Source organism: Lolium rigidum, chromosome 6 (assembly GCF_022539505.1).
Source record: "Lolium rigidum isolate FL_2022 chromosome 6, APGP_CSIRO_Lrig_0.1, whole genome shotgun sequence".
Taxonomy (NCBI): domain Eukaryota; kingdom Viridiplantae; phylum Streptophyta; class Magnoliopsida; order Poales; family Poaceae; genus Lolium; species Lolium rigidum.
Genome location: NC_061513.1, coordinates 136,284,266 through 136,352,868, shown reverse-complemented (window position 1 = coordinate 136,352,868; position 68,603 = coordinate 136,284,266). Strand labels below are relative to the sequence as shown.

At 44.4% G+C, this 68,603-nt stretch overlaps 8 protein-coding genes across 9 annotated transcripts in view; 5 read left to right on the top strand and 3 right to left on the bottom strand.

Annotated features, from left to right (window-relative positions):
* The first annotated feature begins 2,531 nt into the window (after positions 1 to 2,531).
* Positions 2,532 to 4,028, top strand: LOC124665608 (reticulon-like protein B9). Of its 2 annotated transcripts, none has more exons than XM_047203002.1 (5): positions 2,532 to 2,655; positions 2,764 to 2,944; positions 3,057 to 3,198; positions 3,432 to 3,501; positions 3,753 to 4,028. In XM_047203002.1, exons 1-5 carry the CDS (start codon positions 2,556 to 2,558, stop codon positions 3,917 to 3,919), a joined length of 660 nt encoding a protein of 219 aa, XP_047058958.1. In that variant the 5' UTR covers positions 2,532 to 2,555; the 3' UTR covers positions 3,920 to 4,028. The 2 variants fall into 2 exon arrangements, with proteins under 2 accessions (XP_047058958.1, XP_047058959.1); XM_047203003.1 differs by having other exon boundaries at positions 2,764 to 2,979; positions 3,053 to 3,198.
* A 438-nt stretch (positions 4,029 to 4,466) lies between these two features.
* Positions 4,467 to 8,468, bottom strand: LOC124665607. The gene is made up of 12 exons (XM_047203001.1): positions 8,349 to 8,468; positions 8,159 to 8,257; positions 7,968 to 8,052; positions 7,778 to 7,847; positions 7,230 to 7,290; positions 7,038 to 7,091; positions 6,717 to 6,870; positions 6,534 to 6,630; positions 6,015 to 6,124; positions 5,485 to 5,591; positions 4,694 to 4,804; positions 4,467 to 4,614 (listed from the first exon to the last, which is right to left on the bottom strand). The coding sequence occupies exons 1-12, from the start codon at positions 8,433 to 8,435 to the stop codon at positions 4,498 to 4,500; spliced, it is 1,152 nt and encodes a 383-aa protein (XP_047058957.1). The 5' UTR covers positions 8,436 to 8,468; the 3' UTR covers positions 4,467 to 4,497.
* A 587-nt stretch (positions 8,469 to 9,055) lies between these two features.
* Positions 9,056 to 14,007, bottom strand: LOC124661872. The gene is made up of 8 exons (XM_047199762.1): positions 13,904 to 14,007; positions 12,662 to 12,824; positions 11,384 to 12,489; positions 10,520 to 10,690; positions 10,300 to 10,416; positions 9,993 to 10,172; positions 9,813 to 9,859; positions 9,056 to 9,566 (listed from the first exon to the last, which is right to left on the bottom strand). The coding sequence occupies exons 1-8, from the start codon at positions 13,949 to 13,951 to the stop codon at positions 9,287 to 9,289; spliced, it is 2,112 nt and encodes a 703-aa protein (XP_047055718.1). The 5' UTR covers positions 13,952 to 14,007; the 3' UTR covers positions 9,056 to 9,286.
* A 16,895-nt stretch (positions 14,008 to 30,902) lies between these two features.
* LOC124660627 (general transcription and DNA repair factor IIH helicase subunit XPB1-like) lies at positions 30,903 to 37,889 on the top strand. The gene is made up of 19 exons (XM_047198459.1): positions 30,903 to 30,951; positions 31,031 to 31,147; positions 31,257 to 31,425; positions 31,748 to 31,970; positions 32,053 to 32,109; positions 32,543 to 32,686; positions 32,770 to 32,850; positions 33,916 to 34,003; positions 34,803 to 35,140; positions 35,237 to 35,312; positions 35,400 to 35,593; positions 35,982 to 36,145; positions 36,216 to 36,288; positions 36,381 to 36,494; positions 36,927 to 37,007; positions 37,129 to 37,188; positions 37,273 to 37,356; positions 37,452 to 37,594; positions 37,698 to 37,889. The coding sequence occupies exons 1-19, from the start codon at positions 30,936 to 30,938 to the stop codon at positions 37,771 to 37,773; spliced, it is 2,298 nt and encodes a 765-aa protein (XP_047054415.1). The 5' UTR covers positions 30,903 to 30,935; the 3' UTR covers positions 37,774 to 37,889.
* A 2,007-nt stretch (positions 37,890 to 39,896) lies between these two features.
* Positions 39,897 to 44,925, top strand: LOC124665302 (phytochrome-associated serine/threonine-protein phosphatase 3). The gene is made up of 10 exons (XM_047202719.1): positions 39,897 to 40,004; positions 40,227 to 40,373; positions 40,495 to 40,562; positions 41,936 to 41,993; positions 42,520 to 42,630; positions 42,716 to 42,766; positions 43,393 to 43,536; positions 43,613 to 43,708; positions 43,836 to 43,907; positions 44,595 to 44,925. The coding sequence occupies exons 1-10, from the start codon at positions 39,924 to 39,926 to the stop codon at positions 44,676 to 44,678; spliced, it is 912 nt and encodes a 303-aa protein (XP_047058675.1). The 5' UTR covers positions 39,897 to 39,923; the 3' UTR covers positions 44,679 to 44,925.
* A 13,337-nt stretch (positions 44,926 to 58,262) lies between these two features.
* On the top strand, positions 58,263 to 60,849 carry LOC124663327. Its single transcript, XM_047201049.1, has 5 exons — positions 58,263 to 58,365; positions 58,666 to 58,783; positions 59,382 to 59,454; positions 59,576 to 59,673; positions 60,408 to 60,849. The coding sequence occupies exons 1-5, from the start codon at positions 58,263 to 58,265 to the stop codon at positions 60,532 to 60,534; spliced, it is 519 nt and encodes a 172-aa protein (XP_047057005.1). The 3' UTR covers positions 60,535 to 60,849.
* A 4,495-nt stretch (positions 60,850 to 65,344) lies between these two features.
* Positions 65,345 to 66,338, bottom strand: LOC124668074 (probable glutathione S-transferase GSTU6). Its single transcript, XM_047205276.1, has 2 exons — positions 66,006 to 66,338; positions 65,345 to 65,923 (listed from the first exon to the last, which is right to left on the bottom strand). Exons 1-2 carry the CDS (start codon positions 66,336 to 66,338, stop codon positions 65,546 to 65,548), a joined length of 711 nt encoding a protein of 236 aa, XP_047061232.1. The 3' UTR covers positions 65,345 to 65,545.
* Positions 66,339 to 67,849: 1,511 nt separating this feature from the next.
* LOC124666418 (fatty acyl-CoA reductase 1-like) overlaps positions 67,850 to 68,603 on the top strand; it is a 2,551-nt gene continuing 1,797 nt past the window's right edge. The window contains exons 1-3 of the mRNA XM_047203754.1: positions 67,850 to 67,958; positions 68,056 to 68,159; positions 68,479 to 68,603. The exon at positions 68,479 to 68,603 is cut by the window's right edge and continues 75 nt beyond it. Of these exons, the coding sequence (XP_047059710.1) occupies positions 67,865 to 67,958; positions 68,056 to 68,159; positions 68,479 to 68,603 (323 nt within the window). The 5' untranslated portion in view covers positions 67,850 to 67,864. The remainder of the gene's footprint in view (positions 67,959 to 68,055; positions 68,160 to 68,478) is intronic.

Genomic DNA, 68,603 nt, shown 5'->3' with positions numbered 1-68,603 from the left:
AATCACATAGAAGATTAAGGTGGAAGGTAAGAACACCCGCCGCGGTTCTCTAGGAATTTTACTATATACTTTAATTCGGGTTCTAAATTTTGATTAGTAGTTGTTGTTCTTATTTTTAGAAGCGAGGTTAACTGATTATGGGGCCTGAATCCGGTGCTAAGAAAATAATGATACAACAATAACATAAATTAATAAAATCACTGAGGGTCTATGTTTAATTTTTGAAGAACAACATGGGCACTTCGAGCAATCCAGATGAGTTGACCCTAGTTGTTATGGGGAACAGAATAATGTTGATGTAGAAGATGATGTCGGTACATAGGACGCTTGTTAATTTATATAAATATTGCAGTTGGGTATACTTAAAGTATTTATTTTTCATCATCATACGGGAAAATAATAATAATAATAATAATAATAATAATAATAATAATAATAAGAGGGGCCCAAACTTTTAGTTCCGGCCCGGGCCTTCGAAATCTCAGGACCGGCCCTGCCTCCACCGCCTTCGCGGTAGCCGACCCGACGTGGCAACGAGGCAAACCAGACCCGAACTAGCTTGGCCGGACCCAAATTGGCCCATAAAGCCCCGCTGCTATGCTGCAGCTGGCCGGCCGAAGTGCCGCCGCAACCCACCCACCGTTGATGTGCCTTCTCCGCCTCCAGGGAGCACCGCCGGCGTGCCAAACGCAAGTCAACCACCTAGCCCCTCTGTGACCCAACTGGGCCCAGATCTAGGCCGAGCAAGCCCTGGCATGACGCCGCTGCCCCTCCTCCCACCCGACGCGCAGGTTCCACGCCGCCACGTCGGACAGTCGCCCGCCGAAGAGCACCGCCGCCAGCCCGAGGTCCCCGCCCCCAACTTCGCAGCGGGTAGAGGCATCCCCGCCGACGGCGGCGACATGGGAGGGCGGGGGAGGCGGCTTGAGGGGAGCTGGGGAAGAGGCGCGGCCCGGCCACCGCGGGGAGGCGCGGGTCACGAGAGGGAAGGGTCACCTCGCTTCTTCTTCTTCTTGGCCGCTATCGCCGGCTTGCTCCAGATTAGCTTCTTCTTCTTGACACTCTAGGTCGACAACGGCCACGAGCACGAGGAACATGGCAGCGTCTTCCATGCACGTCACGTGGAGCAGTACAACGACAACGTCTTCAACGTGTCAGTGTCATCTATCCATGACGATGAAGAACTCCCGCAGCTCACGGGCTGTAATTGGGCAACCGTCGCCTTCCTAAGGCCAAGAGGGAGTCCTAGGTATGTGCGCGGTAGTGTGTCCACCGAGGAGCGAAGGATGTTGCGGGCTTCTCCACCTCCTTCGATAGGCAACGGATGGGATAGAGCGAGCATTTAGCTAGGTTGGTGCGCAACCCTGAAGTCACCCAAAACCATCCATGATGGTGGCACAAGTCTCAAGGTCCAATTTGGTCAAACCATCCACGACGGTAGCACAAGTATCGAGGTCCAACTTGGTTAGTCTCGGAAAGGTATCATGGTGAACCCTATAATATGTTTTGTGTTATTATGGTAGCCCTCAAAAGGTATACATAGAGGTACACGGAGGAGGGAGACTTGTAGTATAAGATGGTCGAGAGTCCTATATCTATTCTAACTCGTCCTATCCTAACATTCCCACTCAGTCCTAGCGGGAGTGAAGCAGACCATTGCGACTGTATTTAAAGTCTTGCGCTTCCGTCGGTTTCTCCACCTTGCCATCATCAAGTTCCCTCCGGAACATTTTTGACATTTTAAAATATGCTTTCACACAATGGATTCATATGCACCCAAATTGAATTTCCCTAGGCTAGTCCTAGCGGGAGTGAAGCAGACCATTGCGACTGTATTTAAAGTCTTGCGCTTCCGTCGGTTTCTCCACCTTGCCATCATCAAGTTCCCTCCGGAACATTTTTGACATTTTAAAATATGCTTTCACACAATGGATTCATATGCACCCAAATTGAATTTCCCTAGGCTACATACCTTTTTTTCTTCTTGTTTTTCAGCTGGTAGGCTACATACGTTCAAACCTGCTGTGGTGACATAAGCCCTTTATGCCATGGTGTACAATAAACGCTAGCTCCTCCAAATAACAAATAAACAATAAACGGGAGGGAGCTTGTCGTTGCTGCCTTCCGTGGTGAGAAGGCACAACTTGATGCGGTCAATTTTGGGAAAGAACTCAGTGATGAAGTATTTGGAGGCTATAGCAAATAGGTTTGGGTTTTGAACATTACAGAGTGTAGGACTTTGATGCCTTGCCAGTTCATGGCAACAATTTCACTGAGATTGTATCGCGGCAAGCTTCTGCCATAAACTAACTGTTAACAACTAAACTTGCTTCTAGACAAACGAAGAAAACATCTGGCTGAAGCAACTCTTGCCCTTCATACGTTTATTCCCCTCAATGGCTCAACCTCCTACAGGCCAAGCTATCCTTTCCTTGTCAACATAGGCTCCCTTGGATATTATACTAGCATTTTGGGTGCCTATAAAGGTGTAATCTCTGTAACTTCCCAAATCAGACACAAAATCAATCTGGTCAACATCCCAAACGCGTGAAGCCATGCCTCCTCATTTCCCCAGCAATCCTGACCACGGACCACATGTGGCAAGGCCATACCACAGGCACAAGTCGATCCATCGGCTTCTGGGTGGAGGCAAAGGTACGATGTTCTTGCTTTGTTTCTAGGCAATTACCCTACAATATTTGCAGTGCCACAGCCTCCCTCTAAGCCGATGTAGTTATGGATTCCATTGTTGGGGCTTTGCAGCTGCGGACGTTCTGCTGTGGAAGGACAGGAACTTATCTGCTGGAGTTCTTGCTGGGGCCACGCTGATATGGTTCCTCTTCGACGTGGTTGAGTACAATATAGTTCCGCTCCTTTGCCAGATTGCCATCTTCACTATGCTTGTGATCTTCATCGCTTCAAATGCTGCACCACTCTTCGACATGTATGGTTCCCTTTTTCTCTACAGAGGAGATATTGGGATATTTTTAGCTTAAAATGATTCCAAATTATGACTTCAAGGGAGTGGAACTCAATTGACCAATTTCAACTTGCAGAGACCCACCAAGGATTCCACAAGTTGTCATCTCTGAACATACCTTCAGAGAGATGGCCTTGAGCATTCGTTACAAATTGACAAATGTTGTATCTCTTCTTTATGATATCGCATGTGGAAAGGATCTGAAGAAATTCCTACTGGTACAGAATCCGCTTCTATGCTATCTTTGATACGGAAAGACAAATCATGTGACAGTTACAGTTCTAGCACCTATATGGATTAATACAAAACCCCTGACGAGATCTTAAAATCAACCACACTAGACATACTCAACACGATGTTTAGCCAATAATTGACACCATTATTTTGCTATATCTGTTCAACCTAAACCTGTACTGACATTCAAGTTGTTTTTTAACTTATGTTTGTTAAGGTGGTAGGATCCCTGCTGGCATTGTCAGTGATTGGAGGTTCTTGCAGCTTCACAAGCCTACTCTATCTTGGTAAGTAGAATGGAAAATAGTAATTTTCAGCCAAATAAAATACAAAAGGTAGAACTAACTAATAACTACTCCCTCCATTCCATAATTCTTGTCGTGGTTTTAGCTTAAAACTGAACGAAAACCATGACAAAAATTATGGAACGGAGTACATAAAGGATGCTAGGAAAACACATTAATCAATCCAGTCTCATAAAAAATACAAAAGTAAGTTTCCAAATATTGTAACAAGCATGTCTTTCTTACTTCCACAGGATTCTTGTGCGCCCTCACTTTGCCAGTGTTGTACCAACGATACGAGCCAGAAGTAGACCATCTCGTTGCAAGAGGTGGCGAAGACATCAAGAAGTTCTATGAAAAGATCGATGCCAATTTGCTCAACAAAATACCAAGAGGACCTGTCAAGACAAAATTCAGATAAACTATTGCACGAAGCTGTCAGCGTATATTAACAATCCCTCCCCAGTTACTGCCTTACTGGAGTAGATTTCAAGAAATATGAACCGGCTCGAGTAACAGAAATGATTGCATGAACCATTGAACCCAGTACTAGACATGCGAAGGAGATGAAACTCCAGCTAAGAGTTCAGACCTGACTGCTTGCACACAGAGTATGTATGGTACATATGAGAAGAGCTCTTATGCAATAATCTCAAACAAAGTATTCGCTATCAAGAATTTAATGCGTTCTTTTTCAACTGTGACACTGATGAATCTGTATGTGTATGACAGTAGGACCCATGAAAGTGTCCAATAACAGCATGCCCAAAAGGCAGACGCAAAGAATTACATGATTTTCGAAGAAAAAAACAGGCATTCATTGCATTCTGATCTGTAATACTACTGGTATGTGTTTTAGGTTTACTAATATACACATTAAAATAACTATCTGCATAAAGAAATTATGGCATCAAACACTGCCATGGCTATTTGCAAAGACTCAGTCCAAGAAACAGACATCGCGTATATGTTGTAGAACATGATCACGTGTATGACAAATCAGAGCCCTTGGCTTTTTCTTAATTCAGTAGATGAAATGTCCATCCGGAACTTCTCCTCTGGTATAGAGATAAACATGTCCTTCAACTCTCTTGGAATGTCTAAATCTTCAAGGACCTTCAAAACAAATAGTGAAGTACATGATGAGACAAAGAATTTCAATGCATGTAAAAGAAACATCATGGTATATTAATACCTTGAAAACTCCTTCGATCTCTCGACCACCAACAAGAAATGTTGTGCCAGTGTTTTTGCATTCAAGAAGAATCTCCAGCATTCTGTTGAAGTCACCTCCATAATACTTTGGCTGACATGAGTAAACTTCATTCAGTTTCGGAAAATAAAATTACTCAATTGTCGAACATTCATTTTATGATAAATTCCAGTAAATGAATTTGTGAATCATAACGACTTAGCCAAATGTATCTTAATTCTTAAATAACAAAGATTTTTACACCTTATAAATAATGGATTATTAGATTCTAAATCAGCTGCACGTGAAATTCACTTGTTACGGTTAAACTAAATGTTGCATTGATGCTAGGTGTCTAGCTTAGGTTAACTTGCATAAGAAAAGCTTTCCTTTTTTAACAGAAAAAGACTTCCTTTTGGAATTGCATATATCATTTTTCTAACATGTTTGGTAGGGTGTCATTTGTTGAGACCAACGCAGAAATGCTCTCTGGACTTATAGCATAGCTCAATACTGTAAATAATGACTTAAGCAGTTGATCCTTTTCACTTAGCCATGCCATTAAAATGGTATGATTTCTTTCATAGATCTTAAGGCAATGTCACAGCTCATATTCAAACGAAAGCATAAGCTGGTAAGAAACTAAAGAAGGTAGGGACAGGTAAATGCTACAAAGCGTTTCATTATCAATTGTTATCTAACGAAAAATAAAACACTTGATATAAAGCAAACACACTCACTCAGAAAGCAAACAAACAGCTTGGTAAACAGTCGTTAAGCTAGAGCAAACCTACATTAACGAGCCTCGCTGCAGTGTCTGCACCTATTATAAAAGCACTGCCTGGGAAAAGTTCCGCCTTCTTGTAAAAGTACGGTTGGTTAGATATGATCACGTTCTTCCCTGCAACAGAAAGAACAGCATAGTCAGAGTTTTCTCCTGCTTACAATTGCTTACTACATTAAGCCAGAGAAAACATTAGTAGTATTGAAGAGAAATTGAACATGACATTTAGTAAATCTAAAGAGGTGCGATGTTCAAGCTGCCAACCATTATTCATATTCAATACAAGTATACAATCAGTCTCCACACATCTGTATCACAGATATTTTTTTATCAAACGAAATATCACCTAAGCTGACTGCATGAGTGAATGCCTGAATGGTGGAATGAAACTCCATAGTTCTCTGCATCCTCACACTAAAGCATATTTAAAAGATTGGCATAGCAAACCAGTAATAGCTCTAGGGACTATCATGATAAAATAAGAAAGAAAAACAAAGTATGACTTTAGTGCGTAGAACTATAGCAGTGGATCGCTCCTACCTGCTTTTCTGAATTGTTCAACACGACGCTTAATTTCTGCAATAGATAGTGGGGGTTTGTCCGCATTGATTGCTGATATCTCAAAGCACGGAAGTCCATCATCACACATGCTGTAATAAGAGGATTTGTGAATAAAAAGGACAATTACTGTTATGGGGGCTTCAACAAAAAACAGGTTTTAATGGAATGTACACATTTGCTACACAAACAGCTATACAAATGATACTGCACTGCCAGTTTCTATTGAATTAAGTATTGTAAAGAAAATCATTTCTAGTACTAACAAAACAAACATTACACCACATTACTTCATAACCATTTTTTAAATATATTCTCACATTATTTTTAGGATGGCAAAACCCAATTGGTAAAAAAAATTATTTGATCATATCTCAACTTTCAGAACAGAGTAGATTTTTACACCGCATTACTCCTTACAAATTTTATATATTATCAACTTGCTAATTTTTAGGATGATAAAATTCAATTATACAAATATTTGATTTGATCACATCTCACCTTGATGCAACTTCTAACAACCTAAGGTGGCCATCATGCAAGGGGTTGAATGAACCAGGTAGAATTAGTTTCCGGTCGAAATTCTTTTCTGCTGGATCTGCAATTGGTAGATAATAATATGATTTAACAAATAAAATGAAAGAATTCTAGCATTAAAAACATAGCGACGGCGCCATAATATACCAGAAAAGTGGTATACTTTCATGCAGACTTGACCATCAATAACTTGCTGGAGCTCTTGGTCTTCATCAAACTGTTCCACACTTTCTTTTGGAATTTCAGGTTCTTGAAGGTCTGACTGAATGGTAGCAGAAACTCTGCATGCGTCTGCAATTGCCTGGATCACAGGAAACTCCTATAAGGGAGAGCCAACTGGGAATATCATTTAACAAAATGTACTTTTAGTACTGACACGATGATCAACCGCTCAGGATTGCTGCTCATATTTGCTAATTATGATGCCCAACTCAAATGATGTATGAGTCAGAACTATATATAACAAACCTTGAGCACAAAATAACTTGAAACCTTGTCCTCTTCCTCTCTATTACGTAAACCCTACGTAAAAAGGCTCTGTAAGTTAATGCAGTGTGCAGTAGAGTGTGCCAGGATGCGAAAATTGCCCAGAGCCACAGCATACCATGACATTGACTGACAGAGAAATGCTTTGTTAAGAATAAAGAGTATTGATAGTACCTTAGACAATGTTACATGTGATGTCCTGAGGCAATTTTGTGTTCGCGTTGACACATAGAACCTATTTGAATGAGTTCCAAATATTATATGAAGCACAGTGAAGACATAGTCTTAACAAACAAATAGGTGCTATTATCGTAAATAAAGAAGGGAAAAGGTCCACTCCCACCCAAAAATGCTGGAAATTTTGTGTAATACATAATGTATTCAAGCTCCTATGCCTTAGAAGCTAGAGCAACAAATATTAAATGCCATAAGCACTAAATCTTATGTAAGCAAGTGGTTCGTTCATCTCAATAAGAGGCTAAGCTTATGCATGATCATATTAAATGCTATGTCGAAATGCTAGTGCTAATCACTGCCCTAATTTGACAAGATTTAATGTTTCAAACTTGTTCTCACTTAATGAAATCTAATAACTGATAAGTTTTTGGTTAGGTACTATAAACACTACCATGAAGTAAGGGATAACTAAAAATCTTTTGATGGCTCCCTTGTCCTCGAACAATTTTTAGTTAGTTATAAGGTGTAAGGGGAGCGAGCGATACCTGTGGTCACCCTGTTTTGGGCGTGAGCTAGCGAGTGACCCAGTAAAGCCAACACCCATTACTTGAAGACCTGTCAGTACTCTCACCCAATTACTTACATTTTCTGATACTACAGATAATATCAGGTCTGCACCCTCGTGTTGCACAATTATCTAGAGTCATGATGAGGTTAGAGAAGGCACCCACAGACCTGGTCCAGAAAGCTTGAGGGCACGGTTGAACGCGGCCAGCGCCATGTCCTCTGCGGCCTGCTTGCTTGTAAATTGCAAGGGCAACTGAACATCATCAAAGTATGGTCAGTCGACGAGCGTCCAGACAAGAACGAATCTGCGAGTGCCCGAGCGGAGGGATTCGGTCGATTCGGGTGCTGGTGTCAATTACCTTGCCGAGTAGCTGCGCCATAGAGGCCCTGGAGTAGGGCACGACGACCTCGAGGACGCTGCCGGACGCGCCGGGCACGGAGAGGAGCCAGCCGAGCGCCTGCGGCGGTCCAGGTGTCGAAATTACTGTGGAGATGTCACGAGCGACGGAGGGAGGGAGCGGAAGAAGGGGGCGAGGTTGCGGCCCGTACCTGGGAGGCCCCGCCGGCGAGGTAGATGACGGCTTGGGCGCGAGACGAGTGGATGGCCTCCACGGCGGCGCGGACCCAAGTCTCCATCACGATTCTGTCTGTTCTCCCGGGGAACACCGACGACGGGGATGCTGGCGCCTGGATGTGCACAGCGCATGGTGAAGCCTAACTGTAACCGGTACTCCTCCGACTCTCTGCGTGTAAAAAAATTGGTCAAAAGTCAACGAATTCTAAGATTGAGTAATTCGTAGGAAAAAATATGAATATCCAAGGTCTTGAATAAATATGCTATAGAAATATCTTCGTTATTGACATTGTTCGTCAGGTCTGTCTTTAGGTATTTTCTTGACTAATCCTTATTCATCAGTCTTCAGTATTTGGAATCATACTTGAGTGAAGCTAAATATTTGGAATACTCAATGACGTTTGTATGGACTTGAACTTTCAGAACTGTAGATTTTCCAAAATTTAAGAGATCCATGTTTGACTTCAATTTATGAGCCATGTATGACAGTGTGAGTTAGCTCCGTGCCAAGTTCCGGCATTAGAAACTGACAAGCTGTTCTATAAAAACTAAAGGTACATGTATACATTGGAATCACATTCTTTGCCAATATGTATGATATAAACACTCGGTTCTGTACAAACCTAGTCACATAATTTAATATTTGTTTACATGATCAGATTACAGCCAAGTTTAGTTACAACAGTAAACACTGATATATGTATATTTGCATATTTGTGTATTTACAAGGCGCAAGAACCAAACACCTGCATAGTTTGGAGGTTCAATATTCCAACGGTAGCAGTTGGGCTCATGAATCTGCCCTGTGTACTAGTGGGGCTGTACATTCTGTTGCTTGGCACATAATTTTGGGTAAGCCAAGACGCTGCCATCTTATTGAGAAAAATGTGATTGAACATTGGATTGAACCACTCTAGGCATTATTTGTTTCCAGCACCTCCCATCCTTCGTCGTCATCTGAAGACGTGGCGTGGTCCTTGGCAAGGCTCCTTGTAATCTGCTCCTGAGGCAGATCATTTATGTTATCGACGTTCCCCATAGGCCAGTCTGTGTCCACAGATGCACTCTTGCAATCATCCTTGTGGTAAGAATGAGCTGAGCAGCTAGTTAACACCAAGGCTGATTTGAGCTTGCTTCCACTAATTCTCTCTTTCATTGCTACAACATTTGCATGGATGCTTGATATTTCTCCTCTACAAAATTGAAACAAAGGCATTCATAGGTGTACACAATTTTAATGCACCATCTAATAAAAGACAAAATACTAAAAGTAACTAGATTTTTTGTTAAGACACAGAACATCCATGTTTTGGATGAAGACCTCACACCAACTGAGATACACTCGAAAACAAAAGGATATAAGCAAAATAGTACTGGTCAAATAAATGTGTGTATGAATGGGTAGCCGGACTGTATATTTCTGGGACAGAGTAACATACTGCATGATATCAATGAGGCGACCCTGGTCCAACAATAGTCCTCTCAACTGCAATGAGAAAAGTGAAGCCATTAATACAAAGGATGCAGAAGAGCAATGATCGTATGTGTGAAAGAAACAGCAGTGTGTGGAAGAAACAGTAAAATTTACAGACTATTTGTCTTGTATCTGCTGCTATTACCAAAATGTTTTCTTCGGCTTCCTTTTGGAGCTTTCTTGACTCCTCCATTATGCTCCGCATTGTACCTTCCTTGTCATTACGCACCAATAGAGCTACTTTCTCCTTTTGCATAATGTCCTCCAGGGCTGTAGCTTCTTCTTCCATCGAAGTTGCTAGACGTGCATCTAGTTCACATTTAATCTGCGCGGTTGGGTATGAAAAAAAAAATAACACTGCTATCAATTTCTATATCGCAAAATAACAGCATCGTTGTTCAATGATATTAAGTTGGACACTTCGCTATCAAATTAAGTTAAGCTATTGTTACCTCCTGAACAGTTGTAAGCGCTTCATCTCTTTGAGCAGACAATTTGGTAAGTCGAGACTGAAGGTCCTGAGTTAGAGTCACCAACAAACATTTTTCTTCACCCACTACTTGAGCTTGCTATTTGGGAATGAATATGTAAGCCTCATTTTCAGTATATATGAAGATACCAGAACATTAAGAACATAACTACAGGTTTCAAAAAAAAAAAGAACATTACTACCTTATCATTGGACTCTTTGGAATTCTCAATGAGCTGATTAAAGTGCTCTACCATGGCAAGATAATTTTGATGTGCCTTGTTAGCATTCTGTTTTGCTAGTCGAGAATTTTCTTCCTGAAGCTCCACCTCCATCTTCATGATAGTTGATTCATACAAAGAAGTCAATAATTCCTGCAATGAGCTTTATGTGTATTGTCTACAAAGGTCATGATCAAATCATTTTGTTTATATATTGCAGAATAATTAAATGTTATCTGAAACCTTGGTCCCAAAATTTGTCGAATGTTGGAATGCCAAATATTGGCTTACCAATTATTATTCTGGAAACAAATTCGGTCTCTGTAAATTTGACAAGTGTTGGCTAGGATTTTTTTTATAACCAAATCAAGCAGGCCCTACATGTTTCTCAATTTGCTTCAATGTATCATCTTAATGGTTTCAAGTGAGAAAAGGAGAGAAATTTCAGGCTGCATACATGTAAATTACTGAAATAAGATTAAACTTAACATTTCAAGTAAACATAACTACTTGCTGATGAACCATTTTAAAAGCCATTAATCAGCATTTCATATCTTGCATGCTTATTAGTCTAAAAATGTAGTAAAAACCTAGTCGATGGAATTACTCTTGAATCAATCCACATTATTAATTACCATATTTTTCATGTTGATCCATGTTCTTAATCATTGAAACAATAACTTTCAGTTATCTAGATGTTTCACTTTACTTCTTTTGGGATTTATGGTACACCTTGTAATTTACACATAAGGTTTTAGGCCCTTAAGCTCTAAAGGCCCACAAGGCCACAACCCTAGGATTAAAAAAACTGTTACTAAGTAGAAATTCTAGTCATACAACAATTACCTTGCTTTTAGTGGTATCAGAAATATTCTTGTTTAAATCAGTGATATGATATGAATGAGTAGAGATATCGAGAATTCCCTCACTTTTATGTGCACCAGGCATCTTCCATTCTTCATTAGGCCGAAATGCATCAAGCTCAACAATTGGGCATACAAAGTGTTTATCATCATTGAAATTCCATGTACTAGTAAAAGCTCCACAATTATTGGAATGTATTAAAGTTTGCTGTTCCTTATGAACTATATCAGAGCCACCTTTCCCAGGAAAATTCGAAGGTACTTCTGTTGTCTTGTCAATTGTGCATAGTTCGGCAAATAAATTGTGGAAACTACCATCGTTTGCCAAATTGTTGAGTTCTGGGTGATTTTCTGCAGTACAGAGCACACCCGACTCTTTTCCAGTAGTATCAATATTTTCAAACAAAACTTGCAAGTCATAATTGTCCTTTGCTTTGGACAGTGTATGGACAGTTGGAGCATCCAGCAAGCTATTTGATGTCTCCCTGTCTTCATTTGAGTGAAAATTCACAAACAAGGTTTCCAAGTAACAGTTATCTTCTGAACTAGCGATATCATGTCCACTTACGGCATTAGTAGGTTTTAGAGGCACTTGCTCTTCGTGTTTCACTGCACAACCTGAAGAGCTCTCCATAAATAATGGCAACATACTCCCAGAAGAGGCAAACAAATCTGAGAGCTTAAAATTATCATTATACTGCTTGAGGTTGCCTATATTTTCAGTCTCTGGAGTTACTTTATCCTTTTCGGAGGCACAATGATCATTGCAAGCAGACTGCTCATACTCTATCATGCGTGGCTCCGTTGCGGATGTCCGTGACGATTCAACCTGAAAATAATGCTCCTGAAGAAGGCTGCCAATTGCTGTTGTAGGAATTCTTGTTTCATTTATAACCACCTTATCCTCAATCTGGGAACAATTTTCTATTTTGTTGTTACTGCAGAATGGTCCATCATACTCCAAAAATGGATTACATTCGCCAACAGTACGGCTGTTCTCAGCTGACATACCAAATAAGACACTAGCATCCTCTTGAGCTCCTAGATCCACCAATGAGATCCTTCCAGACTGTAAGTTAGGCTTCTCGACTAATATTTTAAAACAAATAAGGATCAGACTGAGGACCCATTGAATAAGCAACTAGCAGATGTACCTATTTGACTGTTATAAGTATTTTTTTCACTTATTGGATGAAAACAAACTTAGCAATGCACAAAACTAATGCTTTAGCTGCAAGACACAGCGCACTAAATCACTTACAATCAGTATGATCGTGTTCGGCAAAATCAATATCTTGGAGTGCATAATGTGTTTCAGTAGGTTCGCTTACTGCTGGAAGGACATCGGAATAAACAAATCCGACAGCCGCATCGACATCAGAGGAATATTGACTGGCTACAGCCTTGAGTATTCGAAGATCAACCTGTAACACAAATGCGAAAGCAAAAATAATGCCTTCAGTATTCGACATCAGAGTAAACATGCCATGTCGTTATCTCGATGTGTGGTTCTGCATATGCTTGAGTTGTTTGCATAAAAATACAGTACAAGATATTTGAATTTGCTCATGTACTGAAGGAATTCAGTCTTCAAGGATGGGGTAAAAATTATGTGGCAAGGAAAACACTATTACAGCTGGGCTGATACAAGACGTGAGCATTTCACTTAGTCGTTGGCTCCATCCTTCTAACATATCTTTATTTCGCTGTACTATACGCGCGAAGACCTAAGGGCATGTACAATGGGGTGACATCAGCCTTCCCTTACATCTGCCACGTCGAATTTTTGCTTAGTTGGAGGAGAGAGAATGAAAAAGAGAAGGCTGTCTTCCCTTAGCTAAGAGATGATCCCTTATAAAATAAGAGAAGGCTATTTTTCCCATTGTACCACTTATCTTCCCTTTGCCACACAATTTCCTACCAAAAATAATTACTTCTCATTTATTGCAAGGGATGACAATAAAAGATAATGCATTGTACCTCTTATATTAATCGTCTTCTCTAGATGACGTGGACTACTAAGAGAAGACGTGTCTTTCCTTCCATTGTACATGCCCTAACACCTCGGATGTTTCTTCTGTGTCTAAACTATGTATGTGCATTGTTTGCAGCACCTACTCTGAATAGAATATTCTCTCTTAATGGATACTACTATTTACCTCTCCTTAAGAAATAAACAACTGAAATACTCTTGGGAGCCTATTAGTAGATATGTATATCCTGCAAATTCTATCAAAGCCTTGAACAATTTGGTGGCAACCTATGGTGGTGCCATTGCATCTAGGAGCTAGAGCAACCAGGGAAATTCAAAGTGAAAAGGAGAGCAAAGAAATTTATCTAAAGAAAATCTCCGCATGTACCTACCGAGGAATTGCTCCTTTTTTATGCGACATATTATATAGTAATAGATTTTTTTTCGAATACTACATAGAAGAAATTGGTGAAGGTATTATTACAAACAAAAGCAGGGCACTTCAATCTTGAGGAGTCCGCCAATCCATACCTGTGGGAAGACCTCTCGCAGCGCGTAGAAGACCTGCTTGAAGGCCATCTCCGGTACCTCCAGCACTAAAAGGGGGATGGAATTTCGGTCAAGGAGGGAATGAAATGGAGGTCGGGGGAGTGGAGAAAACCAGTGAGAGAGAGAGAGACAGAGAGAGCTCGTGGGAGAAGGGGAGGAAAAGCTCGGACAGAGACGCGCCAATGACACGCGGATATTTCGGTATATAGTATGGCAATTGGGCCCGCAGGTTTTTTTTTAGAGAAATTGGGCCCGCAGGTTGTGGGGCCGTAGGTCAGTGAGGATATTGGCACACCGATTTGCTGTAACAACGGGAGTGCGCTTGGCTCCAGCCTTCCAGGGATGCGGCTCGGCGTCTCTCTGCAAAGGGGCTCTCGACCTCCTGCACGGTTGGAACCTTGTGCTTCTGCCGACGGAGGCAGTTGGCACGTCAAATTTCAATGTGGTCCACCCACTGGACCGCGACCTACGCACACGTGTGTGATGCGCGCGCTTGTGTGAGTTTTTTTTTCTAGAATACAGCACAGGTTATAGCTGCTCACAACACGGGAGTGGTGTTTTGGAACATGGGTGCATATGCTCCCTATATTTTGAAATGCATCTTACACATGTTTTAAATTTCAAAAAAATTGAAACAAAAAAATCCGCACGTACATCTTTACGTGCCACGCGCTTACAAAATTGTTTCATAAAAAATCGACTTATCATGTGACGTGTGTAAAAAAGACAAAGTTCAGTGCTAAAAATAATGCTTTTCGCAAGATAAACTTTCTCCTTTTTACATAGATCACAAAAAATATTGGTTTTTCGTGAAACTTGACAAACATTCATATATTATGGAGATGTACATGTAGAATTTTTTGTTCAAATTTTTCGACATTTCAAAATATGATTTTTTGGTAGAGGGAGCATACGCACCCGGGAGCCGAATTGAATTTCCGCTCACAACTACCTATATACAGTAATCTTTATGAATGCACGTACCTATATCCTACGTCTTTGAGAGCAACTTCGAGAAACTGGGTCTAGAAAACTAATTCGGCGGGTTCTAAAATTGACATGCGTCTTGTTATTGATGGAACGTCGCCTCCAACTAAAAGAATATTTCATCTTTATGAGATACCAAAGTGTCAAACCTAGGGTTTGAACTCTGATGGGCTAGAGTGCCACCAGTGGCGGACCTAGGACATTAACCTTGTGTAGTCAGTTCAAAGTTGTGTAGTCAAATACATGTATTTATATGATTTTTGTAATTTTCTGCATAATTTCTGCCTATGTAGGTGACAACCGTGTAGTCATATGACTGCATAGCTATAGTGTGGCTTCGCCACTAGGTGCCACCACCCTCTGAACCATCCAATCACGGGTTGGTCCTCGTGTGAGTTGAGCAACCACAAGGCCTATTCGGACTCTGAACAAAGAAGAAAAATAGAACCCTTAGTTTGGTCGCAATTTGAGGAGAATTGACGGTATATAATCACCTAGTCCTAGCCCAAGTTTGGCAGGAACTATGAAAGAGTTATTTTCTAACAAAAAATAAAAGATTTGCTTGGAAATGCTTATATGGAATTCTCCTTATTTCGGTGCCCTGGCTAATAGACACATTATTACTAACGGTTTTTGTCCTCTTTACTCAAGATCATGTGAAGATATCATACGCACGTTATTCCAATGTAAGGGAACAAGCGAAATATGGGAGAAGATGGGTTTATGGAGTCCTAATATATTTGATGGATTATTAGACAGAAGGTGCATGGTGAAAATGTCCAACAACCATGTCTATTTAGGTCCTTGTGGCAAACTTCCCTAGAGCTGTGAATTCAAAATGCACTGATAAAGTCCACAAATGGGAAAAGGTGAAAGAGGGCTTTGTATCTATTAATGTTGATGCAGCGTGCAACCTTGATACACACACGAGAGCAACAAGGGTGGTAATCAAAGATAATAAAGGTGACTTTGTGGTTGCAAGCAACAATACTATGATATTGATGCGGCGTCATCGGAGGCATTGGCGATCAAGAATGGGATGTAGTTGGAAAACCAAATTAGGGCAAACAAGGTGGTTATCCAATCCGATTCACTAGAGACAGTGGAGGTTATGAAGTTGGGAGGTGACGTGGGGTAACCACGGCAATTCCCATACGTGTTTTGGAGAAGAAGCATGAGTGGTTTCGATGGCGTACAAGCACAAGATATAGGGGACAAATCGAGTTTTACCCGAAGGAGAAACTCTATTTGCTGCTTGTTATGGTCGGGGCTCTCATTTTCCCCCTCCGGTTTCTCTCTCCACCTTATCCCTTGAGAGGCGCCAGGTCTCCCCCGTCCTCATCTCCCCTCTCCCCCGGCGACGCTATTGTCCGGCGTGGATATGGGGACTTGGGGCCGGTAGTGGGCTTCATGCCCGGTAGGTGGAGCGGAGCTCTGGATCTTGGCGGCTAGATCCGGGGCGATTTAGGGTTCATCTTTCTTGCTCTTTTGCTTCTATGGTCGGAGCGTGGTGCAATGGAGGTGGACACTGTCTCCTTCAATAAAGCCGCAGTTGGTGGCCACCTCGATGAGTGGAGGTGTTGTGTGGTGGAGCCTCTTCCAGCCGGCCCTGGTGGCGAGGGAAAGAGGCGAAGCAGCAAGATCTCATATGCTTCTTCAAGGTGGCGGGACTGGCTCCTGCTGCAACAACGAGTGAACCAAGCGGCGGCCATTGATGCGTGTAGTTGACACGTCCGTTGGGAACCCCAAGAGGAAGGTGTGATGCGCACAGCGGCAAGTTTCCCTCAGTTAGAAACCAAGGTTTAATCAAACCAGTAGGAGTCAAGAAGCACGTTGAAGGTTGATGGCGGCGGGATGTAGTGCGGCGCAGAGATTCCGGCGCCAACGTGGAACCCGCACAACACAACCAAAGTACTTTGCCCCAACGAAACAAAGTGAGGTTGTCAATCTCACCGGCTTGTCTGTAACAAAGGATTAACCGTATTGTGTGGAAGATGATTGTTTGCAAGAAAACAAGAAAACAAGTATTGCAGACAGATTTGTATTTCAAGATAAAAGAATGGACCGGGGTCCACAGCTCACTAGAGGTGTCTCTCCCATAAGATAAAAGCATGTTGGGTGAACAAATTACAGTCGGGCAATTGACAAATAGAGAGGGCATAACAATGCACATACATGTCATGATAAATATAGTGAGATTTAATTGGGCATTACGACAAAGTACATAGACCGCTATCCAAGCATGCATCTATGCCTAAAAAGTCCACCTTCAAAGTTATCGTCCGAACCCCTTCCAAGCATTAAGTTGCAAAACAACAGACAATTGCATTAAGTATGGTGCGTAATGTAATCAATAACTACATCCCTCGGACATAGCATCAATGTTTTATCCCTAGTGGCAACAAAGACATCCACAACCTTAGAACTTTCTGTCACTCGTCCTGCATTCAATGGAGGCATGAACCCACTATCGAGCATAAATACTCCCTCTTGGAGTTAAGAGCAAAAACTTGGCCGTAGCCTCTACTAATAACGAAGAGCATGCAAGATCATAAACAACACATAGGTAATAACTTGATAATTAACATAACATAGTATTCTCTATCCATCGGATCCCGACAAACACAACATATAGTATTACGAGATAGATGATCTTGATCATGTTAGGCAGCTCACAAGATCCGACAATGAAGCACAATGAGGAGAAGACAACCATCTAGCTACTGCTATGGACCCATAGTCCAGGGGTGAACTACTCACTCATCACTCCGGAGGCGACCATGGCGGTGAAGAGTCCTCCGGGAGATGAATCCCCTCTCCGGCAGGGTGCCGGAGGAGATCTCCAGAATCCCCCGAGATGGGATTGGCGGCGGCGGCGTCTCGATAAGGTTTTCCGTATCGTGGCTCTCGGTGATCGGGGGTTTCGCGACGGAGGCTTTAAGTAGGCGGAAGGGCAACGCGGGGGCCACACGAGGGCCCCACACCACAGGTCGGCGCGGCCAGGGCCTGGGCCGCGCCGCCCTAGTGTGGCGGCGCCTCGTGGCCCCACTTCGACTCCTCTTCGGTCTTCTGGAAGCTTCGCGGCAAAATAGGACCCTGGGCGTTGATTTCGTCCAATTCCGAGAATATTTCGTTACTAGGATTTCTGAAACCAAAAACAGCTAGAAACAAGAATCGGCTCTTCGGCATCTTGTTAATAGGTTAGTTCCAGAAAATGCACGAATATGACATAAAGTGTGCATAAAACATGTAGATATCATCAATAATGTGGCATGGAACATAAGAAATTATCGATACGTCGGAGACGTATCAGCCATGACTGCCGTCGCGATCTATGGCCGAAAGGGCAGCCCTTCTAGATGCCTAGTTGGTGTTCTACTCAACCTCCAGTGTGGAGGCCTTCCTCAGAGCTTGTTACCGGAACCAGCGCCTCCTCGCCACCAAGTGGTTCATCCCCAGTGGAGTCGAGGCGGCCAGCGATGGAGGCTCATATGCGGTGGAGAGGACCGGGGATCTGATTGCTTTTCCTGACATAGTTTTAAGGTCCATTTTGCAATTATCTAGGGCTATGTTGTACTTTTACTTTTCCTTCAGGGTCCTTCCTGTAATTTGTACCCACCGATGATAATATAGCTGCAGCTCTTGGGGTCCTTCGAGGCCCCTCCTGTGTTCAAAAAAAATTGTTGCTTGTTGCTTGTATTGATGGTGAGATTACAAAAGTCACCGAGATTGGCTACGATGAGGTGGATCTAGCTAGACTAGGCTTTTTGTTTCGTATCACGTGAGTTCTACCTTGCTTAGCCTTGCTCGGAGGCCCCTCCCGGCCTTTAATAAAGGAGGCTAGGTCTCAACTACGACATTATTCGAGTCGAATACATGTTAGGAATTTCCTTCTTTGAGCTTTCCTTGGTTGATACGCCAGGTTTCTGGGATTCAAGTGCTTCGTAGCTACTATCTTCTGTTGGGCTTTGCTGAGCGCGGAGTTGATGAAGGAGAATTTATGCGCAACGTTGATGGAACCCCAAGAGGAAGGTGTGATGAGCACAGCGGGAAGTTTTCCCTCAGTAAGAAACCAAGGTTTATCGACCAGTAGGAGAAAAACGTTCTCTCCCGAGGTGTTGCGAACCAACTCGTGGCAGGGCGCACTGCCGGCATCAGCAGCAACGTGGAGACCTGCACACAAACAACCAAGTACTTTGTCCTCAACTTTTAGCGAGGTTGTCAAGCTCACTGGTTTGGTTGAAAACAAAGGATTAAACGAACCGTGTGGAAGAATAATTGTTTGCATAGAACAGAACAGGAAAATGATGTAGAAGATTGCAATTAAAAGAAGAAGGACCGGGGTCCACAGTTCACTAGAGGCGCCTCCCCAATAAAATAAATATGATGGGTAAACAAATTACAGATGGGCAGATGACAAACATAGATTCTACGCTAATGGTTGGTGCAGAATACATGCTATGAAAATATGCGGGCATTACAATAATATACATAGACTGTAATCCAACTGCATCTATGACTAATAATCCACCTTCAGGATTGCATCCGTGACACCCTCCGGTATTAAGTTGCAAGCAACGGACTATCGCTTTAAGCAATGTGTGTAAAGTAAACGATGAAACTACCCTTGAATAGAACACCATTGTTTTCTCCCTAGTAGCAACAACACATCTACAACCATAGAGAACAAGGTCACTTCCCATGGTTAAATAGAGGCATGAACCCACTATCGTGCATAAATACTCCCTCTTGGAGTCGCTAGCATCTACTTGGCCAGAGCATCTACTAGAAACGGAGAGCATGCAAGATTATAATAACATAATACATAATCTCAACCAAACCAATCTCTCTATAAATTGGATCCACATCAAACCAACATGTAGCAATTACAAATAGATGATCTTGATCATGTTAGGCAACTCACAAGATCTATACATGAAGCACAACAAGGAGAGGACATCCATCTAGCTACTGCTATGGACCCATGGTCCCGTGGAGGACTACTCACGCATCACCTCGGATGAAGACATGACGATGTAGAGGCCTCCGGCGATGATTTCCCTCTCCGGCAGGATGCCGGGATGGACTGCAGAACCCTCCCGAACTAGGGGGTTGACGGCGGCGGCGGAACTTTTCGTGGATGGAGGCTCTGGTCCCTGGGGTTTTCCCGATACGAGGAATAAATAGCGGAAGGGCGGAGCAAACGAGGCGACGAGGCGCCAGTACATGGGCTAGTCGCAGCCAAGGGTGGGGCCGCGCCTGCCCTACGTACTGCCACATGGCAGCTCTCCTGTGCGTGTCCTTCTGGCTTCGTCTTCGTCCCGGAAAAATAAGACTCTGAGCTTTTATTTCGTCCAATTCCGAGAAACTTTCATGTACAACTTTTTTGAAACACAAAAACAGCAGAAAACATGAACTAGCACTGCGGCACTGCGTTAATAGGTTAGTCCCAGAAAATGCTAAAAAGTGTGAAAAAGTGCACATAAAACATATAAGAATTATAACAAAACAAGCATGGAGCATAAAAAATTATAGATACATTTGAGACGTATCAGGCTTCATGGCCAATCATTGGGCTTCCAGTTGAGCAGAACCAGGTACGGTAGCGGTGGGTACCCGATAGGGTATGCCCACATCAGTAGCCCCCGATTGTCTAGGACAGTCGAGGAGATGTCAACTATACACTCGACTTTACATAGATTTTTGTAGATGAAGTTAATGTGGTCGTAAGAAGCCAAGAATCGATGTTGCGGACAGAGGCAACGCAGTCGACAAATTGCGGGTTTTTTTTTATCGGGTGCTTGATGACCCACAAGTATAGGGGATCGCAGCAGTCTTCGCGGGAAGTAAAACCCAATTTATTGATTCGACACAAGGGAAGGTAAAGAATACTTATAAGCCTTAACAACTGAGTTGTCAATTCAGCTGCACCTGGAAAAGCACTAGCAACAGGGGTGATGTGAAAGTAGCGAGTGATATGAGAGCGATAGTAACAGTAACACGGCAGCGAGTAATAGTAACACAGGAGCAATGGCACTAGAAGATAGTTGATACTACTTCCAATGACATGTAGAACAAGTATATGATGATGAAAGATGGACCGGGGTTCCCAGCTATCTACACTAGTGGCAACTCTCCAATAACAAGTGTTGGGTGAACAAATTACAGTCGGGCAATTGATAGGGTTGAAATAGCATTAAGACGGAATATCAAGATCATTAATCATGTAGGCATGTTTTCCAATTATAGTCGTACGTGCTCGCAATGAGAAACTTGCACAACATCTTTTGTCCTACCAGCCGGTGGCAGCCGGGCCTCAAGGGAATCTACTGGATATTAAGGTACTCCTTTTAATAGAGTACCGGAGCAAAGCATTAACACTCCGTGAACACATGTGATCCTCACATCACTACCATCCCATCCGGTTGTCCCGATTTATGTCACTTCGGGGCCTTTGGTTCCGGACAGTGATATGTGCATACAACTTGTAGATACAATCTAAGCAATAAGTATAGAGCTTAAATCTAAGATCATGCCACTAGGGCCCTAGTGACAAGCATTAAACACAACAAGATTGCAGCAACAATAACTTCATAAACTTTGTAGATAGACAATCATAACGTAACAATCCATCGGATCCGACAAACACAACACCGATTACATCAGATGAATCTCAATCATGTAAGGCAGCTCATGAGATCATTGTATTGAAGTACATGGGGAGAGAATACCAACTAGCTACGGCTAGAACCCGTAGTCCATGGGGGAACTACTCACGGAGCATGATGGAGGCGATGGCGTTGATGGAGATGGCTTCGGGGCACTTCCCCGTCCGGCGAGGTGCCGGAGACGAGACTTCTGTCCCCCGAGTTGGAGTTTCGCGATGGTGGCGGCGCCCCTGGAGTCTTTCTGAAGTTTCGTCAAAAGGTACTGCGTTTTTAGGTTGAAAGGGCTTAAATAGGCGAAGAGGCGGCGCAGGAGGGCGACAGGGTGGCCCCACACCAGGCCGGCGCGGCCAGGGTGTAGGCCGCGCGGCCCACATGTGTGGTGGCCCCTGGCTCTCCTCCGACTCCCCTTCGGTGTTCGGAGCCTCCGGGAAACATAGGATGTTTGGTCTTCGTTTCGTCGAATTCGAGAATATTGCCCGAACTAGCCTTTACGGAACCAAAAACGGCAGAAAACGGAAGCGGCACTGTGGCATCTTGTTAATAGGTTAGTTCCGGAAAACGCATAAAAACATTATAAAGTGCAAGCAAAACATGTAAGTATTGTCATAAAACAAGCATGGAACATCAGAAATTATGGATACGTTGGAGACGTATCAGTGCGCGACCAACTCTCACGATGGGAGTAGCCCCCGAGTCTATAGAAATGTGCTTGTAGCCGAAGTTGTAGCACTCGAGGAGGAACTCGACTCAAGTTCTTGGTGCAACCCCTTTCTTATCGACTCATGTTGGATGACTTAATGAAGTTGTCGACTCCTATGGGAGGACTTGATAAAGTTACCGACTCATGTTGTAGGACATGTCGAAGTAGGCACTTTGGTGCTTTTGCATCCGCGTGCTACCGATGGGCTGTAGCGGTCCTGTTAGTCGCCAATCTCGTAAACTGCAAAAAATGTGAAGAGTTGTGAAATATTTGTCACTTAAGAAATGTCGTCTTTGCATCTTATAAGGTGGTGGTAGGACTTGACGTGTAGCCACCATATGTTAAGTCTTTACATTATCCTGAAGTCTGAGGGTTATGTGCCTTGCCAACCTGTATGTTGGGCTGCAACTCGGTCAAAGTTTTCAAGAATTAGATAGGGTAGAGAGCTACTCGAGCTTTGACATGTGAGGTATCACACACTCGGAACTGATGATATGTAGGATGAGTTTGCACGGCGCAGCCCCCGAGTGTCGGGAGCGACGAAAATAAATAATAATTAATTCTTTGTAGACGAACACTTAGCTTTATCAAGAATGGCAAAGTCGACGCGGTGGGCATAGTCACGCCAGTGGCGGAGCTCCCATTCTGGCGAGTTGTGGCGTCCGCCAGAGCTAAGCATCGCAAGGTAAATACGTAGTATGCTTAACTAGTGTTCTGATTAGGGCTAGTCTCATGGGTATGTACGTTGACATAGAGGAGAAATCCAACCAGAAAACATGGATGGGCCCTGGTAGGATTTTTTAGCTGAAAAAGTTGCTTTCTACGGCGGCCTTTACACAATATACTAATGATGAATCTTTGGCTCGGACCAAAATAATTGATTTGAGAATGTGTAATATGGATTTAATAAATAATTGATTCTTTGATATCCTACTTTCATATTGAATATTTTATTACTACTTCCTCCGTTCCATAACCATAATAAGGTTTATGAAACGGATGAAGTAGCAAAATAGTAGGCGGTGTACTTAGCACATATTTCCTCCGCTCACTATTATAAGATTTTTTTTTAAAAAAATACATGCATCTAGACGTGTTTTAGTACGTAAGTTCACTCATATCGGTCTCTATCTAGCTCACGTTAAAATATCTAAAACATTCTTTTAGAATGAACGAGGGGAATATATTTTTTTACCCTACCTAATGTTACCGTACGATTGGCTCCGCCATACCTAAAATTTAGTTTGTCCTCCGCCACTGAGTCACGCGGCGCAGTTATGCAGCATTTAGGTTGAAGAATTAGATGATGCAGACATGATCAACGCAGCGGATGGGGTTGCCTGGCGACATTGGTGGATGTAGTTTGCCAAGCCGTTACCATGGCTTGTTTTGTTCTACGTCCGTCAGAACAACAACAAAATGATCGACAATGCTAGGAACACGTCGCGGCAGCGTGTCCTGCTCGATCGACGGGTCATACGAGTTAATGCGAGACATGCCAAAAAGAAAAAGCAATTAAGTATGTCCTGTACAAAGCTGACTAAACATAAAGACATGCGTGTCTAATGCTCTTTTTCCCCCACAGAAAACAAACACATGAAACTGAACTTAGTTTTTTTTTTTTTTGAGAACACTCTCGGACCTCCTTTATTCATTCCTACCCAGAATGTTTACAGGAAATGAAAGAAACGGAGGTATAACTCCCAACCAAACATGGCGGCCCGCTGCAAGAGATGTTGCAGAGCGAGCTAGACTATGAGCTTCGCCATTCGACCGCCGGCTCTCATGGCGGAAACAGAAACCTCCCCGCTGTTCGGCCGACGTCTTGATCTCCTTGAGCACATGACTAAAGAGCCCCAGGTTGTTGCCCTTCAGGCCTTGGATCACTTCCATGCAGTCGGAAGCCACCGTGACCCCTTCCACTCCCAGTTCCGCCGTGAGCGCCAAAGCTTCGCGACAAGCCATAGCTTCGAGGCAGCCAGGGTGTGTAATCCCCTCAAAAACCACCGCCGAGGAACCGAGGTAAACGCCAGCATGGGAGCGGCAGACGGCCGCCACAGCTCCTCTGTTAGATATCTTTGCAACAGCGCCGTCCGTATTTACCTTGCTCTGGTTCTGTGGAGGAGGTATCCATCTTGGTGCCACTGGAGGGTGCACCTTCGCTACAGCCGTAGCTCGCGGTTTCTCCGCCAAGGATAGATCATGCAAGAAACTCTCAATGAACTGATGCGTCGCCTGCGGACTTTGATAGATGTCTTCATGAATTGTTTTCCTCCTTGCGTGCCAAATAGCCCAAAGGGTAACAGCCATCCGAATAAAGTCATCATGCTCCATCGTCCGCATCATCAAGAAAAGCCATTGCCGGGCAGCCGGCTCCGTCGAGATGCAAATGTGTTCCACGATTGTTGGGTTGGACAAAGCCCACACACATCGCGACATAGCACACTCCACCAAGGAGTGACGCCATGAATCTTCATGTCCGCAGACCGAGCATGTCGCCGATGTTGCCATGTGCCTATGATGACGGACATCGCCGGTTGGAAGCGAGCAGTGCGCCAGCCTCCACAGAAAAACTCGAATCTTGGACGGGACGGCGGTCTTCCACAGCTTCGACCAATCCTTCCCTTCCTCTGCGCTGCTCGAGGCAGCCGTGCGGTTCTCAAGCCAATCGCCCCTAGTCCGGCGAACTCGAACCAAGTTTCTATATGCTGAACGGACAGTGAACACACCTGTTTTTTCAAACTGCCACGCCCAGAAATCTTCTTGCCGCCTGGTACATAGCGGAATACCTTTGATCACTTCGACATCCATGGGCCAGAAAAACTCCTCGAGCTTGTCCTCCTTCCAAGAAGCTGCCGTGTTATCAATATAATCGCACACACGCTGGGGCGCCCCTTGCTTCCTAGGCGCAACTGGCATCATCCGCTCCTCCCGCGGCAGTCAGTTATCTTGCCAAGCATGCGTAGTCGCACCGTCGCCAATTCTCCGTATAAGGCCTAGCTTCATGGCATCACGTCCCTCCAGAAGGGCTCGCCAAACCTGGGACGGGTGGGAGCCCAGCTCGGCCTCTAACAAATCAGTATCCGGATAGTAAACCGCTTTGAGTACTCGCGCACTTAGCGATCCAGGTTCCTGTAGGAGCCTCCATGCTTGTCGGGCTAGTAGAGCCAAATTGAAAAGCTCAATATCCCGAAAACCCAAGCCGCCATCAGCTTTTGGTTGAGTCATCTTCTCCCATGAAACCCAACACGTTCGTCTCTGACCCTCTTTGCTGCCCCACCAAAACTTCCTGAGCATCGCAATGATATGGTCACATAATCCCCTTGGTAACTTGAAGCATGACATAGAGAAAGTAGGAACAGCTTGTGCAACCGATTTGATCAAGATGTCCTTTCCCCCCACCGACAAAAGTTGTTCCATCCACCCCAAGACTTTCTTCCAGACTCGATCTTTGAGGTACTTGAAAGCTCCACTCTTGGATCGCCCTACATCAGATGGCATTCCAAGATATTTCTCATTTAGGGTCTCCCTCTGAACTTCTAGAATCCCCTTAATGCTTTCCTTCAGATCTCCTGAACAACCCTTACTAAAGAAGATAGAAGACTTGTCCATATTTATACGCTGCCGCAATACTTCTCTAAGACAGTCTTGACCTCATTTGCTCCCACAATACTTGCTTCGATAAACAGCAGGCTATCATCCGCAAAAAGTAAGTGGTTCACCGGTGGTGAAGTTGGTGCCACTTTAATCCCCTGAAGCGCTGATGATTGAACTTGGTTTTTTAAAAGGCACGAAAGGCCCTCCGCTGCCAACAAGAACAAGTATGGAGAGATGGGGTCGCCCTGTCGAATACCCCTTGACGGCCGAAACTCCTCTTGCGGTGATCCATTAAAGAGCATTGAAAAGGAGACCGTAGAAACTAGTCTCATAACAAGAGTCACCCAGGATGTATTGAAACCAAGCTTCAGCATGATGGCCTGGAGGTAACTCCACTCGACCCGATCATATGCCTTCCGCATGTCCAACTTCAGGGCACAAAACCGGTGTTTTTTGGCCTTCGTGCGCTTCATGAAATGTAGACACTCGTACGCCGTAATAATATTATCCGTGATAAGTCTTCCAGGAACAAAAGCCGACTGCTCCTCAGAAATAATCTCCGGTAGAATCACTTTCAGTCTATTTGCAACCGCCTTGGACGCGATCTTGTATATCACATTGCACAGACTGATAGGCCGGAATTGTCCCAATTCCGTCGGGCTCGCTACCTTTGGGATGAGCACAATAAAAGTCTTGTTGACACATTCAGGGCTATCCTGGCCAGCCAGAACTCGAAGGACAGCCCCTGTCACCCCCTCCCCACACACACTCCAATGGCGCTGAAAGAAGTGTGCTGGGAAACCATCTGGCCCCGGCGCCTTCGTTGGGTACATCTCAAAAAGCGCCGTTTTCACCTCCTCACATGTGAATGGGGCGTCGAGTTTACTATTCATCGCCCTGTCCACCCTCCTCGGCACTGAAGATATGACCTCCTCCATGTTCGAGACACCCTCGGACGTGTAGAGGTTCTGGTAGAAACCATTCGCTTCTAGGCCCATGACAGCCTCATCTCTGGTAACAGAACCATCCGCCTTAGTTAACTCGAGGATCCGGTTCTTCTTCTTCCGTTGGCTAGCTCGGAGATGGAAAAAACGTGTATTCTTATCCCCCTCCGCGAGCCATTGGATACGAGAGCGCTGCCTCCACATTACTTCTTCACGGTGCAGTGCTTCAGCGAGTTTTTCAACGAGCCCGAGCTCAGCTGTAGAAGGTCCATCTCGGTTCTCCTGGGACCTCATTTCTGCTAACTCACGCTGTAACATCCGAATTTGATGACGCACACTGCCAAAAGACTCCCTGCCCCAAGATAACAAGCTGGAGGAGACGTTTTGTAATTTGTGCTTCAATTCCTCTACCGTACCACTCGGGCTGGATGCCTGCCACGAGTCCTTTAAAACCGGTGCGAACTGGTCGTGGGTTTCCCACATTACCTCGTACCTGAACAGCTTGGCCTGCGCACTCGATCTCTGTTGCCGCTGCGACATCCTCAACAGAATAGGGAGATGATCAGATGTTGCATAGCTTGCTAGGTGGTGGACCTCAGCTGACGGGAACCGCGCACACCACGCCGGTGACGCCAGGGCACGATCAAGCCGTACTCTACAGTAAGCTCCTCCAGCCACCTTCTTCTCAAAAGTCCACGGGACACCTCTGTAGCCCAAATCACACAGGCCACATACATCAACAGCGTCTCTGAAACCCGCTATCTGTCCCCAACTCCTCTCCGCCACTCCGTTATGCTCCTCACGTCGGAGAACTTCATTGAAGTCTCCAATGCACAACCATGGCAGATCGTTAGCCGATCGGATAAATTTGAGCATATCCCACGTTTTGTGGCGCTCCTGAACCTGTGCCTCACCATAGACCACCGTGAGACGCCAGGGATCCTTCCCCTCCTCCGTAACAACAAGATCAATGTGATACTGCGAGTAAGGTAAAACTTCCATCTTTATTAACTCATCATTCCAAAACACACCAATGCCGCCACTGCGACCACTACTACTAACAGCAAAACTTTTATTAAAACCTAAAGAACGGTGTAAATTCTCCACCCTTGACTTATGGAGCTGGGTCTCCACAACGCATAGGATAGAGGGAGCGTGGCGCTCCGCCAGGAGACGGAGATCTCGAACTGCTGCAGCCCCGCCTAGGCCACGGAAGTTTAAACTGAGGACACTCATTGCGACTGGCGGCCCTCCGATGCGGAGGCCGCCACTCCAGTCACGGACTTGTCCTTCTTTGCTGTCGCCAGCTTCTTTGTGCGTTTTGGCTCCCTAGCTGACGGTGGTGGAGGAGGAACCCCCTCAGGCGCTCCCTGGCCCACCGCCATCTCAGTATCCTTCTCTTCAAAATTCAGTTTCGTCTTTGCGCGCCCCTCCGGGCCACCATCTAACTCGGCATCCTTCCACCCCAGAAGTAAGGGTCCCTTGTCACTAGTGTCTACCACCCCCGCCTTGACGGGGCTCACCTCTGTCAGCCGGGCATCAGTAGAAGAGCGTTTACGGTTTTCAGGTTCTCCGCCTCGCCCTCGACCACCCTCCCGGCCACCCCTACCAGCGCGCCCCGCCCCACGACCTGGCGTGCCGTAGCTGTCATTCTGTCTTTCTCTTCCCATAGGACGCTTCGGGACATCTCCATGCAGCCTAGACCAGTTCCATGGCGACTCGGCCAAGAGCCATGTCCCATACTTGATTGCTTCCTGGGCATGTTCGCCCGTGCCACACTCGTCTTGCTCATGGCCCAGCAGCCCGCAAACTCCGCAGTAGCGCGGGATCTTCTCATAACGCACCCTCATGATCACTTTTGCTTCACCTCCAGGATCAAAAGAGACAAACGCCGTGAGCCTCTTCCTTACGTCGAGCCAAACGCGGACTCGCACGTAGTTCCCTCCTTCAAAACCAGCTCCATTCATGTCCACCATCAGCACCTCTCCCAACCTCTCCGCAAGCCCTGCTACCAGATGCCTCTTACGGTAGAGTTCTGGCACATCATGAATCTGTGCCCATGCCTGAATCCTGTTTAGTTCAACAGCCTTAGCACTACAACTCCCATCATACTTCTCGATGAGTAGTCCCTGCTCCCGAAACAGCCAAGGGCCCTGCTCCGTAATTTTCTTCCAATCTCCCAAGCAATTTGCCTGTACCAGGAATCTGTTTGCTTCCACATCGCGGAAAGAAACCTCTTGCGCAGGAGCCCAAGCGAATCTCATCGTCTTCTTCAGAGACGTCGCACTGAACGGCTTCGTGGTGAGCAGGCGCATCACCGCCATCCACTTTGTTTCCTCCTTCAGAGCTTCCACCTCGCTCTTCGGCACAAAAACTCCCCCAATGTCCTCACCCTTGAGGTTCATACTCTTCAGCAGTTCCTCCAGTGTTGGTTCCGTCCGGGACTGACCCGCCTTGCCGCTGGCTTCGCCCTTACCGTCCCCTGCCGCCGCCATACCCGAGCGATCGCAAACCCTAACCCACAGACAGAAAACTACCAAGGCCGGGAAGCCGAGCCAGTCGGCCCTTGGTCAGCCCGAGTAGTCTGCCCGCGAGAGGGAGAGGAAACGCTCAGATCGCGGGATCGATCGCCCCTGCCTCCGGTGATCGCCGATCGCCGGTGGGGTAATCGCCTAAAACCCTAGCCGCCGGGAGCTAGGTAGTCTACAAAGGCTTTAGGATCCCTTTGTTCTTCCTATGAAACTGAACTTAGGGCATCTCCAACGGGGCAGACCCAAATGCAAAAAATCGTCCGTTTGGGTCTTTCCGGACAAAACCTGCTCCCAACGGGGCAACCCAACTTAAAAACGGACAGATGCAGCGTCCGGTCTGACCCAAAACTGACGCAAATTTTAGAGACTTTTGGGGCGAGCCGGACGCACGCGGGCGTCCGTTGTATCCGTCCATGTCCGCGTCCGGCCCTATGTGACGAGACACAAAATGCAACCACATGGTCCCAGACTTCTCTCTCTCCTCTGTCTTCCTCTGTTTGCTTTTCCCCCATGAAAACCTTGAACGCTACTCGCCGGATTGGAGCTCACCTAGCCGAGCTCCGGCGCCACCCTCGCCTGGAGACCCCGCCGCCGCCGCCTCCTTTTTTCGATCATGCTCGGAAGTCGCCGAGCAGCGAACGAGCGCCGTCGGCCTCGACGCCGCCGGCCTCAACGCCGCCCGTGCCTCGGCTGCGCCCCGCGCCCTCGCGCCGCCCCGTGCCACCTCGTCGCGCGCGCGAGGCCGCCCCGCCCCCGCCGACCGGCGGCGGAGACGCGGGCTTCGCGGACGTGCCCGGCGGCGCGCCGGTGGGAGGAGGTCCTCCGTCGAGGCGTGGGTCTCTCCGCGCGGGGTGGAGCGGACCGGGCTGTCCGTGCGCGCCTCGACGCCGGCCGGGCGGGCACGGGCGGGCGCCGCCGGCCGCGCGAGGAACGGGCGGGGGCGTCGGCCACGGGCGGTGGCGGAGCCGGCCGTGCGCGCGGCCGGCCGGGCTGTCCGTGCGCGCCTCGACGCCGGCCGCGGGCGGGCACGGCAGGGGCGTCGGCCACGGGCGCCCTCCCGGCCTCTCCGCGGGCGTGGGTCTCTCCGGCGGGCGTGGGTCTCTCCGGCGGGCGGTAGCGGAGCCGGCCGCCGGCGGCTTCGGCCACGCGCGCCTCTCGGCCTCTCGTTGGAGCTCCGGCCACGGCAAGGGCTCCGGCCATGTTTGCAACTAGTACCAGTATTAGTATATTTGGGTCTTATGGGCGTTGGGGACTACTACTCCAAACCGGACTCCGCAGGACATTCGCGTGTCCGGCAGACGACCCAAACGGATAAAATGAACGTTCGTTTGGATCTTTGGGTTGGAGATGCCCTTAGCTGAGTTATCACTCCACGTGAGGTTACGTGCATTTGTGTCGGGCCTAAGACGGTTCCAGATCATCCAGGTTCGCCAAAAGGTTGGGCCAGGCCCTCAACCCCTAGCCCTATATTTGTCGAAGCCCCACAGCCCATTTCCATATGCGTTTCCCACATAGCATCTGACCTTCTCCGTCTACCTTGACTCGACTCACCGCGCACCGACCTCGACCCCCTCCTCGCTCTCAGCCATGGCCGGCGGCGACGGTGAGGCGGAAACCCTAAGTCCGACCAGTATCCTCCGTATCACACACCCTGTGATGCCGTTCCCCTCTCTCCTCTACAGGCGATCGCGCCCGCGCGCCGAAGCGGTACAAGTCCTCGGCGCCATCCAAGGCGGCGCTGGTCGACGAGACCGCCGAGATGAACTACGCCGACGACTTCGACGACGACGCCCGCGATGGTACCCCGCGCACGGCTCCTCCTCCTCAATCCACCGCGAATCGGCGCGGTTTCCGCGTCTTAGCTGATTGGGGATTTGGTGGTGGTGGAACTTTTTGATCCGTTTGCAGGGGATACCGAGGTGAAGAAGAGGGACTTTACCAAGCTGGAGCTGAAGCCGGACCACGTGAACCGGCCGCTCTGGGCGTGCGCGGACGGCCGCATCTTCCTCGAGACCTTCTCGCCTCTTTACAAGCAGGCGTACGATTTCCTCATCGCCATCGCCGAGCCTGTATGCAGGTCTACTTCAGTCACCCGCACATCCCAATCCAAACCAACCGCATGTTTGATTCGGACTAGCCACTGTTGTATCAAACGAGTGGAGCTTAGCCCGATTCTTACTACTTTTTCCCAGAAAGTTAGCGTGGAGTGGTACTGAACATCAGTGGATCTTCTAAGTTAAAATGCAATTGAAACCTGACCTAAAATGATGCTCATACTCCATAATTGATGGTTTGGTCACATGAACAATCTGTACCCGGGTTAATGCCTGGAATATATGCAATGTGCAAACCGCGTGGGATTTTTCACTGACAACTTAAATCTCACTTCGGCTGTGCAGGCCAGAATCTATGCATGAGTACAATCTAACGCCACACTCATTGTATGCCGCGGTCTCGGTTGGACTCGAGACGACCACTATCATTAGTGTCTTGAGCAAGCTCTCCAAGACTAAATTGCCTCGGGAAATAATCGATTTCATCCACGGGTCAACTGCCAATTATGGCAAAGTAAAGCTTGTTCTGAAGAAGAATCGGTATTTTGTGGAGTCCCCATTCCCTGAGGTTGTATCATTCTTCCTGTAACTAAAGAATTCTGATTACTCTGTCACTTGTTATTGATTCGAGCTATGTCACTTGTGTCCAGGTTTTGAAGACCCTTCTGAATGATGATGTAATTGCGAAAGCACGACAAGCTCCCGAGGTTAATCTTTTGCTATGTTCACTTGAATACAGTTTTCGTGGAACGCAACTAGTGTCAGATAGAAGAGAACTTTAAGTCATATGGAAGTGCTTATCCATACCATCAGTGTGCTATTATCTTGTCTGTACCATGAGTTATTGTGGAACGCAACCTTCTCTAATAATTATGTATTTCATGAGTTTCGTGAATGGCTACATTATTAGTTCGCACTGCTGGTACAGTCTTTGTACTCGCCATTTTGAACTGTCTCACATATATGGAAAATCCATAACTTATTACACACTATCTCTGTTACAATCGTCTGTACCAAAAGCTCATGACCTACCCGCCATCTTCTGCTTCTATCTTGTCTGTATCAACCATCATGTAACTGCTGTATGTGATAGTTGTTTGATATATCTCATTATCTGAATCTATTTCAATAACCTTTCAGGACTGCCTAGAAGCACCTTCATTCAGTGTTAGCAAAACACCTGGGGAAATAGCTAGTGGACATGAGGAATTGTTAGATGGAATGGACTTAGCTGCTGCAGCTGAAGAAAAAGAAACACATTCTTTCGAAATTATTCCCAACCATGTATTGTGTCGCTTCAAACAAAAGCTTTGGTAGAGCCTCAGTTATGGAGACTGGCGTTTAATATTTTGTGTCACCTTATGCAGGTTGAGAACGTCAAGCAGCGGTGCTTACCAAATGCACTGAACTTTCCCATGCTTGAGGAGTATGATTTTAGAAATGACACAGTAAGTACTTCTCATATGAAGAAGAACCATTTATGATATCTAGGAAGGTGGCTTGACCAGGGAAACCTGGGCTTGATCTTTGGTGCATCAGCGGGTTGAGATTTTTCAGTGCATTTAACCCGTGTTAAATAAGATAAAACCAGATTGAGCTAGCCAGTTTGATGTGAGCTGGTCATGTTGAACTGGTCTGAGCAAACTTGGCCTTGTGCTGTGCAAATTTTTAGAAGCAGCTTCTTGCCTTGGTAGTTTGCTGAGCTAATAGCAACCTCTGTTATACAAGAACTCAGACATGCCAACTGAACTATTTAGCTAGTCTTTTTGCTACATTAAATTACTGACTTCATGGGACTTGTTAACCAATGTGACGGTACTATCAGAGCTTCAGTGTAGTGCCCAGTATCATCTCAGAACATTGTAGTATGAATTTACCGTACAAATGTAAATTGATTCAGATATGCATGTATAAATCAAAATTGATAAGTATATAGGGACACATCTCATATTTTTAAATATTTTTAAAACATTCAGTCAAGTTCTTGACCCAAGAACCTCAATGGATTGATGTTCGGGCAGCAATTGCCAACTATTGCATGTTGCTTTATCCTCAACGTATACAGCTGAAAGTTAAACCATTAAATGATGACAAGTTATGATACATGGGAGCTCTTTGTGATAAGCACACTGAAGCCCAATCACCACAGAGTAGCACACATATCATGGGAAATAAACCTTATTCCTTATTTCATTCAGAATGATGATCTTTCGGTACATTAAGTGAGAACTGTCATAATGCATTAACTTGTTTGTTTAAATTCATGGAGACAAAAAACATTTTATGTGCCTTTCTGCTGAGCACAACAAACTATGTATAGACATTATTGTATGATATTACCTATTTAGGTTTGAGAATTGAGACGCGTGGTATTCTCAACCCATTTTACTTGTCACAGGAATAGGCACCCTACAATTCATCTTCATTGTTTCGCAGCTGCTTTCTAGCATGACGAACGATGAACCGTTTGCTACATGGTTTAGTATTGGGATTGACTTTTCATTTTATTATAGGTAAACCCAGATTTGGACATGGAATTAAAACCTCAAGCACGGCCAAGGCCATATCAAGAAAAGAGCCTCAGTAAGATGTTTGGGAATGGTAAGTTCAGGATGCAATATACATGTGAATACCTGCATGTTGAACTTGATAAAGGGCTACAGAAGTGTCATGGTGTGGCACCATAACAGATACATACAATGCTCATTAATAGTTTGCTTAGTGAACCAGTGATTTTCAGAATTTGAGCCAGAATCAGAATCTTATCTCTAGTACTTGGTGTGGTTAGACTGGATTATTATAAAGACAGTCTCATGGCAAAAGTTGAGTCAGTCCTATATGCAAGCCTGCTATTGTGGCTGATGAGATCAACCAGTAAGGAATAATTGGAGGTCCTCTCCTTTGTGCAAAGTTCTTAACTTATATTTAGGAGTTTGGATATGGTTCTTCAAATCAAGTATATTGATGCTTAGCAGATGACCCTTATGCTGATTTGCCTTCCAGATTTGTGAACAGATATATAATTTGCCTAATGTGTCACATAATCTGTTTAATATAGTAGACCTGTTCATGGGCAGCGCAGCCTGCGTTGGTCAATTCGATCTTTTTTTAATAATTCTTTTTGTTTTCTTAGAAGATGCATTTAAAGCATCAGAACTTATTGGAAACCTGTGTTTACTAAGGAAGGAAACTAGGAATGTTTGGGACACCTATGTTACTAAGTAGTAAGAAAGGAAATTAGGAATATTAGACAGTCTCCTTCTGGTTGTTAGCTAGAAAATTTGTTCCTTGGATTCATTCTTTAATTGTTAATATTCAGTTCACACTTATGGAACTCGGGATATCCGCAGAGAAAGTTCTTCTTCTCATTCACAGAATATTTTTTGCCGTTATTTTACAGGCAGAGCAAGGTCAGGCATTATCGTGCTACCTTGTGGTGCTGGAAAGTCGTTGGTTGGTGTATCTGCGGCATGTCGTATTAAGAAGAGCTGTCTATGTTTGGCCACAAATGCTGTCTCTGTTGATCAATGGGCATTCCAGTTCAAGCTCTGGTCAACTATAAGAGATGAACATATCAGCCGTTTTACGTCAGATAACAAGGAGAAATTTCGAGGGATGGCCAGTGTTGTTGTGACCACTTATAACATGGTGGCATTTGGGGGCAAACGATCGGAAGACTCAGAGAAGATTATCGAAGAAATCCGGAGCAGGGAGTGGGGTTTGCTCCTTATGGATGAGGTGGGATTTTCATTCTCTGATAATTTAGGCTTGCAAGTTTTATTTGCACATGAAAAATCCTAGATGCCTATTTTCTTTACTTATTTTTTTTCACAGGTTCATGTTGTCCCTGCGCATATGTTCAGAAAGGTCATCAGCATTACCAAGTCTCACTGCAAGCTTGGTCTTACTGGTCTGTTTTCATCATATATTCCTATACGATTTCGTTACACTTTTTGTATTATACATACTAAATAACTTCAAATTGATATAATTGCAGCTACACTTGTGAGAGAGGATGAACGCATTACGGATCTAAATTTTCTAATTGGACCAAAGCTGTATGAAGCAAATTGGTTAGATTTAGTGAAAGGTGGATTTATTGCAAATGTGCAATGTGCAGAAGTATGGTGTCCCATGACCAAAGAATTCTTTGCTGAGTATTTGAAAAAGGAAAATTCAAAAAAGAAACAGGTGAATCTATTTTGAGGTTTCTCATCTATCTGTGCAGAGTTTATATCCAACTTCCGAATCTTACTTTTTGAAATATGTACATGTTCAAACATCCATTGTTACTCTGGGTGCTACCTTATTTATTTTTATTCAAGATAATTCGATTTATGAACGTGTTGACTTTTTGTTTAGTTTTGTGTCTTAATTCCTGACAATATAGTATTCTTCTTTGTCCCTTCGGTGAAATTCGATACAATTGGAATTGTTCAGGGAAATATTCTTCTTAAAGTCATATTGAACTTGTAAATATTTTGTTTTATTGGCATGCTTTTCTTCTGTACTCCCTTTGTGGTCCTCAGATTGTTTCATTCATATTGACGACTGCATTATATTGGCTCTTATCTACCAGGTACTCTATGTGATGAATCCAAACAAATTCAGGGCTTGCGAGTTTCTAATTCGATTCCATGAGCAACAACGTGGGGATAAGATAATTGTATTTGCTGATAATTTATTTGCACTAACTGCATATGCAATGAAGCTCCGTAAACCAATGATTTATGGTGCTACAAGGTAACCTCTCATCTTATGTGACTTTACTTATGGGCCATAAGTTATACTTATGTTAGCTTTGCATCTTCAGCCATGCTGAGAGGACAAGAATTCTGTACCAATTTAAGAACAGCCCAGAAGTCAACACTGTTTTCCTCTCTAAGGTGGGCTTATTATTAATTTTGAGGTCCTACTTATTTATTTCAAAGCCACCAAAGTTGGCAATCTTAATGACATCTGTGCTGTTAATTGTTAGGTGGGTGATAACTCGATTGATATTCCAGAAGCAAATGTTATCATACAAATATCATCTCATGCTGGTTCCCGGCGTCAAGAAGCTCAACGGTTGGGACGTATTCTCAGGGCAAAGGTAATGTGGATTGAAGCTTGTGGTTGTTGCATAGACCAATTGGTTGCAATTTCTGTATTGCTTCTTTTGATATTCAAAATTTTGCGTGGATTTTTATGTTCCTGATACAGTGATAATACATATATAAAATGCCCAAATTGATTTGGTGTAAAGAACCTAGAATTTTTCTTAACACTGTTCCAGCTTTTGCTATTGAGGTGGTCATGTAAGGGATTTCAATAGTCTCTATGCTAGTTATGTCATTTTGAGTCACAAACACTTTTCAAGTCACAGATTTCCCTCTAATCAAGGGTTAGAAAATGATGTTTACCCATCAGATGGGTGGAAGTGATCTACAAATAGTTTGCGATATATTTTTTAGATCTTGAACTACAGTAGCATATTCAAATAAGCGTTTTCTATGGCATTGCCACTGAATCACTGTGACTGCAGGGTAAGCATCAAGATAGGATGGCAGGTGGGAAAGAAGAATACAATGCTTTTTTCTACTCGCTTGTATCAACTGACACACAGGTGTGTCTCACTAATTTTTACTGTGTCTGTTTTTCATTTGGCATTATCTCCCTTTCATCACTAATGCTTGCAGTGAGAATGTTGATTAACTTTAGCATGACTAACTTTTGCACTGATACAGGAAATGTACTACTCAACAAAAAGGCAACAATTCCTTATCGACCAAGGATACAGCTTCAAGGTTTAGTCTCAAGCATTTGTTTGTTGATATATGGGATTTTTTTTTGGCCCTTTGCATTTAGTGATGAAAAATTACATTTTATAGGTGATTACGAGCTTGCCGCCACCTGAAGAAGGACCTAACTTGAGTTTTCACTCGCTTGATGAACAGCTTGACCTGTTAGGCAAAGTGGGTGTTTTCTGTACCCGTTATTTGTCAGTTTCTTGTTGTTTGTTTCTGACATGGTTTCTGGCTGCAATTTCTGTCTGTGCTACTTCAAACAGGTGCTGAATGCAGGGGATGACATGATTGGTGTTGAGCACTTGGAAGAGGATTCTGATGGCAAGGCTCTGCTGAAGGCTCGGCGCTCTGCTGGACTAATGAGTCACTTTTCTGGAGCTGGTGGAATGGTCTACATGGAGTACAAGTGCTGTCTCGCTCCACTTCCATTTCGTTTCCGTCTCTATGCTGTGTTTTCATTGTGGTTTGCTTGCTGAATGCTTACCTGCGAGTTCTTTCTTTCATTCCAGTACTGGGAAGGGAAAAGGATCAAAGAAGAAGGACCCAGCCAAGAGGCATCAGCTGTTCAAGAAACGCTATACTTAAAGGTTCTGTTGTATGGCATCTGCTAAAGGCCAGGAACCTGTAGAGCGTGATTTGCTTTGCTGGGACATGGTGGTGCGTCTCCCTGTTAGCGCATCAGCCAGATTGCATGCTATTCACTCTATTAATTTTGCATGCTATTAACTTCTTACCGGGAAGTTACCTCCAGTTTCTTGTGGCGAGAAGCAATTTTGGTTATCTTTTTGCTGCTTATTCTGAATGTCTTCAGTTTGGCATGCCAATTTTGGCCATGCTTTCTGTATCCGTTCACATGCCATATAAGAGTATTGAAGCTTATGCGGAGGAGAATGAGGACATTTGTCTTGCATGGACATGTAAATATTGGTGCAACACCTGTATACGATATATATTGAGATTCCACATTGTGAAGCCTTGTACGGTGTGAATACATGGTTTCCTGCCATTTTCCAGCAGACGTCAGTTAAACAATATGCAATCTTCTCGGGAAATTACAAGGATCTGTTATTCTATGCATGTCTTAACCAATAATCTGAAATTGAGATTCCACATTGTGAAGCCTTGTACGGTGTGAATACATGGTTTCCTGCCATTTTCCAGCAGACGTCAGTTAAACAATATGCAATCTTCTCGGGAAATTACAAGGATCTGTTATTCTATGCATGTCTTAACCAATAATCTGAAATTGCCGGATGAAACTGTCTTTACAATACTCTTTGTTTTTATTTATTGTAAACTTTTTATGTATATAAAAACTTCATTACCTAGGTGGTAAAATTAGGTCGTCTTCTTAGTTGGCTTAGATAATCATGGCCACGTGGTCCGTATCTTGATGAATAAATGAGGATAAAACAAGTGGCGATCAGACTTGACTAAAATGCTGCAATCCATCTCAAGCATGGTACAGTAATATTAACCTTTGGAATCCTCTGTTATGAAAAGAAGTGTGAAAAAGTAATGAAGAGAAAGTACTAAACTGGTCCATGGCTACCTGTTAAGCTATGGATTGAATGAATATTAATTCACTTTGATGATTTTCTTTATAAGTTACGTATGGGCTTGTGGGCAAAGGACGAGGATCCACTATTTTGCAAGGCGAACTGAGAAAAAGGTCTACACATGGGACGAACCTTGGTAACCTATGATATCAAGGTTTACTCTCGATATTGATTAAGTTTTCGGTTCCATTCGAAGCCAATGTTGGATTTGAATTGTGAACAAAGGAGAGAGATTACGCAATGAAAGTCGATAGGAGGAGGATTGAGAGAGTGGGACAAAAGAACTAGGAGGACGTGGAGATAGTCGATTCGCCCCAGGGCGTGTACAAATGCAGTGATGTCACAGGAGTTGCCACTTCAGATTTTTTTTTAGTTGAAGGAGGAATAAACGAGAAATAATATGTATTTCATTAGTTAAGTAAAGATCTCTTAGAAAATAAGAGAAGGCTATGATATGTCTTGCTTTAGCAAATCATTATTTTTTTACTAAAAGTTAGTTAATTTATATTAATTGCACATGCCCTAAAATTAAATACGATCACAATGCATTCCAACTAACTTGGATTTTTTTTTCTTATTTGCAATCCTATTTGCAATAGAAAAATCTCTGTTTCTATTTATACTAGAACTTGATTTCTTTTTCTTAGTTGCAACCCTATTTACAATTAAAAACAATCTCAATTGCAACTTATAGTAGTAGCATACTAGCATGAATCACGATGCAATCCTATGGTCTAAAAATCGAATAAAACTAGCAAAACCAAAAGAATAAATCCCATGTCATCAAGGAAAAAAAACCCAATTTCCCCCCTCATATAAAACAAAATAAAACGGGATGCCAGAAAGAAAAATGAACCCAAATTTAAATCCCAAATGGCACCAACCAATCTGAGCCGCCCGTGCAGTTTGCATTACCCGGTCTCGCCCCATGCGTGCGAGGCTGTGAGCCCGTCCTCGATTTCTTCCGTGCTCCAGCGCCCCAAGCACGGCGCAAATCGCAACCTCATTTTTTTTTCCCTCTCCCCTTTCGCTCCTCGCCTCGCCTCGCCTTCCCAGCCGCGATCGAGGAAGCGAAACCAACATCCCCATACCAGGAACCGAGAGGGGATCGGCCTCCCCCCCATACAATACGCAGCCTCCGCCCTGAATCCGCCGCCGCCGCTTCTCTAGCTCCCGATGGATTTGGATCTGTGGATCTCCAAGGTCAAGGAGGGCCAGCACCTCGCCGAGCACGAGCTCCAGACCCTCTGCGAATACGTGAGCTTCCCCTGCCCTATTAGCCCCGCTAGGGTTTTTTGTTCGGTGACGCGTGTGTGCGCCATGGCGTTGCTGTGCTAGGGTTCTTAGTGGTGGCAGGTAGATGGGGGAAAATTAGTTGTTTTTGCTGCACGCTCTAAGATTGGAGTGAAGTCTGTGTGTATTCGTGGGTGCGATTGCATGTCAGCGTGTAACCGCGGTGTACTTCGCTTGACCATCCAGGTGAAGGAGATACTCATCGAGGAGTCCAACGTGCAGCCGGTGAACAGCCCGGTCACCGTGTGCGGCGACATCCACGGCCAGTTCCACGACCTCATGAAGCTCTTTGCCACTGGAGGACATGTGCCCGACACCAACTACATTTTCATGGTGTGGCTTTCTTCCCCACACCCCATTCTATTGTGACCTACTATGATCGATTGGTTAAGCCAATCTCATCTCTGGTGTTCCTGTGTTGCTGAAGTTTGAGCTGTGGTTGGTTGCCTCGCAGGGTGATTTCGTGGACCGCGGCTTCAACAGTCTGGAGGTCTTCACCATCCTTTTGCTACTCAAAGCAAGGTATTTTGGTCAGTTTTCTGTTCGTGGAGCGTCTTTTTTGTTCATTTCAAAGCTTTGAACTTTGTAGCACCGGCAGCTTATTCACTGTTTTGCGAGTATAAACTTTGTCATCGTATCACCGTATTGTAATAACACATAAGTAGCCGTCATATAAGTAGACATTCCTTGGATGGAATTAGGCTCTGGATAGATAATGCTTGACTGCTGCTTGATTATACGTCAAATCCTGTTGTCTCTTCGTAAGTGCTCTTTCCCCTTATCTTTGCTGGATAGTACCTTGAGCAACCCATGCGGCCGATTGGGTTATTATTTAGAAGATTCGAGATTTGTTAGGATCGTTGCTCACAGCGAATTGGATTCATTAAGGGGTATACATCTCCGGTTCATGAATCGAAGCTTAGGATTCACGAAACGGAGACGGGATTCGCTCATGTGTAGTGTTGAGTTTTGAATGTCATTTTTATGTAGCTGCAGTGTAGATAGCCAAAATGTTGCAAACTTGGAACAAATAGCACGGAAGATCCTAATGCATATCACAAATGGGAAAATAGATTGAAGGAGTGATGGTAGCTGTTGTTGGGCTTGACCCAAACGCAGCTCTGTGGTGCAACCTTCACACTGTACTGGAGATATGCAGCTTTTTCTACAGGCCTCTGTTGTAAGGCGCTGCCGCCTCTAAGTTTGCTTTCATCCTGGCCCCGTCCTGCTCATGCGAGCCTGCTGTGCACTCGTGCATCCGCACCACGCAGTGAGGGGAGCGATGCTTCCTCTACCATGTCCTCCCCAACATTGCTGTTCTCATGCAGATGGTCCTGACCGCCTGGGGAGATCTAGCCATTGTAATTTTTTTCATGGTGTTGGGTGCTGCATGCTGACTTCAGTTTTCGGTTCGTTTGAGATCGTGATTTGGCCTGCAAACTTTGACCAATCTGAGCGATTTCGAACCCTGATCTAGACCAATCGTTATTGACAGGAGTCTGAAGCTAATCCCATTGAACCTGTTAACTGATACTATCATACAAAGAACAGGAGTTGAGCTTAGTAAGGCTGGGATGATATGCACTGCGAACTCTAACTATGGCTTGGAGTTGCGACCGGCCTCTCTATACTAACATGATGCATGCTGTCTGAAATTTGAAGTTCAAACTCCTTCATGTTTCTTACTAACTGGAAGTGTGAAAATAAAATTGTCCCTCACCTTTTTTTTGTGATGAACTATGCCACTCTTGATTAGTGAAAAAAATGAACATACCCTGTCTCTGTTATTGTTGGTTAGTGTTGGTTGCTTTGTTCTAGTAAATTTCTCTTTGCCTTCTTTCCCTGTATCACCATTATGGCTAACTCTTGTTAATATATTTTTCTACTGATATTAGGTATCCTGCCCACATAACCCTTCTGCGCGGGAATCATGAAAGTAGGCAGCTGACACAGGTATGTGCTGGTATGGAGAACTATATATCCGCTATCCAGTTAATCATTTGGAATTTGAGATAGTTCTGCTGCAACTACTGCATGCACCACACATTTTCACATTAAATCTGTATGTTACATCCTGCATTGAAAAGCAGTACATGCTATTGATTCTGAATCTGGATAAAATTAGAACACCTTCGTTAAACTTAAATCAATCCAGGTACTAAACCAATGATTTTACCTAAGGTTTCATGTTCTTCATTTCAGCGAATGGGAAAATAGAAACATACACGGCACTTAAATCTTATTGTTCATAAATAGTGTTGTATGATAAGAAGCCTACATTTGCATGCTAATGGTTTCTTTAGCCAGTTGAGCAGCCTCTTTTTACCTTTTGTGTGTGGTTAGAATTAGGACTGTATAGAACTTCTGTATATAATTATGCTTGAATGTGTTAGTGTTGTGCTGTCCAACAATTAGGTCGATATGCCTGATTAAGTAACTTAAAATGAAGGCATACTAATATAATTTTACTACTCTGTAGGTATATGGTTTCTATGACGAGTGTCAGAGGAAGTATGGGAACGCCAATGCATGGCGGTATTGCACCGATGTTTTCGATTACCTTACTCTTTCAGCAATCATTAATGGCACGGTAAGTTCCTCCTAGTAGACAATTTATAGATTATGATTTCATACTTTGTGGTCAATCGTACTAAAATTATATGGTGAAAATTCAGGTCCTCTGTGTTCACGGTGGTCTTTCTCCTGATGTCCGTACTATTGACCAGGTTAGTTGGACTGCGTCTCTTCCTTAACTTGTTCTTATCATCATTCAGCAAAGATGTTACTTATGAAATTTTTATTCAGCACATTTTAGTGATCTGTTTCGTAGTGAATGTAGAATGTAGAAATATATTGCGCCTGGTTTATAGAATAATTAGTGGCTGATTCATATGGACGTATAGACATACTACACCTGATTTATACAACAATTTTATGGCCTGACTCCTGCTCAAGAGTTTCATGCTGTTAGCTGTGGATATATCTTTAATCGGTTAACACATAATCTAAATGTTCACCTTGGCGCTAGGGGGCAGTTCATCTGGGGTTTAGTGCTGGGAATTTCAGAAACTTTTTGACTCTCATCATACTGTCCTTTCAGTGATTTCGTTTTTACCTCCCATTTTTTCCAGTTGTATTTGTTATGCCTTCTTTCTTATGCCATTAGTATTGGACATTAGTTGGTCCATAGCATTTGCAGGGTTATGCTTGTAATGTGAAATATACCATACATGATTTGTGGTTGATTTGTTCCTATGTGTTTATTACTCCTGTTCTGATGTAAGATTTAAGAGGTGTGACCAGGCAATACAATGGAAGCAAATAATCTGTTGAAATATCATGTTGTCACCAGATACGGACAATTGACCGGAATTGTGAAATTCCCCACGAAGGTCCTTTCTGTGATCTGATGTGGAGTGACCCTGAAGAGATAGAGACATGGGCTGTTAGTCCGCGTGGAGCCGGTTGGCTTTTCGGATCACGAGTGACAACAGAGGTGTGCATGTAACCTTTTCATCCTGGATCACTTTTTCAGTGTCTCTTAACAAATGTCGTCGTTTTATCCTATGCAGTTCAACCATGTCAACAATCTTGATCTAGTTTGCCGGGCTCACCAGCTGGTCCAGGAAGGCTTGAAGTACATGTTTCAGGACAAGGGTCTTGTTACTGTGAGTTTCTGTTCACACATACACTATCAGTCCAGATAACCATAGCATCTTTCTCTAGCAAGTTATATTTTTAATCAATAAAGCTATCTTATAGATGCTCATGTGCCTTGTCCATTTATTTTTGCAGGTGTGGTCTGCACCTAATTATTGCTACAGATGTGGCAATGTTGCTTCTATACTAAGCTTCAGTGACAACATGGTATGTTAGTGCATCTCTTGTGAGAGCATGGTACTATATTATGCTTCTATCATTTCAACTCAATGTTAGATGTATTAATTATTGTACATCATTATAGTGCTCAGACAGCGTTCATTATCTTGTTGGTTGATGAATTGATTCTGCAACCCATTAACGGAACTCAGTACTAGGGAACCATCGTTGTGGGTCAATACTTCTAAGTTAGTTTTGTGTTTATCAAAGCTCCTAGTATCTTATTGCGCAGGTGAAGAATCAAAAAACCTCATGAGCCCAACTGGGATGTGAGTTCTGTAATATACTAAATGTCATTACATACCGGTATCACTTTGGTCATTCCTTCAAACAAGGAACAAAATTAAGTGGCCAACTAACGGGAAGAAAACTTCACTTGGAACTGATAAAGAAACAAAAAAGATTCACTCTAGTTGCCTAACCAAGTTTGTCAACCTTTTGACTCCATTAGTAGCGACTCAGCATGTGGCAGTTGCGCAATTGTATTTCTTGCCTGAGGTGGGCATAAGAAGTTATGATTAAATTAACTGCTTGGTCATTAAAAAAATCAAACTGGAGAATTATCTTCACCACTTCACCTATATTTGCGTTAGTTGCACCACATAGGTTACGCGTCTTGTTTTACAGTTAGAGTAGCTGATTGTGATGTTATCGTTTCGTCTGCTCAATTCTCAGGAAAGAGAGGTTAAGTTCTTCACGGAGACGGAGGAGAACAACCAGATGCGAGGACCAAGGACCGCCGTCCCATATTTCCTCTGACTTCAGCTGTACAATATTAGAAGTCACTGTTTTAATTCCGTGTAAGAGTTAAAGATGAAAAGATCAGGTGTTTATTGTTGTAGGTGGTTTCAGATCATAGTCCAATCTGATGTCGTTTTTATTTCTCTGTTGCTTTAACCACATGTACAATAGATCATTTGGGAGCATCATTGCTCCTGTATTCCTTCCATGATGACACTGTCAAGTTTTGTTTCTTATATTATTTGTGATTGTGATGCGTGTGCTATCTACTGTATTTGCTATCCTAAACGATAGAATCCTTTTGCAGCAAACACGTTTGGCTCTGATATATATGCGCCTTGACAGTTTGTTTCCCGATTTTGTGCCAAGATTCTTGCTGTGGAAAGCATGTCTTTGTAGAGGTATACAAAGCTATAGGTATATGTTTACTTGCCCTGAAAAATAAGATGAGGTATATGTTGTGTGGGACAATGATGGGCCACTCTTTACTTTCCCTGGAAAATTAAACAGGTATATGTTCTGTTGAAAGACCATGCTTATTCGCGAGTAAAAATCCATGAAAGGTCACTGGACTTGACAATACTTGCAATGGTAATGGTACATTGCGATATGCTATTTACGGTCCTGGTATACGATTTCCGTGACGCTGTCAAGTTTTGTTTCTTATTATTTATGATGTTCGTGCTATGTACTGTATTTGTTACTCTGAACGATAGATGCATTTTTGCAACAGAATACACGTTTGGCACTGTTATGCAAGTGTCTTCAGAACTCGGTACGCAAATATGAACTATTCCTTGCTAAGATTCTTGTTGTGTAGCCCGTGTCTTTGTGGAGGTGTACGCAAGTATGGGTATACGTCTACTTTGCCCCGAGAAAAGGAGCGGGTATATGTTCTGTCTTACTACATCAAGGGATGGACCACTCTTTACTTTCCTCGAAAAACAGAACGGGTATATGTTCCGTGGAATGACCACCAATCCACCGTAGAGGTTTTTTTTTTTTGAGGTAAATCCACCGTAGAGGTTTATTTTGCCTTACGGACTGAAGTTGTTATGAGCTGTTTTCTTGAAAGGAAAATTTGCTAGAGGACATAATTATTTTCTGACATTTGCCAAAACAAATCATCTGATTATGTCTTTACCAGGTACCGTTACAATTTTGTGACACATTTATCAAAAAAAAAAATTTGTACTTTTGGCTGGGATGACCCTGCTATGACTGATTTTGAAGAAAAAGTGTAAATTTTTCTGTTTTTAGACAAGTGGTGTGTTTTGTCAAATGTGCCGATTGTAATGGTACCTGAAAAGGATATAATTGGATGGTGTGTTTTAGCAAATGATGTAAAGGAACAGTGACCTGTAGCAAATTTTGACTTTGTTAGAGCAAATGATGTAAAGGAACGGTGTCCTATGGATAGGGGACACTCCGGGCACGTCGGACATAGCGAGAAACGAGGCGAGAAGTAGCGGGACCGACACGTCAGCAACTCACGAACAAATGCTCAACCGTCGCCTACCTAGCGACGGTGCAGTTGCCGGAAAGGGGGAACCGCTGATTATAACCGCGTCGATCGACGAGCGAACTGCCGGAATGGAGTGTGAACTCCGCGGAAGAGCAACCGTTAGCTCTCTTCGATATCTGCGCCGTCATTAATCGACGCTCAATAAGACCCCTACGTATGCGCTTTCCGATCTACAACCGGTCGGCGCCATTCATCTCTCCTCTCATCTCTCACCATGAGCAACCTCTCTTTGCCATCGGACACCGACAACGAGGGGAAGCCGCCGGGATGGCGCCATTGGTGGGACATAGTTGCAACACGTAGCAGCTCTAGTTCCCCGCCGACGGATAGCTAGGAGGAGGATTGGGAGGCCAACAAGGAGGAGGAGAAAGAGGCTGAGGAGGCGGCGGCGGCAAAGAAGGAGGCAAGGGCCCGGGCGAAGGCGGAGGCGAAGGCGCAGTCGGCGAGCACCGTCGATGACAAGGGGGACACAAGTTCCTCCGATGCGAACGACACCGGCTCTTCGGAAGAGGTGACGACCAAGAAGCGTCACCTTGAGGACGACGAGGCTGGACCATCAAACAAGACGTAGTTTAAAAAAATTGTTTATTTTTTTCGAAGTTTTTATATGTAATTTGTTTATGTTGCACTGCTTTGGAAATTAATTCATATTTTTTAAAGTTTTCACTGTACCTATAAATTTCTTCTCTCTATTAAATAAAAAATAGATGAATTATTTTAATGTTTAGGGGACGTGGCTCAGAAGCGCGCCGTTTGGGGATGTGGCTGAAGATGCTATTATATGTTCCAGTTTCGCAACTCGATTAGAGTATTCCCATCCGCTGGTACGGTGAGCCCTTGATATTTTGCAGCGTGCACACCCGGGATCTGCAAGGTGATTTTGGTCACCCAACTGCCGGAGAAAACGGGGTAAAACGCAGTGCTTTGGCCCCGTCACCCGCCTGCGCGGCCGCGACAACGGATAGATTTGCCTCCGCGGCTGACCGCACTAGAGGAAGAAGGCTACGCTTTTCCGATGGTGGGGAGAAGGTATCCACCACCGGCGACCGGTCAGGGTCACCGTCCTCACCCCAAGGAACAAGGAATCTCGTCATCTCGCCCGCAGACTTGCACGCACGCACCGTCGGCGTCGCGGGGTGGGCACCGCGTCAATCGGCCACCCGGCAGGATACACGTTGGCCAAGCCGAAAGCGACCCCGTCTTCGTGTCGGCATATCCTTCCCGATTATTGTTCCCTAGCAAGCGATTCGCTGCTCTTTTTCCCATTGGCCGTTTGGACGGCGCATCACGCTCGCTCGCGGCCTCGTATTGTTCTCACGTGCCGGACCGGGTGGAGCTCTGCTCAGAGTATCTCTCGTCTCCCCTAAACCGTCTCCCAAAACGATTTAGGCGCACCGGAAAAAAAAAGTTCCCAGTCGCGCGTCGCAAAGGTCATTTTATCCGGCGCGGCCCAAATATGGTGTCTGGCGCTCCTAGTCCGTCCCCGTTACATAGGGAATGCTCCGGGCACGCCGGACACAACGAAATGAGAGGCGCGCCGACCCGACGCGTCAGCGGCTCGGACGCACAACCGTCGCCTCCGTAGCGACGGTGCAGTTGCCGGGAAGCGGAACCGTCGCATTGGCAACCGCGTCGACCGAGGCGCCAACCACCGGAATGGAGCACGGACTCCTTGGAAGAGCAACCGCTGCTCTCTTCAACTTCTGCGCCACCGTTCATCCACGCTCAATAAGACCCGTACTTAGGAGCTTTCGGATCTTCAACCGACCGCCATTCATCCAAGCTTCTCCTCACGACGATGAGCTACATCTCTGAGCTTCCATCCGACACCTTCAGCGAGGGCAAGCCTCCACGATGGCGCCATTGGTGGGACAGTGGGACGCCCAGCAACGGCGATGATTCCCCGCCGACAGTTGACAGCGCCGAGGAATGGCAGGACGTGGAGGAGGACGCGGAGGAGGAAGGGTCAGAGGAGGAGGCGACGGCGACAGCCGTGCGAAGCCGGACGCGAAAGCGAAGGCCAAGGCGAAGGCGCAGCCGGCGAGCACCGACGACGACGAGGAGGACACAAGTTCCTCCGACGCGTCAGCCGACACCGCCTCTTCGAAAGAGGTGACGAGCAGGAAGCGCCACCGTGATGACGACAACGAGGCGGGGCCATCATCAAAGAAGAAGAAAAGAAGTAGTAGTTTAAAATAATTTATATGTAATTTAATTATGTTTTTTCGAAGTTATATATATAATTTGTTTATGTTGCACCGATTTGAATATTAGTAAAGAGTTTTCTTCTATCTATTAAAATTATTTTTAATAGAGAACCAACCTGAGGTTGGGTGGTTAGGAGGATGGTTAGTATCCCTGACCCCACCGTAGTTCAAATCCTGTGTTTGACATCTCGTGTGTCTCATAAAGGTGGAATATTCTTTCAGTGGAGGCGGCGTTCCGTCGCCGAGGCTGAGAGCGTCCGTGGTGACTTCGTCAATTTCAAGATCCAATCCGCCGCCGCCTTTCCGGAAGTGCTCATAGGGGTAGGGTGTACGTGTGTGCGTTCATAGGGGTGAGTGTATACGCGTGTATGTAAGCGTCTGCGTTTGTACTGTGTTTCTCAAAAAAAAATTATTTTTAATATTTGGGGATAGCGTTTTGGGGATGCGGCTGGGGAGCGACGTCCCCTAAACGCGGCACGAACGAAACACGTCCCCCAAACGCTCAACTCAGCGTTAGATGACGGTTTGGGGAGGGGGAGACGACTGAAGATGCTTTGAGTACAGTAAAAGAAAAGACCGCACCGCGTGCGTGATGCGTGCCATGTCGACTGCCTGTATCACGACAACCGGACAACGTCCTCCCGTTATACAGTCCAAAGGTAGGACTGTGGTGACAGTAGATCAATAGATTCCGCGAGGCACCTTTCGGCAGGCTGATGGTGTTTTTTAATAACTGGACCCTCCTGATCGTTCAGGTGGAGATGACAGTAAAAGTAATTTAAGTACTGTTGGCCGTATCTGACCAGTGACCACCCTCGTTTACTACTCACTCTTGCCAGTGACCTCTCAGAGCAATTCCAATAGTATAGCCAACTGTTGGCTATAACAAGATATCATATCATTTGTAGTCATCATATAGCTAACATGTACTACAATAGTTGGCTATATAGACGTGAAGTACTTTACTAATATATGCACTCACCTTTCACTCTCACAAGGCGCCTAGGAAGACGCGCAGAAGAATTTCATTATCGATAAGTAGCCTCACCTTCCTTCTCTCTCCTCTTCTCTCTCCTCCAACTCATCTAAAACATATTATTTAATGTCTTATAGTTAGCTGACTGGACTCTATTGTACTTGCTCATTGAAGTAGTGAATTAAACGGTTGTTTAACAAGCGCACGTATGTTTGACTGGTAACTGACGAGTTGTAACGGATAAATTTTTCTCCAACAGAGAACACCTCTGGCGCAAAAAAGGAAAAAAAAACACGTCTGCCGCGCGCAACGATGTTTTCAGCGGAGAAGAATGGTGTGCTGCAACGACGGGACGATAATGTAGCTTTATTTGTGGTGCAACAGTGACAGTGCAATGTGCTGCCGTGCACTGAGCAAGCAAGCAACCTGGCTTCTTTGCCGAAACCTCTGGCTCATCATCGGCGTGATCTAACCACCACTAACCCAAGGAGCACGAAAGAAAGAGGAAAAAAAAGGGACCGAAACGGCTGATCTTACTTGGCACAGCCTAAGGCAAAACTGGAGGAAAAAATCGAAAAATCCTAACTAACTCACTGTCTGTCTACGACGATCTCCCCCGATCCCGAGGGGGCAGTTGCGGAGGCGCCGGCGCCGGAGGAGGAGGGACAGGCCGCGACCTGCTCCGGCCGTCCTCGTCCTCGTCCGCCATTGGCCGCCTCCGACCTTGCACGAAGTCCCCGAGCTCGGCGTCGGAGAAGGACGACGACCCGCCGGGCGCGAGGCGCCGGGCGGGCCGCCGCCTCCTACTCCTCAGCCCCCAGCAGCGCCGCGCGGCGCGGACCGGGGCGCGCGCGACGCAGCAGAGGAGGGCCACGGGGAGGCACGCGCAGAAGAGGCAGCACGAGACGGCGCACTCCGCCAGCGCCGCCTCCTTCCCGCCGTCCTCGCGCGGCGCCGCCGTCGAACGCGCGTCCTCGTCGGCCCACCGCTTCCTCTGCGCCGCCTTCTTCTTCTCGCGCGGCGCGCCGGCGTCCGCCTCCTGCGCCGCAGCGCCACGGCCGGCGTCCATCCCCCCTCTGGGCTGTCTCTGCTTTGCTTTTGGTTCTTGTTTGTGTGATTCGTTGGGAATAGGAGGCGTGGTGTGGGGGGTTCGGTTCAGGTCGTGGGAAGGAGGACCTCGCTCTCCCTCTATTGTACGACCAAACACTACCCCATCGCATTTAAATTGCAAACGCGTCTGGTAGTTAGAGGGGATAAAAATATTCAAAAGGACCCTAGATAGCCAGTAGCCACTGAGCCGACCTGAACCATTCAAATGCCTTTTTTTTCGCGAATCTAGTTGGTACTAACTCCGTTTCAAAGAATAAGACACACGCGTACTTTAAGACAGACTTTAACCATAAAAATTAAACAACAAAATTTTGATTATATTATATGTAAATAGTATCGTTGGATTTATATTGAAAAAACCTTTTAATGATACTAATTTCATACAAACAATGTTTACTTATTTGAAGTAATTTTTGATCAAACAAAAAACACGTAAAAGGAGAACGCATTATTCCTTGAAACGGAGATAGTATTTAATAAGTATCGACTATAATATTAATAGCATCTTCATCGGGCCGATGCGAATTTACCAAAGTGTTTGTTTGTGTTCGACTGGTTAAAATTAGGGTAAAACACTGGTCCAGGTCTGGCGCAAACTAACTCTTGTTTGTGTTGGTGCGATCTAATTTTGGGGAAGAATGTGTCGTCGTGGGCGTGTGGCGGACCGTTTTGCTATCCGTTCCGAGCCTTTTCGGATCCGCCCGTCAGTCGCATTGAGAAGTAACTCTTGTTGATTGGCCAGAGTGACCATCTTTACATAAATAGTTAGGATTACATAAGCTAAATTAGAACGGCCATATCTACTCTCCGCCACGCCGCCTGCCATGGCTGGCGCTACTCACAGTCGCGTCACCTACTGGCCGTCAACGTGCCCTGACGGTCTGGCGCTATCGGTATGCCCCAACGCCCTGGCGCCGTTGTTGCTCAGGTGTAAACCTTGTGCTCTTGCCAAACAAGGTGCATGGCGTGGACAGCCTCCTAGCGGCGCATGGTCCGCTTCGTGGCCGTGAGGGGGACATCGCGAACGCTGAGATGTGCCTCCTTGTCCGCCCTGCACCACGCCTGGCCTTGGTCCAGAGTGGCGTCCCAAACCGGCCATTCTGCCTACAGTGTCGCCTCAATGTTCCACCTCATCGACGATGGCCGCCTGCGTCGGCGTCTTCGCCTCCTCCTTCATCATCCCCTCGGTGTAGAGGCCGCACAATTGGTCCTCCCGGGCGTAGGTGGCGGCTCCTCCACCTAGTACGTCGCCCGCGCGGTGATCTCGATGGAATCCGTGTCGCCAGGGAAGCGGATGCGTGCCATAGCGGCCAAGCGGCTCCAGCTGCGGCTGTTTTCATCCATGGCTTGTAGGTTTTTGACAAAGGGCCTGCGCTAGGGTTTCGGTGGCCCTCATCGTCGAGCGCTGCTGCCCTTCACAAGCTCGCCGAAGGGCGGGAAAGGTCCCGCGCGTGAACCGCCGGCCGTGTGCGGGAATCGGTAACGTCGACAGCAAGAGTTGACAGGACGGTAATTGCCCTAAAACTCATTGACGGTGCTCGAAAAAAAAATTCGTCAAACCGCTGGGACAACTGAACAGAGAGCCGAACACATTCATCCGATTTTATTGTCCATGGCCGAGCCAAAACGGACCAAAAGATATGCTCTAAAAGACAACTTATTTTTGTTCGTTAAGCTCGTTCAGACCGGACAGCTGTTGGCACCGCGCGTTCAACGCGTGGAAGATCTCCTTTCGCAATCAAACTAAACCCGACAGCATACGTTACTCGGGCAGTTTGGTGGGACGTGCCAGTCAGCCATTAGGAAAAGCTTTGTCAAGACGCCGTCACTTTTTAAACCGGTCCAGCCAGGTGTACAACCGAATGGAGTACTGTTAGAATTATTTCGGGACCGTAATTGTGGGACTCGATTGGACGTAGCCCAGCCGCACGGTGGGCGCCCGGCGGTACACGGGCGCAGCAGAGTAAGGTGTGGCCCGTGCTACACGACGGCTGGCCACCGGCATCCCTGTCGACGTTGCCGGCGTCCGGCGCTCGCTTTTATGGCTGGCGTCGTTGTCACGGTGTGCCTCCAGCTCAGGGGTCAGAGCATCGCCACTCGTTTGGGCTCCCCACGCCCAAATCCGGCGAAATTTAGCGCCGGATGGATGTAGTTTTTGGCCTGGGGAGGCCTATTTTTCCAGCCGCGAGCCCATGGACGCGCACCCACCGCGTGCATAGTGACGGCGCAGTCACCGGGAAGGGCAATCGTCGGAGTTCCCTCGCCGCATTGAACCGATCGCGAAGTGGATCGGAGAGCCGAAACGACTCGTCGGGAACGGCCGAAGTGGCCTCGATGCGAGAACCGCCGTAATGGAGCACGAACTCCGCGGAAGAGCAACCGGCGCTCTCTTTCGTCGAGAGACCTACATATACGGCTTCCGACGGCCGACGCCATTCATCCGTTCTCTCGTCACCATCCTCCGTCAACCATGAGCGATATCTCTTGGCCATCTGGACACCGACAGCCGAGGGGAAGCCGCCCGGATGGCGCCATTGGTGGGATCCAGCCGCATCGTCCGGCAGCGACGATTCCGCCCCGCCGCCGGCCGAGGACGAGCGGGACGACGAGGAGGAGGACGAAGAGGCCGTGGAGCAGAGCCGAGGAGCAGTGCCGAGGAAGAGGCCGAGGAAGAGGAGGAGGAGCAGAGCGAGGAGGAGGAGCAGGGAGTGAGGAGGACGAAGAGGGCCGATGAGGACGACGACGAGGAGGACTCAACTTCCTCCGACGAGGAGGTGACGAGCCGTAAGCGTCGCCGCGACGACGATGAGGCGGGGCCTTCTAAGAAGAAGAAGAAGTAGTTTAGTTTTAAAGTTTTTATATGTAATTTTTATGTTTATTCGAATTATATTCGAAATATATATATAATCTATCTATGTTGCACCACTTGAGAGTTCAAAGCTTTCGTTCGACGAGGGTATTGCCGTAGATCGGGAAGACGAGGGTTTTGCCGTAGATCGGGAAGACGAGGGTTTTGCCGTAGATCGGAGGCCATTGTCGCCGACAAGTTGGGGCCACGCGCGCTTTCGTTTCGTCCGAGTCCCGAGCGCTCCCGGGGGCCGGGGATGGCGTGGGATCGCCGGATGGATTTAGGCCCAAACCGGACGAAAACGAGGAACCGGGGGCGCGACTGGGCCGAATTACGCCGTTCGGATGGAAAAAACGCTCGCCGGGGGCCTCGTCGGGGGGACGAGTGGAGATGCTCTCAGGGCCCTACCTTTCTCTTCTCGGCTGCAACGGAAGCGAGGCCGGCTCTGCGATGCTTGCTTCGGAGAAGAGCTGTAAACAGAGGCCTGGGCAGCAGCAATGAATCTCTATCACGATCCTATGAAAAATCATATTGCGTGGTGCGTGGCACTATTATGATTACAGCTCTAGAGTTTCTCGATGGTACTCCATGATTTCATACAGCAACCATTTATCCTTACCGCTTAGACTAGCCATAGTGGTAGCATCTTAGCTAGTGTCATATATATTTGTCTCACAAAAATACATGTGACAGCTAATTAAATAGAAGAGATTAGATTAGAGTATCATAGGTGGATACCGTATCATAGCGTATTTCACGAGAAAAGTTAATATCAAACAAATCTTATACATCAACTTGCATTGACATTCTAAATAGCAATAAATATAGCATAACTATGATGATACTACTTCATGATACTATCCACTACAGGGATAATATCATACACAAGTATCATATGCATGATAATATGCATGATACTACTATATGATACTTAGCACTATGGTCAGCCTTAAAGCATCTCCAATAGTTTAAACCGTACGATAATTGCACGCAGAATAAACATCTTCATGCATAGTTCAAAGCGTTCGAAGCACAGCCACTTGTCATACGTCGTCGCTATAATTGCAATCTTCTTTCTCTTCAGCGCCGACATGAGTGTTCATTCCCGCTCTTGTTGCGGGCATCAAAAAACACTTCTATCCTCCTTCGATAGGCATCTTTGGGTTGGTCGGTTCCAACGGCCATGTCAAGACTACTAGCCATGTCAAGACTACTAGCCTTCTTCCAAGCGTTGCAAATCAAAATGCCTTTGCCTGCGGTGTAGTTTGTCTTTCTTCCGCTTGGCAAAAAACCTTCTTCTCTCTATCAAACATCTCCTCGTCATAGTTTTTTTTCATACGCTTGCAGTGGATTGTCAAATTGGGATGGCATATTTGTAATGTGCGGAAAAGTCTCATCATCAACACTACAAAGATCACAAGTATAGAACAAACAAAATCAATCACATTGCACATATCAAGCATTGACAACAAATTAAAAATAAAGAAAATGACAATTCTTTTTACCCTTCAGATATTTCTTCATACACATCGTGCTTGATCATCATCGGTGGTGAGTTGGTGCAGATTTGAGGGTTGCGGAAAATCGTCCTATGCGGTAGCCAAGTCATTGACCGGACTTTGTACCGCAGCCAACGGTGAGCAACTGTCTCTCGGATAAGACGTAAATGCACACTAACAAGTTAAAACGCCGACAAAAGGCAAAAGAAGGCAACATCATATCATCAATTAGAAATTATTGTAACAACTCTATTCATTTCATAATAATTGTCGCACATTTGTCTAAATATGTCTGTGTATAACAACATTTTAGTGTCTAGATATATACATGTCTAAATAAATCTGTGGAAATTATTATAACATAAAGGTTGTACATTACTAGGTGAAAAAAAAATCTAACATCAAATTTTGTCAAACTCCCTCCTACTATATAAAACGACACGTCATCGAAGAGATTACTAACCACAAAAACTAGGTGAGGTCAAATCCGGATGCTTGATGGACAATTATGCTCCATCATTTGATATTTTTCTTAGACACATCTCGTCTATCAGATGTTGTAGTGTTGTAATCTCTTTTTACGGTTGATCTGCCTTCTTCTGGGAAACCATTAAAATGTCTTCCCCGTTATATCCACATACATTTGTTTAGAAATTGTTAAAAATATGAGCAATTTATGATAATAATTATAATATATAGAGAGTGGATTTATAGCCACCCGGTGGCAATGCTCCCCGTGTGGCTGCCGTCCGATCACCTGCTGGAGATTCGTTCTGCATTGCTAGCTGTCCACGGCAGTACAATTAAAGCTCAATGGATGACCTTCAGAACTGAATTAAACCCTAATTAGAGGCAGAGACCTAACTATAGTCAACAAGGCATCCAGCCCGAATCTATATGATGGATCCAATGGCAGCCAGGTGGAGGGCATTGCCACCGGGTGGCAACACCATATTTACCTAATTTATATTTTTAAAACATTGGATAATTCATGACTATATGAACAAGTATTAAACTAGTACACGCAATCATGCATCAAAAATAGGACAACCTAGCTACATTCATTTTCTAGCTAGAAACCTGCACATGCCTAAGTCACATCTAAGGGGTTGTAAACGACACATTGTAAACACACCTACAATAATGAGACAAAGCCTTCACTTCTCGTACATCGGTCGAGGGCCAACCCCGATCTTGGTAGCGCAATGAAGGCCGCCGAAGGATGGTAGCATGAGTGCACAAATCCATGAGATATGATCGATCAGACCCATGAGAATACAACGGTCTCCACATCAACGCAAGGAAGTTGCGGCCATGTCTTGGAAGTGACCAACCATGTCTCCACTCCTAGACATCAAAGCTAGAAGGCACAAAGAAAATAATCACACCACATAAAGAATTTGGTTCGCCTACTTTCCTAAAATGGAGCGACAATTTAAGACGAAGGCACAAACACACTGAATTGCCCACAAACTAAAAATACTATTGATAAAACTGAAATTTACATTGGGGTTCTTCAAAGTAAAAGTCTCTAGCTCCATCCATCACAACTTGGTGTCTGTCCACCTCATTGCTAGTGGAACCATATATGACTATATATGCACAAGTAAGTCTAACCTTGAAGGTTTTGAAGAGGAACATGAACCATCCACCTAAATGGCATAAGGAGAAACTGAAATCATGGAATACACTGTGGCGGGGGACAAATGCATTGCAAGACAGCCTACCAAACAACTAGATCCATGGTTTAGAGCTAGCGCAATAGTTATGCTAGGATGGAGATGGAGCTCATAGACAACCTTTTGAGTATATTTCAACCTCTTATTGTGAATTGATTAGTTCTTCCACCTGCTTTCCGCGAAGTACACACAAAACTTACCAAGAATGTACTTGTGAAGGGCACACAAAACTTACCAAGAAGGTACTTTGTGAAATGTTTATCCATGTGCCAAATCGGCTTTTGGAGGTGAGGGAATCTGTCTAACGTCAAAATCTGGATGCTAGGGTTTATGCTCTCATGTTTATTCTAGACACCAATCTTACATAGTTACATACTACCTCCTTCCAAAGTAAGTGTCGGGACTTTGTTTAGATACGACGTATTTTAGTGTGTAGATACATCTTTATCTAGGAAAAAATATGGCACTTACTTAATAAGAGAGGGAGTACCTTCTAAAGAGGATTTGCAGATCAATGTGATCACCTGGCCCAGGAACTTATAGACTGACAAAAATATCCAATTACGGTATTGAGCCATGGTAGGTTTAGCCCATCGGGACAGGAAAAAGTGGGCAGTTGTTCTCGGCCCGGCCTAAGAAATGTCTCCAGGCCTTATGTACCATGTATAGTTCATCCGGTCTAAAAGTAGTGGGCCATTTTGGTCGGCCCTGCCCAGGAAATAACAGTGGTTCAGTGTTCGCATAATCGACCGGCAACTCCTATTCATCGCTCATTGCGGGAGCGATCCGGCGCTGGAAAACTCTAAAAAAAGGCCGACCTTCGCGGCGGAAGGCAACTCACTCCGCACGCGACAAGTGGCGCGTCGCAGTGCGTGAAAATTCCTTGAAGTGGTTCTCTCCGCTCGCCACGTGTCGCAAGGGAAGAAAGTGGATGTGGAGGAGAGAGAAGCACGTGCTGTGTCGGCTTTTCCCTTTTCTTCTGCGATTCGTTTTTTAAAATGAAATATCTTGAAAACCGTAAGTCCAAATTGCGAACCGCTTTCACTTTTGAGATCCTCGCGTCGAGATCTTCGAAACTAGATCCCATGTTGATAGGTTTGGAGATACTTTTTTCGTACTTCCAATAGTAGTATGATTGTACACTGCGCGCGTGTACCTAATCTGCACCGTGTTTCAACCGAAAAGTACTTCGTTTTTAGTGTGTTTGGTGCAGCTTTTTCCCTTTACTCGCTAACTGTACTCGCCCGTGTGCGGGACTGTACCTGTACTTACACGCGACTGTACCTGCTCGTGTGTGCACTGTACGTCTGTATATGTACTTGCTCGTGTTCACGACTGTACCTGCTCGTATGCGTGTTTGTACCTGCTTGTATGCGTGACTGTACTTGTATTCGCTCGTGTGTTCAACTGTACTCGTGTGTTGTGCGTGATCGTATCTCGCTCGTGTGCACGATCGTACTCGCTGCGTGCGCGATCGTGCGTGTACTACTCGTGTGTTCAACTGTACTCGTGTGTTGTGCGTGATCATACTGCCGCTCGTGTGCACGATCGTACTCTATACTCGCATGTGTGTTCAATCAGTATTCGCGCTGTTGTGCATGACCGTACTCGATCGTGTGCAGACATGTACTCTCCTCGTATACGCTGATCGCACTTATACTCGTCTGTGTGTGCAACTGTATTTGCGTTGTGTACCTAATATTGGTGTGTACTTGATTTGCAAGAGTACTCGTATTGAAGCCCAAACTGTGCTCGCGTATGGAAACAAAGCCAGATCAGTTGCATGAAGCTAGCATGCATGTGCAGGGAGCTACGCATGAATTCGCGTGGGGAGGCTCTTACGCGGTCGCCGGTCGGCCAGGTACACGCGCGGTGCGACAGACGTACGCGCGAGGCGACGTAGGCACGGCCGTGCTGATCTACGCGCGCGGCGCGGTCTCGCGCGGGACGATGTACGCGTGGGCTGAGGGACGACGTATACGTCACGTGTTGTTTTGTGGTGGGTCTAGTTTCCTTCGCGAAGGTCGGTCTCTATCTAGTTATACCCTCCGGCGCTCCGCATACCCCCCGCTCCTTCGCGCGCCTTATGGGCCTGGCCCGTTAACTTCTTCGCCGACTCTTTCGTATATTCTTTATTCTGGTCGGGTGCTGTTTCGCCCAGCTCTTTCTCTTTCCGGCGGCGGAGGGCGGGGGATTTCTTCACCTGGTTCTCGGAGACCGCCTGCGCTTCCGACCGCGGGCGATTCGCTTCGCCGTCTCGTCGGCGATGGCAGCCGCAGGTTCGTGTACTCTTTCGCGCACCCTATCCTTCTCACCTTTTTCTGGCCGTCTAGGGTTTCCCGTATGCGCTTGTGTAGTTCTGTATAGTCTTCGGCTCGTTGGATTACCAGATTCGTACGATCTGGAATTAGGTTTGGGGTGATTATCTGTCTAGGGTTTCCCGCCTGCGCTTGCTTTTTTTTTTCCCGTATGCGCCTGCGCTTGTTGTTTACCACTGCGTTGTTTTGGTGGTAGATCATCACGGGGTTAGCCGGTACAGCCATCCGGACCTGTTGATTCTAGCAATCTGCTTTTGTTTGTTCTTACTCAGCTGTATGCACTTTGTGGCCGTTTCATCGTACTGCACTTACATGCCTTAGTTCAGTTATGGGTGCTTGCATTGCATGACTGCCACTGATGCCATCTGTTGTAGCAGTCCAGATTCAGTGCAGGCTGTCGTTCTGTTCCTTCTTTGCTACATGCCTGCTTACTCACATTATCTGTCCCGTCATACCACGATTCCAATACTATATATCAGTCTGCCCTGGAGATATAAGAATGCTTTTCTCACTATTTTTTTGATCTAATCTTTTTCCCTGGTTTTTTTCTTTTCTGAAGGCCTGATGGTGGAATTTATGTAATGCTATATTCTGATAATTGGATTGGAAAATTTATGAGGGAGTTCAGTAAGGTAAATTTCTTTTTGTTTATGTCACCAAGGAACCTTCTTCTTTAAACAGTAAATGTATACCTTTTTTATAGTCGGCCATCACATGATTTCCTTTTTCATTTTCTGTTTATTATATGTGCAGGAAATTGTTCCAAAGTACAGGATGTTGAAGTCCTATGACATCTTATACAGTATGCAGAATGTGGTTCCTCCTGAATCATTCGAGAAGAGAAAGAAAAGGTGCTTAGTTCTGTCTGCCAACATTGGTTTTTATTTTTCATATTATGCAATTATTAATAATATAGCCCTGAATAAGAACCTGGTTGTTCATCCTTGAAAATCAATTCATCCTCGAAAATCAATTTGCCTGACGGAAAATTTTGCCCAAGTAAATAAACTTTGAAGTATCCTGTAAAGTCTTTTGTGGCACTACTTATATGTGGCACATCCTGTCCAATCTTAGGTGGTAAATACACTAAGTTCAGAAAATTGCTTTCTAGGTGAATGTCAGAGAAGGTCGCTGTTAGCTTAAAACCATTTGTTATCAGTATTTTTAAACTCTTAATGAATTAAGAGTAAATTCATCTAACGAAATAGTTATTTTTTTCCATGAAGCTTTTGTGATTGCTATATCTAGTGCCTAATAAATTATGACTTCACTAGTGATTAGCATGCACTAGTAATTGTTTTAAATACCTCACCAGAATGCATTCCATAATAGGTCTTTTGTAGTGATAGCTTATGTGTAGATCATGGAAACAATTCTAACAGCTGAAAGATTCAGACTGTTTTTTAGTTTTGTATGCATTCTGTAGTCAGTCACTATCCGCCGTTCCCTGTCACTGAAAGATTCAGACTGTTTTTAACAGCAATTTCTTTTTTCATTTTTTCTAAAATGATAAGAACCTGTCCGTACTTCAGTTTGGTTTTTTGTCTGATGTTTTTAAAACGTTTTTTTTTTGGGTGCCTGGTAGGTGTTTCTGCAAGAAGAATGTTGACCCCGATCTAAAGAGCGATGTGATTCTGGCTCTAGCAGCGGTGGCAGCGGAGGAGGGTGCGAATTCAACACAAGGAACTGTAGCGGGAGACAAGAATCACTGAAGTGGAGGCAGTCATTTTGATTATGAACTCATTCGTCCTTTTTGATCAGTCATCCAAGAGGAATAAACTTCAACATAAACAGGAAAATGTACTCTGGATGCTTGTTACTGAACCTTAGACTATCTAGGAAGGATGATACCATATCCACTGTTCTCTGGATCTGTTAAGTTTAGTTCTGTAGCATCACTCTGTTTTTCATAATGCTACTTCCCTTTTGGTCTTCTACCAGTAGGGTCATTCTTGTTATATCCAAACTGTGCCAATTGTTGAAGTTTATTCTGACCAATATGGATGGAACATGAAGGGTTTTCAAACATGAAGGGTTTTCAAATTTGAACATTTTTATACACATTGAAACCGAACATGCAGGGATTTCAAATTTGAACATTTTTCCTAGTGGACCAAACATGCAGGGATCAAGCATGGATGAATTTGACCAATATGGATGAATTCAACACAAGGACCTGTGGCGAGAGACAAGAATCACTGAAGTGGAGGCGTCATTTTTGATTCTGAACTCATTCGTCCTTTTCTTTGTGACAACGTCACTATATGCGCACAATTAATATTGTTATTAATCAGAATTTCTTAACATTTTCAAGTCCGTTCATCCTCGGGAATCCATCCATGCTCGAAAATTATTATACACATGGAAACCGTTCATATAAACCAACTTTGAAAAATCAGTTCGTCTTTTTTCTAAAAACCTTACACATGGAAACAGTTGTCATTCAGTCATGTAATAAAGGGGTTTCTTCACCTAAACAAATTTGTTCGACATGGAAACCGTTCAAAAATGTAGTATTAACTTTGTTCAACATGGAAACCATTCATGTTTTTTCAAGAAGGAATCCGTTCATGATTCGCATTTTGTTCATCATGGAAATCCATCCATGTAACCAACATGGGCAAAACCTTTCTTTCTTTTTTCAAAATGTTCAAAGTGGGAATGCGTTTATTTTCAAATTTGTTCGGAGACGGAAACCGTTCAAGGAGGAACCATTCATAGTTGAAATCCGTTCATTTGATAGATATGTTCAAGGTGGTTAATCTGTTCAATTTTCTTCAAAAAATGTTTTAAAGAAGGAAACCGTTCATGCTTGGAATTTTTGTTCATCATGAAAACTGCTCATGTAACCAACCTTAGAAAATCCGTTCATCTTTTTGGAAATTGTTTAAGTTGGAAACCATTTAATGTGGTATCCGTTCATTTAAAAAATGTTCAAGGTGGCAATCCGTTTTAAGGTTTTTGCAATTTGTTCCCCATGGAAATCCGTTCATGTGTCCAACATAGGAAAAACTGTTTTTACTTCTCAAAATGTTCAAAGTGGGAGTCCGTTCATTTTTAAATTTGTTCCGAGACGGAATCCGTTCAAGGAGGAAACAGTTCATAGTTCAAATCCGTTCATTTTGATAGATATGTTCAAGGTGGTTAATCTGTTCAATTTTCTTCAAAAAATGTTTTAAAGAAGGAAACCGTTCATGCTTGAAATTTTTGTTCATCATGAAAACTGTTCATGTAACCAACCTTGGAAAATCCGTTCATCTTTTTGGAAATTGTTTAAGTTGGAAACCATTTAATGTGGTATCCGTTCATTTTAAAAAAAATTCAAGGTGGCAATCCGTTTTATGCTTTTGCAATTTGTTCCTCATGGAAATCCGTTCATGTGTCCAATTTGAGAAGTAAAAATGTTTTACTTCTCAAAATGTTCAAAGTGAGAATCCGTTCATTTTAAAATTTGTTCCGAGACCGAATCCGTTCATGATTCGCATTTTGTTCATCATGGAAATCCATCCATGGAACCAACATGGGCAAAACCTTTCTTTCTTTTTTCAAAATGTTCAAAGTGGGAATGCGTTTATTTTCAAATTTGTTCGGAGACAGAAACCGTTCAAGGAGGAAATCATTCATAGTTGAAATCCGTTCATTTGATAGATATGTTCAAGGTGGTTAATATGTTCAATTTTCTTCAAAAAATGTTTTAAAGAAGGAAACCGTTCATGCTTGGAATTTTTGTTCATCATGAAAACTGTTCATGTAACCAACCTTGGAAAATCCGTTCATCTTTTTGGAAATTGTTTAAGTTGGAAACCATTTACTGTGGTATCCGTTCATTTAAAAAATGTTCAAGGTGGCAATCCGTTTTATGCTTTTGCAATTTCTTTCTCATGGAAATCCGTTCATTTTTTACTTCTCAAAATGTTCAAAGTGGGAATCCGTTCATTTTAAAATTGGAAACCATTCATAGTTGAAATCTGTTCATTTGATAGATATGTTCAAGGTGTTAATCTGTTAAATTTTCTTCAAAAAATGTTTTAAAGAAGGAAACCGTTCATGCTTGGAATTTTTGTTCATCATGAAAACTGTTCATGTAACCAACCTTGGAAAATCCGTTCATCTTTTTGGAAATTGTTTAAGTTGGAAACCATTTAATGTGGTATCCGTTCATTTAAAAAATGTTCAAGCTGGAAATCCGTTTTATGCTTTTGCAATTTGTTCCTCATGGAAATCCGTTTATTTTTTGAATTTTTTGAAAAATGTTTCAAGGTGGGGGGAGTGCGTTCATTTTTAAATTTGTTCCGACACGGAATCCGTTCATGATTCGCATTTTTTTCATCATTGAAATCCATCCATGTAACCAACATGGGCAAAAAATTTCTTTCTTTTCAAAATGTTCAAAGTGGGAATGCGTTTATTTTCAAATTTGTTCGGAGACAGAAACCGTTCAAGGAGGAAACCGTTCATAGTTGAAATCCGTTCATTTGATAGATATGTTCAAGGTGTTAATCTGTTCAATTTTCTTCAAAAAATGTTTTAAAGAAGGAAACTGTTCATGTAACCAACCTTGGAAAATCCGTTCATCTTTTTGGAAATTGTTTAAGTTGGAAACCATTTAATGTGGTATCCGTTCATTTAAAAAATGTTCAAGGTGGCAATCCGTTTTATGCTTTTGCAATTTCTTCCTCATGGAAATCCGTTCATTTTTTACTTCTCAAAATGTTCAAAGTGGGAATCCGTTCATTTTAAAATTGGAAACAATTCATAGTTGAAATCTGTTCATTTGATAGATATGTTCAAGGTGTTAATTTGTTCAATTTTCTTCAAAAAATGTTTTAAAGAAGGAAACCGTTCATGCTTGGAATTTTTGTTCATCATGAAAACTGTTCATGTAACCAACCTTGGAAAATCCGTTCATCTTTTTCGAAACTGTTTAAGTTGGAAACCATTTAATGCGGTATCCGTTCATTTAAAAAATGTTCAAGGTGGCAATCCGTTTTATGCTTTTGCAATTTGTTCCTCATGGAAATCCGTTCATGTGTCCAACATAGGAAAAACCTTTCATTTTTTTAAAATGTTCAAAGTGGGAATCCGTTCATTTTAAAATTTGTTCGGAGACGGAATCCGTTCATGATTCGAATTTTGTTCATCATGGAAATCCATCCATGTAACCAACATGGGCAAAAACTTTCTTTCTTTTTTCAAAATGTTCAAAGTGGGAATGCGTTTATTTTCAAATTTGTTCGGAGATAGAAACCGTTCAAGGAGGAAAATCCGTTCATTTGATAGATATGTTCAAGGTGGTTAATCTGTTCATTTTTCTTCAAAAAATGTTTTAAAGAAGGAAACTGTTCATGCTTGGAATTTTTGTTCATCATGAAAACTGTTCATGTAACCAACCTTGGAAAATCCGTTCATCTTTTTGGAAATTATTTAAGTTGGAAACCATTTAATGTGGTATCCGTTCATTTAAAAAATGTTCAAGGTGGCAATCCGTTTTATGATTTTGCAATTTGTTCCTCATGGAAATCCGTTCATGTGTCCAACATAGGAAAAACTGTTTTACTTCTCAAAATGTTCAAAGTGGGAGTCCGTTCATTTTTAAATTTGTTCTGAGACGGAATCCGTTCATGATTCGAATTTTGTTCATCTTTTTGGAAATTGTTTAAGTTGGAAACCATTTAATGTGGTATCCGTTCATTTAAAAAATGTTCAAAATGTTTAAATTTGTCGCATCTTAGAACGAGAGATCTTTCTTTTATTTGAATCAAGTTGGAAGGATATTCATTATTTCCTATGCTAAAGTTTTCCGTGTCTCCTCCCATTCGGTTTTTTGCTCTGTGCAGCTGAACTTGAAGTGAGGGCACGGTTTTTTTTTTAGCACCATGTAATTTTGCTCCTAAGTTCTTTGATCGACATAACATGTGCCAAAGATTGTGACAAAAAATGGCGGAAAACATTTTTTGAGAATCTCAAGTTTGTGTTAGTTGAGATTCTTTTACTTCATTTGTTATTTCTACCTGTTTAATCTGCACAAAAGCATAAAAGTTAACATCATGCATAACTTGTCTCAGCCAATTTTTTTGTAAAATTGAAACTCTATATTATATCAACATTTTAAAATCTTTGGCACAAATTGAGACAGTCAACGAAACAGGAACTAAAAAGGCGACGAAATAGTCAACGAAATAAAGACGATCCGAAAAAAAAAGAAACAGCTGAACGAAGCATCCCACGTAAATTCATCTAACGAAACAGCCGAAACAGCTGAACGAAGCATCCCGAAACGGTACGTTAAATTGGGCCGAGCCCATTTAAGGATCTCCTTCAGAAGACAGGTGCGCGGAGCGGTCGATCTATCCCGCTTAAAGCGTTCAATAGGGGATCCCTAATCGACCCGTACCTTAAATTTATACAGGCTGCTCTTTCTGAATCCTGTAAAAAAAGTTGCTCTTTCAGAAAAAATGAAAAAAAAGGTGACATGGGTGCTCGACGGAGATTCCGTGACACAAAAATTTCCGACTGGCTAAATTATGTCATCAGCGTGGTGTTTATTCCATTGAAAACATTTGATCGTTTCAATCTCTTTTACTGAACAAAATAACATCTGAACAGACTGACAGTGCCTCACTGTTTGCTTTCTTTATCCAACACAAACGACATCTCTCAACAGAGAATAGCTATTTCTTCCAGTGCAGTCTCACTGACAAAGTATATCGCGATCAATCGCAATTAGCTAGAACCAGCCGGTGCAGCCAGTTTAGCCAGAAACCCCTTGTAGTGCTCCATGATCCTCCCGGCTTCCGGCATCATCACCGCGACGGCGTCCACGGCCAAGAACCGCTCCGCCCACGCCGCCAAGCCCGGGAATTTCTCCCCGTCCAGAAGGTTGGTGCCGGCCAACTCGTCCACCACCCTGATCCACACCAGGAAGCTCCCGAGCGCGAGGTCCACGATGCCGACGTCGTCGCCGCCGAAGAAGTCCTTCCCCTTCGAGCACTCCTTGAACGCTCGCTCCAGCGTCTCCACCTGCGGGACCACGTTCTTGAACGCCTCCGCTCTCTGCTTCGCCGTCGTCGACCTGAACAGCGCCCTCCACGACTGGAAAAACTGCAGCAAAACCTCGAAGATTCAGCAAAGGCTTTGATCGATGAACTGAACAATCAGAACAAAAACTGTGATTTATATATACGGTGTTGTTGACGTAGGTTGCCCAGAAGCGTGCGGTGGCGCGGTCGTAGGGGTCGGCGGGGAGGAGGGGCGGCCCGGTCTTGGGCCAGGCCTCGTCGACGTACTCGAGGACGACGAGCGACTCGCACACCGGTCTGCCGTCGTGGATCAGCACGGGCACCTTCTTGTGCACCGGGTTGGACCTCAGCAGGAGGTCGCTCTTGCGCTGGAGGTCCTCCTCAATGTACTCGTAGCTCAGGCCTTTCATCTCCAGAGCCACTTTGACGCGGATCACAAAGGGGCTCATCCACGCGCCCAGCAGCTGCAGCTCGCCTGCTTCCTCTCCTCCTGTCATTGCAGAGCTTTCAGAGTTCAGACTAGTGTCGCGTTTTCTTGGTCGACTCTGTGCTTATGAGGTGTTTCGGTTGCTTATCTTGACTAATAGATTTGTTTAGCTGGTCAACATGGAAATGTTGAGTTTGTGGATGCCTCGGTGTCGTCGTTTGATCGTTTGAAAGAGGCGCCACGATTCCGTCAGTCGTCAGTGCTGTCGTATGTTCAGAAAGGGGGCGGCAACCGGCAAGTGTAGTGGCTGTGGACGAGTGTTGGTCAAACAAGTCTTGTCAGTAGGAGAAAATTGCTTATTACCCTTCACAAGCGCTCATTATGTTGAGATTTCATCGAGCAGACACCAATTTGTTTATCTGCCAGACTGCCACCTCACAGACATAGCATGAAGGACGCTGAAAAGTACTCCCTTTGTTCACTAAAAAGACGCTTTAGATATTTTTAGAGCAGACTAAGTACAAACTGAAATAAGTAAACATATACACTAAATGTAGATTAGATAGAAACTAAAGTGAGTGAATACACAAGAGCTTAAACGTCTTATAAAAGAAAACGGAGGCAGTAGCAGTTAAACGGCATCCGTTGAGTGTGTGAAAAAAAAATTCAATCTCAAGGGTAATAAGAAAATTTTCGATAACAACAATTACAAAGAAAACATACGTAGAATTTCCCTTGTACTTTCAACCTGACTACAACTTATAATTTCAGCATTTTTCTTGTTACAAGCATTTTTCCACCATTCAAACCATATTTCTAGAACTACCTGCATTTTGAGAATTCATTGAAGGCCTCATTCTTCTTGCAAACAAAATTAACTATAAATCATATTAGGGTCGATTTTTTGTTCCTAAGATGACTATTGTAATTCAATTTATCGTTTCTCAGAATTGCCTAATTGTTATGGTATTTTAGTCAAGTACATCCATATTTTTTAACAATTTTGTGAACATGTAAGCATGATTTTTGAATTTTTAAAACTAATGAGATTATTGGAGCTCGGGATCCAGAAATGCATACTCATGTCTTTATTAATATTTAGTTTCGGATGAACTCAACAACTATCTTCACTCTAGGGTAGAACCTCCATTTCGAAAATAAATCAGTGTGTTTCTAAATATAAAACGTTTTGAAAGTTTAACGGAGAGGGAGTACTTGTTTAGTAAAATCCTTGAACACTACTGTCAAAAAAAAAAAAAAAAAAAAAAAAAAGAAGGATCCTTCAGCTATTTTTCAGATGAGCTTGCTAAAAGCAAAACCCTAGTACTGTCGCTCATGTATAAAGAGTCGTTTTAGACGGCTCTTATATTGCAGTTAATACTCATTTCGTTGGAAGTTGGATGTTGGGAGTGAATTTCGTTGTACGTCCGCAGTCCGCTATTAAGATCTGAAGAAAACGCACGTCCGGTATTGCTGCCTTGTTCCATTTGCTCTCTGAAATATGGTGGAGGATCTATTAATACGTCCTACTTTCTTCCCTAATAAATACATGAAGAATTCCTCTGTGTGAGTGTGTGACACTGCACACTATCGGAAATGATCGGCGAAATGGATGCACCAGGTAGTATCGTACGATATTTCAGGGGCAAGAATATCCTGATCACCGGTTCAACTGGGTTCCTAGGAAAAGGTAGGTGCTGATCTATAAAGTCAGTAAGAGTATCAGTGTCAGTATAGCTTGTGCTTGTGGTGCGTGATACTCGTTTTGGTGTTTGATCTCTGTACAGTGCTTGTTGAGAAGATACTTAGGGTTCAGCCTGGCGTGAAGAAGATCTTCCTCTTGGTTCGAGCCACCGATGATGGATCTGCGAAGCGTCGGATCCAGACTGAGGTAAAGTATTTGTTTCGTCAAACTTTTCATTTCTTCAACAGCACTCATATAACACTCCGACGTAGAAGGAAAGCATTTGCACAAGTCTCATGCTTAGCATTTATTCTGAGAAATAATTCCCCCTTAAAAGTAATTTACAACCATGTACTACTTTGTTCAAGAAATAATTCCCCCTTAAAAGGGGAGTACGACAGTTCAAGAAGTAAACCAAACATGGAAAAGTAACTTCACAAACATGGAAAAGTTTATATAACTCAAGTAGGATTCGTCTTGTGGTAATATTCACCTGAAAGTGCAAACACTACTTTGTTATCTTCAGGTGATAGGGAAGGAGATCTTTCAAGTTTTGAAAGAAAAGCATGGCAATAAGTTTAATCAATTCATTGAAAATAAATTATACCCTTTGGCGGGAGACATAATGTATAAGAATTTTGGGCTACACAA

Coding starts and splice junctions, on each gene's coding strand:
- LOC124665608 (XM_047203003.1), top strand. CDS start 2,556: ATGCCTCCTCATTTCCCCAGCAATCCTGACCACGGACCACATGTGGCA. Junction 2,656..2,763: donor GCTTCTGGGTGGAGGCAAAG/GTACGATGTTCT, acceptor GGGGCTTTGCAG/CTGCGGACGTTCTGCTGTGG. Junction 3,502..3,752: donor CACAAGCCTACTCTATCTTG/GTAAGTAGAATG, acceptor TTACTTCCACAG/GATTCTTGTGCGCCCTCACT.
- LOC124665607 (XM_047203001.1), bottom strand. CDS start 8,435: ATGGAGACTTGGGTCCGCGCCGCCGTGGAGGCCATCCACTCGTCTCGC. Junction 8,053..8,158: donor TGGCGCAGCTACTCGGCAAG/GTAATTGACACC, acceptor GATGATGTTCAG/TTGCCCTTGCAATTTACAAG. Junction 7,092..7,229: donor CACATGTAACATTGTCTAAG/GTACTATCAATA, acceptor CTTTTTACGTAG/GGTTTACGTAATAGAGAGGA.
- LOC124661872 (XM_047199762.1), bottom strand. CDS start 13,951: ATGGCCTTCAAGCAGGTCTTCTACGCGCTGCGAGAGGTCTTCCCACAG. Junction 10,173..10,299: donor CGCTTACAACTGTTCAGGAG/GTAACAATAGCT, acceptor CCAACCGCGCAG/ATTAAATGTGAACTAGATGC. Junction 9,860..9,992: donor AAGCCGAAGAAAACATTTTG/GTAATAGCAGCA, acceptor TTCTCATTGCAG/TTGAGAGGACTATTGTTGGA.
- LOC124660627 (XM_047198459.1), top strand. Junction 34,004..34,802: donor CAGTAAGATGTTTGGGAATG/GTAAGTTCAGGA, acceptor GTTATTTTACAG/GCAGAGCAAGGTCAGGCATT. Junction 35,594..35,981: donor AAAATTCAAAAAAGAAACAG/GTGAATCTATTT, acceptor CTTATCTACCAG/GTACTCTATGTGATGAATCC.
- LOC124665302 (XM_047202719.1), top strand. CDS start 39,924: ATGGATTTGGATCTGTGGATCTCCAAGGTCAAGGAGGGCCAGCACCTC. Junction 40,563..41,935: donor CTTTTGCTACTCAAAGCAAG/GTATTTTGGTCA, acceptor TACTGATATTAG/GTATCCTGCCCACATAACCC. Junction 41,994..42,519: donor AAAGTAGGCAGCTGACACAG/GTATGTGCTGGT, acceptor ACTACTCTGTAG/GTATATGGTTTCTATGACGA.
- LOC124663327 (XM_047201049.1), top strand. CDS start 58,263: ATGGAAACAAAGCCAGATCAGTTGCATGAAGCTAGCATGCATGTGCAG. Junction 58,784..59,381: donor GTCGGCGATGGCAGCCGCAG/GTTCGTGTACTC, acceptor TCTTTTCTGAAG/GCCTGATGGTGGAATTTATG. Junction 59,455..59,575: donor TTATGAGGGAGTTCAGTAAG/GTAAATTTCTTT, acceptor TTATATGTGCAG/GAAATTGTTCCAAAGTACAG.
- LOC124668074 (XM_047205276.1), bottom strand. CDS start 66,338: ATGACAGGAGGAGAGGAAGCAGGCGAGCTGCAGCTGCTGGGCGCGTGG. Junction 65,924..66,005: donor CAACCTACGTCAACAACACC/GTATATATAAAT, acceptor GTTTTGCTGCAG/TTTTTCCAGTCGTGGAGGGC.